The following is a 51087-nucleotide window of genomic DNA, read 5'->3' on the forward strand; positions in this document are numbered from 1 at the left end:
AGCGGGAAATATGGGCAGTCCCATGATAACATAAATATCTGAGGATGCTTGAGAATTTGCCAAATAACATGTAAAAGTCAGAAAAAAAAATGGTAATAGGAATATTAATAAAAATATTATCACAATCTTTAAAGGCATACTGATATTAGAAAGTCCTAGCAAGGTTATAAACTTGTCAGCCCAGCCTGCTCGGTTTATTGGATTCAATTGCTCAATTGTTTTGTTGAAAAAATATAACCTAAATATATTGCAAGACCAGTCCTTTTTTTTTAATGTCCATTACATGCAAGACATTTTATTTAGTTCTCATTATATCCTGTTGTATTCTGACAACAAAAAAAATAGGAAGAAGGAACATAGAATCTAACGGCCGCTAATGACTGCAAGTAAAATTAGTCTTAGGCATCACATTAGATCCTGATGTATTCCTGTTGCGCATCGTTTTAAGTTTCTCAAAAAATTCTAAATGTTTCATGCCTTTAGGTCAACTGGGGTGATCAGATTGGTAATTCATATCGATAGGTTTAACACCATTTCCACATTTGTAGCAATCTGAGACTAATCCGACCTGGATCAGGTTTCTGCAAATGTAGAAGTAGTGTTTAACATTAAACCCTATAACAGGAACCCTTATCAAAAGGTCAAAATTGAGTGAGACACTAAATAGAAACATTTGTAATTTAATGCAACAATGTTGTGATTAATTGTAATTCAATCTCAAGGAAATAAATCACCAAACCGAAGGACAAGGATGTTTAATACAGGTATATATTACAATGTGCCATGTTATAATACAGTCAGGTCTGTCCTAATTCAAATTAAGACATACTTGTTTAATTTAATTGTAAATTGATTTGAACATTTTAATCCACATTTGGTAGCAATTAAAGGGTTTTTAATAATTGAGCTTGTTAGGGTATTATAGGAACCATACTTTCACGGTGTCATGAAAGTTCAATTCAGAAATCGATGAATTAAGCTGCAGTTTAGCTTGGACGGACACACAAACTGGAGATTTTAACGTACGGTCTGGGGTAAACGGTGTGGGGAGAACCAATAAGGGGACCAAGAAGAACATCGAGTGGAAAATGACAGGTGACAAACAGCTCGTATAAAAGACGTCATTCTGATGTCATAAAAGTACAAGCCATTGAAAACAACGGAAGGACTCTTACAGTACAGGATTCTTTTCCTGCATTAGCCAATAAAGTCCTAATCTAAATGTATACACAGACAGATTCCTCTAATAATTTCATCATTGCAATTGGTATAGTTTTTCTAGGGTCAACGGTGTGGTCTAACTACCATAATCATAAATATTGACACAACATTGTCACAAAATGTATATCAGGTTGTCAGGTTTGCATATGAAGGAAGCTCCACCACCCCTCTTCTAGGAAACACATCCTATTTGGCCAATAATATGATTATTTACTTTATCATCTATGTATTATACAGATTATCTTTTTAACTGTGTCTGTATAAAAGCATTAATAAAAGTAGACATCTTAATAAGTGTAATAATGTTTGACATTTTGTCCGTTAGACCAAACATTTTTCCGCTCCCATTTATCTAATTTGTACAAAGACGATACAATAATCCAGCCATGCAATGCTGGGCTTTTCTGTTTTGTTTGTTTTAAGCGTTCTGCATCTCCTTGCCGATCTTGTAGCTCAGGATCTTGTTCCAGTCGATCTTGGTGCGCGTCACAGGAAGCTGGCGGCGTAAGGCTTTGAAGGTAGTGTCCGACATGGTCTGGTAATTCTCGTTGATGGCGGTCTGACGGGGAAAGAGGAGGGCGGAATTAGGGAGGGCTTTGGGGTGTCACAATAGAGATAGAAATTATTGTACTGAAATGCCTATTAGAATAATAAAAAAAAAATTAAAAAATGATATCCGGATAGAGAATTGCTCTTGACCAACCAAAATGATGCAAATGGACATTAAAATAAACATTCTACCACAGTAACCATGTTATTTTTGATAACCCATTTGATTCTGAGTTCGGACAATTATTTCTAAGATGCATACTTTCAGTTTTTCCAGCACTCACTTCACTCACACATAAGAGGGAGGCTTGCGCTACCGGTGCTAGAACATTTTTATTTATTTTATTTAACCTTTATTTAACCAGGAAGGGCTCATTGAGATTAAAATCCGTTTTTCAAGAGCGCCCTGGCCAAGATAGGCAGCACCAAGTCATTCCAAAAAAATTACAGACAGACATGAAAAACCACAAGTAATCTAGTAAACCATTGAATTCACAAGAGTATAAAACAGCAAATTAAAAACATTGACAGGTCAGGGAATCAGCCTCAATTTTTCATCAGTGATTTAAAAACACCAATCGGGACAAGTTCTTCCAGTTTAAAAGTATTTTGTAAGGTGTTCCAAGACGATGGCGCAGAGTACATAAAAGCCACTTTACCAAATTCAGTTCGGACATTTGGAACAGTTAGCAGGATAAAGTCCAGTGAACGAAGAGAGTACCCACCACATTTCTGAACAATAAAATGCACAAATAAAAAGGTAGTAAAATAAAATAAAAGTATACCAGTGACAGACCCTACGAGTGACTAGAGAAGGACAGCCAACCCTGGTATACAAAGTAAGGGTGTTGCAGTTTAAAATAAATCTCAAAGTGCCATGGTAAAGAGTTTCAATTGATCTCAAACACTGAGCGGAAGCATTGATATATAAAATATCCCCATATTCTAGTAAAGGCATAAATGTAGCTGATACTAGCCTCCTAGTACGGGCCTTATTCTTAAAATAAAATCCCAATTTCAGCTTCAATTTTTTGCAAGTTGTTGAATATGCAATTTAAAAAAGAGTCCGTCATCAATTAAAATTCCAAGATATTTATATGAGGTTACAACCTCAATCTCCTTGCCCTGACAGGTAGTAACAGGTGAAAGGTTCAGAGGTCTATTTCTTACATTAGAAAACACCATTTGTTTAGTCAGTATTGAGGATAAGCTTCAATTGACACAAGGTATGTTGAACAGTATAAAAAGCAGTTTGCATGTTCTGGGAAGCTTTTGTAAGAGGCGAGGCACAACAGTAAATAACAGTATCATCAGCATAAAAATGAAGTTGTGCATTTTGGACATTTTTGTCTAAATAATTTATATAAATAGTGAATAAGAGAGGACCAAGTACAGAGCCTTGGGGCACACCATTCAAGACAGACAATTTAACAGACATAAGCCCATCAAATTGAGTGCACTGAGGTCTATCAGACAGATAGTTAGCAAACCATGCAACTGCATGCTCCGAAAGACCTACACTCGAAAATCTCTGCCTTAGTATAGCATGAACAACTGTATCAAAAGCCTTAGAGATCAATAAAAAGTGAGACACAGTGTTGTTTTTTGTCAATGGCTTCAGTGATATCATTTAAACCCTTCATGGCTGCTGTAATTGTGCTATGCTTCTTCCTGAAGCCCGATTGGTACATTGATAAAATAGAGTTAGTAAATAAAAACTATTTTAGTTGTTCACTTACAAGGGTTTCAAGTATTTTCATCAGGGGTGACAGCTTTGAGATTGGCCTATAATTATTTAAAAGAGTTGGATCTCCCCCTTTTAAAAGTGGTAGGACAAATGCTGATTTCCAGATTTTTGGAATTTCATTACATTCCAGGGTTAGATTGAACAGAGAATTAAGTGGTTCAGCTATGAAATCAGCTACGAGATTTAAAAAGCAGGGATCCAAAAGATCAGGACCTGCAGGCTTTCTCTGATCTAAGGATTTCAGGGCTTTATGTACCACCTGCACTGAGAATGGCAGGGTTGTACAGAGAGAGGACACTGAATCAAACAGCCTACCAGATGATACAAAGTGCTCATCGAAACATTTCAGTTTTGTCATATATAGCAACAGAGTCCTTCAAAACACATGACGTTAATTCATTAACATTACTGTTACCAGACATAGACTTTAATAGCCTTCCAAAACTTTCTAGGGTCATTCAGGTTATCAGTGGTAACAGACATAAAATATTCAGACTTGGCCTTCCTGAGAAGAAAATAACACTTGTTTCTTAACTGCCTAAAAATAAGCCAATCAGCATCAGAACATGATTTCCTTGCTTTAGCCCAGGCTAGATTACGGTCGTGAATAATACAAGACAGCTCAGAAGAAAACCATGGATTACCCCGCCCTTTAACCCTGAACCTGCGGAATGGGGCATGTTTTTTTACTATTTGGGAAAAACCATCATGAAAGAATTTCCAGGCAGTTTCACATGCACAGATAACACACACAGCTGGAACTCCGATTAAACTGTTTACATGTCCTAATTATTTCAAAATATTGCTCCGAAAAGCAGGTGTTTTAAATCGGCCTATGCTTACTATGATAATGACCTTATGCCCGATTAAGATAAGCAGAGTGAGGTGTTTACATGACTAATGCGATACTCTGCCTAATGCCATAATCAGTTTGATATCGAATTATTAGTGTGCACGTAAACTCACACAGTGAAAGAGAAGCCTGATTTTTACCACGATAGAACTGATACAAAAAAAGTTATTGTTGAGTGTTTTGTATTGACATGTCCGGTCTTGTGGAAACATTTAGGTGCGCATTCCTGTAACTGCTATTTGAAGTGGGGACAATAGCACACCAACGTCAGGGCAGACTGGAGGGTTAAACGTGCACCGTTATAAAAACTAGACTCAAAAGTTGGTTGTTTTATTAAATGAAAAATGCCAAAATGTCATTGTATATTATTGTAGTTAACAATGTCATAAGGATCATTTTCCATTGTTAAAATAGGCCTAAAAGAAAATTCTCAAAATTAACACTCACTTAAAGTAATCTATTCTGATATTCAATTAATCCCTTAACCGTGCCATCTCTAATAAGAACCACAATTGACAGGAACAGTGTCATGTGGCAATGGTTTCCAGATAATGTTTTGACGTTACACAAGAATATGAACACCTGACAGACATGTCATGTGACACTAATGGCAAAATATGACGCTTCATTATTGCATGTACTTCAAGTTACAGCAATTTGTATATGTACAGGTAACGGCCAGATGAATGGAAACACGAGTAAATGAGGGATACAAAGTATATTAAAAGCAATTAACATCCCATTATGCTTAGGGTCACATAAAAGTGCTGGGCAAGCCATTATTTTGGCTACCAATGGCTATGTCCCCATAGGATGACAATGCCCTCATCTACAGGGGACGAGTGGTCACTGAATGGTTTGATGAGCATGAAAACAAATGTAAACCATATGCCATGGCCGTCTCAGACACCAGATCTCAACCCGATTGAAAACTTAGGGGAGATTCTGGAGTGGCGCTTGAGACAGCGTTTTCTACCACCATTAACAAAACACCACATTTCTCGAGGAAGAATGATGTTGCATCCCTCCAAGAGTTCCAGGCACCTTGTAGCTTGTGGTGGTCCAACGGCCTATTAAGACACTTTGCCAGCTTTTCCTTTATTTTGGCAGTTGTGCCCATATCAAACAATTCCCATTCCTAATCCCACACACACCTGGTAGTCGTTCTCCGCAGCCTCCATGATCTTGATGAACTCCTTTGCAGTTGCAGCTTCGTTCTGGCGGAGGGGAACAGAGTGGAAATCGGGAGGTGAAACAAGAGATGTCCAAGTAATGAGAAAAAAATGACATACCTGACCCAAATACTTTACAGCAGAGGAGTTCATTTCTGTGAATGTTTTCAATGGGGGTTGTTCCACATGTATTCTATTTAATAAAGCACTCACAGATATGGACATGGATTCCTGGACCTCTTTGTGGCTGACCAGCTGAACGTTGCCGTCTTCATAGTAATGAACCTACAACCAGACAGAGTTAAAAAATAAAATATTTAACCTCTATTTAACTAGGCAAGTCAGTTAAGAACAAATTCTTATTTACAATGACGGCCTACCCCGGCCAAACCCTAACGACGCTGGGCCAATTGTGCGCCGACCTATGGGACTCCCAATCACAGCCAGTAATGACACAGGCTGGAATCAAGGTCTGTAGTGACACCTCTAGCACTGAGATGCAGTGCCTTAGACCACTGAGTCTCTAGCACTGTGTGATGATCCTAAATGTAACCTTGCCCAAATGTATACACACATACCGTGCCTTCAGAAAGTATTCATACCTCTCGACTTATTGCACATTTTGTGGAGTTACAACCAAAAGGGATCAAATAGATTTTTTTCCCCCTCACCCATCCACACACAATTACCCATAATGAAAAAGTGAAAACATGTTTTGATTTTTTTGGGCTAATTTATAGAAAATGAAATACATAAATATTCATACCTCATGTTAGAATCACCCTTGACAGTGATTACAGTCTTTCTGGGTAAGTCTCTAAGAGCTTTGCGCACCTGGACTGTACAATATTTGCACATTCTTAAAAACAAATACTCAAGCTCTGTCAAGTTCGTTGTTGATCATTGCTAGACAGACATTTAAGTCTTGCCATAGGTTTCAGGCCAATTTAAGTCAAAACTGTAACTAGGCCAACCAGGAATATTCAATGTCATCTTGGTAAGCAACTTCAGTGTATATTTGGCCTTGTGTTTTAGGCTATTCACCTGTTGAAAGGTGAATGTGTCTCCCTGTCTCTATTGGAAAGCAGACGGACCTAGGTTTTCCTCTAGGATTTTGCCTGTGCTTAGCTCTATTCCATTTATTTTTATCCTAAAAAAACTCCCTAGTCCTTGTCAATGACAAGCATACCCATAACATGATGCAGCCAATGCCGTGCTGGAAAATATGAAGAGGGGTACACAGTGATGTGTTGTATTTACCCCCGACATATTCAGGACAAAAAGGTGAATTGCTTTGACCCATTTTTTTACAGTATTACTTTAGTGTCATGTTGCAAACAGGATGCATGTTTTGGAATATTTCTTATTCTGTTCAGCAGGGATCATCAACTAGATTTAGCCGTGGGACGATTTCTTCTTATGCGGAACATAATTACAAATCACTTGTAGACTACAAATTGACTGCAAGAAGCCCAAACAGATATAGACTAAAGCAATAATTTCAAATCTTGCTCACATTTGTTTACGATCATGTGTCTCTCTATTATGCGCATGAATACTGATTTCCTGATGTTTTTAATAGTCTTATGTCCAATTAACTGTTTTGTTTTTGTTTGGAAAACTTGGGGAGGACAAATAAAACCCTTTGGCCTGCGGGCAGAGCCGCGAGTTGGGGAAACCTGCTGTACAGGCTTCCTTTTCACTCTGTCAATTAGGTTAGTATTGTGCAGCAACTACAAAGTTGTTGATCCATCCTCAGTTCTCTCATATCACAGTCATTAAATCTATTTTTATGTCACCATTGGCCTCATGGTGAAATCCCTGAGTGGTTTCCTTCCTTTAAAGGCAACTGAGTTAGGAACGATGACTATCTTTGTAGTGACTAGGTGTATTGATACACCCTCCAAAGTGTAATCAAAGGGATAATCAACATCTGCTTTTCATATTTTTACCAATAGGTGCCCTTCTTTGTGAGGCATTGGAAAACCTCCCTGGTCTTTGAGGTTCAATCTGTGGTTGAAATTCACTGCTCGACAAGAGATAATTGTATGTGTAGGGTACAGAGATGAAGTAGCCATTTAAAAAAAAAATCATGTTAAACACTATACTGCAATATTGTGACTTGTTATGCAAAGCTTTACCCCTGAACTTATTTAAGCTTGCCATAACAAAGGGGTTGAATATTTGTTTGATTCAAGACATTTCAGCTTGACATTTTTTATTAATTTATCAAAACATAATTCCACCTTCCAGTTCTGGTGGCATGCAGAAAACGGGTGGCTTTCCCATGGCTTTTCTTTAGCAAAATAACAGACTTCTGCTCACTTCTAAAGTGGATACATACTCAACTAAAACTGGAAAGTTTGGAGACAGCGACAAATGTGACAGAGGGGCGACTCCATGACCTGGAAACAGAGCACACTAAGCTAGAAACATTGCACACCATAAGGGTCCTCTCCAGAACGTATTTTGGTGTATGATTGTACGTCTCCACAGTTCTGAAGTCAAACTGCAAATTGTTCGCCTTGCAGCGGAATCGGGGGCTCTGATCTATGCAGAGAAGAGGATCAATATCTACCCAGATCGGAGTACAGAACTGCTCAAACAGAGGGCGACCTACAACAAAGTGAGATCCCAGCCACGCAAGCTAAACCTGAGGCGCGGCTTCATCCACCCGGCAAAACTCAACTTTACCTTCCAGAAACACAACACACGTTTTCCACTGCCAAGGAGGCTCAAGACTTCTTTGATAAACACGTCAAGTACAACACACAAAAAGGACGAGGTGACAGATCTAGTCTAACCACAATTTTGCTGCCTCAATATTCAGGTATGCTATCCACGCAGCCTAGCATATGGCTGTGACGATGCCCTCAGCATAAGACAATGATGAGGAAACCAAATTGGGTAAAAGGAACAACATTATTATTATTGCTGTACATTGGACTTCAGTTTTATCATATTGCCAATGTTCAAGGACATTTAAACATCGATGACATAGCTATTAAATGGACAATATATTAAAGGTGCCATACAGACTGGGGTTGCATCCTTGTGGGCTAAACTGTTTAGGATCGATGTCCAGTCCCCTATGGGCTTCCACTAGGGCTACCACCAATTAGTCGAATGGTAGATTGTTTGGTAGTTAGGCTGTTGGTCGACTGTGATTGTGTGTGGTACTGCTCGAACAACACACACATACACATACACTACCAGTCAAAAGTTTGGACACACCTACTCATTCAAGGGGATTTTCTTTATTATGAACCAAAATGCGTTTGAGCCAGTCAGTTGTGTTGTGACAAGGTAGGGGTGGTATACAGAAGGCCCTATTTTGTAAAACACCAAGTCCATATTATAGCAAGAACAGCTGAAATAAGCAAAGAAACAACAGCCCATCATTACTTTGAGACATGAAAGTCAGTCAATGCAGAACATTTCAAGAACTTTGGAAGTTTCTTCAAGTGCAGTCGCAAAAACCATCAAGCGCTATGATGAAACTGGCTATAATGAGGACCACCACACGAAAGGAAGACCCAGAGTTTCCCCTGCTGCCGAGGATAAGTTCATTAGAGTTACCAGCCTCAGAAACTGCAGCCCAACTAAATGCTTCAGAGTTCAAGTAACAGACACATCTCAATATCAACTGTTCAGAGGAGACTGTGTGAGTCAGGCCTTTATAGTCAAATTGCTGCAAAGAAACCACTACTAAAGGACACCAATAATAAGAAGAGACTTGCTTGGGCCAAGACACATGAGCAATGGACATTAGACAGGTGGAAATCTGTCCTTTGGTCTGATGAGTCCAAAGTTTTGACTATTCGCTCCAACCGCCATGTCTATGTGAGCCGAAGAGTAGGTGAACGGATGATCTCTGCATGTGTGGTTCCCACCGTAAAGCATGGAGGTGGTGGTGTTATGGTGTTTTGCTGGTGACACGGTTGGTGATTTATTTAGAATTCAAGGCACACTTAACCAGCATGGTTACCACAGAATTCTGCAGTGATATGCCATCCCACCTGGTTTGGGCTTAGTGGGACTATCATTTAACAACAGAACATTGATTCAAAACAAAACCTTGACGCTGTGCAAGGGCTATTTGACCAAGGAGAGTGATGAGTGCTGCATCAGATGACATGGCCTCCACAATCACCCGACCGCAACCCAATTAGGTGGTTTGGGATGAATTGGACTGCAGAGTGAAGGAAAAGCAGCCAACAAGTGCTCATCATATGTGGGAACTCCCTCAAGACTGTTGGAAAAGCATTCCTCAAGAAGCTGGTTGAGAGAATGCCAAGAGTGTGCAAAGGGTGACTACTTTCATGAATAGTGGCAGAGACTCAGAAATTTAGGAACTGGTTCCTCCAGTCTGACACCTGCTGCTGTCACTGGCTCTGGCTCCACACCCACACCAGGCCAAAATACATAACTGCAGACCTGAATGTGCCTCAGGACCAAAACAGCACAGCAGGGAGGTGTTATACTCTGTGCCACAAGAAATCTCCCATCACCTGCACTACTTGTGCTGTTACCCTCTGCTTCACAGCAGAAAGAGACTGCTATGGGACTTGGCATCAGCAGCACAATCTGGTGTAGAGGACTGTGGGTGTACGAAATACTCTAATTGTATTATTATTTATTTTGTGGAGTGTGTGGAGTGTGCACTTATGTCATTAGATCAGTGTTGGCTGCTAACTTGGCCCTTATATTAAATAGTTCACTTCTGTGTCGGGAGGCGTTGGATCAGCTTTCTCGTCGCATCTCGTTAGTACCTTTTATGTAGGGAAGCTAATGAGCCATCATGTATTCCTGGGAGTGTGTAAATTTCAATTTTTTTTTTATTACCATAGCATTTTTGTATGTAGCTCTCTCATTCTTGAAATGTATCAGTCTAAAACTTTGCACACACACTGTTGCCCTCTTGTGGACAACACTTAAATTATCCTCAGCTTCCTCTCTCAATGTATGGCCTTTCTTTTGCATTTCAAAGATAAAACAAAAACAATTTAGAAAACATGTTTTTTTTGTTTGTATTATCTTTTACCATATCTATTGTGTTATATTCTCCTACATTAATTTCACATTTCCACAAACTTCAAAGTGTTTCCTTTCAAATAGTATCAAGAATATGCATATCCTTGCTTCAGGTCCTGAGCTACAGGCAGCTAGATTTGAGTGTCATTTTAGTCAGAAATTGAAATGAAGGGTCCTATCCAGAAAAGGTTGAACGGAAGCAAACGGAATGAAAACGGGGATAAAATGATTAGAATGATAGAACATTTTGGACTAATGATTACACCCTAGATCAGCTAGATGCAGACAATACTGTGCAAAGCAGTATTGAACGTGTTACTGTCTGTCATCTTGATTACTCACATTTTTCTCTCAACCTGTGCACCTGCATTGTAAACTTTCATTCGTAGGCTAGGTTGTAGCAACCCTCATGATGGTTATAGGGAAAATGTGTGTATCATGTACTAGCCTAAACCTATCGATGTTACATTGAGATGGGTGGATCTAAATAAGAATGACAGTCATCTAATAAGCTGTAATAGAAAAAAGGCCATGCTCATAAAAAATGGACTTCCCTCATCTTAAAATGGCACCGACCGCCACCGGTGTAGGCCAGTGACACATTTTAAAATTCAGGCTGTAACACAACAACATGTGGAAAAATTAAAGGGGTGTGAATACTTTGAAGGCTCTGTATAAAATACGCAGACACACACACCTGGATTTTCATTATTCCGGCCACTTGAGTAGTGGAGGATCCGATGGTGAATTTCCACTCTGACCGCCAACGTCCATTCCTTTACAAAGAGAGAGAAAAGACGCAACATTTTTTACATCCACAAGCTCATACAAAGTGCGCCTGAATTTAGTGTCGTCTCCCTCTACCTCCACGACACAGCCAAGTCTTTCCTCAGTGGAAATCAGATCTTTACACTCAAGGAGCCTTAAGCCCAGTAAAAGCCCACCCACAAAGAGGATTGCCACAGCCCGTATCCAATTAAATTAACCGGATCAGCGCTGGCTCAACAAGGTAATGGGGGGCCACTGATCTCTAAACCAAAAGGCAGCGGTTAGCTAAGTACCAAACAGTGTTGAAACAGTGTTTAGAGTGTAAACCAGACAATTGATGGTTCACAGGCTAAACATACTTTGATTCTGCCTGGAGAGATTTAGAAACCATTTACAGTACATTTGGGAAAGAATTCAGAAACCTTAACTTTATCCACATTTTGTTACGTTACAGCCTTACTCTAAAATTGATTAAATTATTCCACTCTCCCTAAATCGCTCTCCCTAAGCGATTACAGCCTTGAGTCTTCTTGGGTATGACGCTACAAGCTTGGCACACCTGTATTTGGTGAGTTTCTCCCATTCTTCTCTGCAGATCCTCTCAAGCTATGTCAGATTGGATGCAGAGCGTCACAGTTATTTTCAGGTCTCTCCAGAGATGTTTGATCAGGTTCAAGTCCAGGCACTGGTTAGGCCACTCAAGAACATTTAGAGACTTGTCACGAAGCCACTCCTGCATCGTCTTGGCTGTGTGCTTAGAGTCATCGTCCTGTTGGAAGGTGAACCTTCGTAGTCGGAGGTCCTGAGCACGCTGCAGCAGGTTTTATTTATGGATCTCTGTTATTGCTCCGTTCATCTTACCCTTGATCCTGACTAGTCTCCCAGTCCCTGCCACTAAAAAACATCCCCACAGCATGATGCTGCCACCGCCATGCCTCACCATAGGGATGGTGCCAGGTTGCCTCCAGATGTGACACTTGGCTTTCTGGCCAAAGAGTTCAATCTTGGTTTCATCAGACCAGAGCATCTTGTTTCTCATGGCCTGAGAGTCATTTTGGCCTGAGAGTCCTTTTGGCTAACTCCAAGCAGGCAATCATGTGCCTTTTACTGAGGAGTGGCTTCCATATACTATAAATGCCTGATTGGTTGGAGTACTGCAGAGATGGTTGTCCTTCTGAAAGGTTCTCCCATCTCCACAGAGGAACTCTGGAGCTCTGTCAGAGTGACCATCAGGTTCCTGGTCAACTCTCTGACCAAGGCCCTTCTACCCTGATTGCACAGTTTGACCAGGCGGCCAGCTCTAGGAAGAGTATTGGTGGTTCCAAACTTCTTCCATTTAAGAATGGAGGTCACTGTGTTCTTGGGGACCTTCAATGCTGCAGACATTTTTTGGTACCCTTCCCCAGATCTGTGCCTCAACACAATCCTGTCTCGGAGCTCTACAGACAATTCCTTCAACCTCATGGCTTGGTTTTTGCTCTGACATGCACTGTCAACCGTGGGACCTGATATAGACAGGTGTGTACCTTTCCAAATCATGTCCAATCAATTGAATTTACCACAGTTGGACACCAATCAAGTTATAGAAACATCTCAAGGATGATCAATGGAAACAGGATGCACCTGAGCTCAATTTCGAGTCTGTTTTTATTTGTAATAAATGTGCAACAATTCTAAAACTTGTTTTCACTTTGCCATTATGGGCTATTGTGTTTGGATTGCTGATTATAAAAACTAAAAAAATGCAATCCATTTTAGAATAAGGCTGTAACGTAACAAAATGTGGAGAAAGTCAAAAAGGTCTGAATACTTTCCGAAGGCATTGTAAACGATTAGAAACCTAAACTACAAATGTACTTCATCCCCGCATGTTTGATTCCAAAAATCCATACATACCAAAAGTTTTTTGGTTGAAACTGATGACACTCGATACACACGATGATGGTTTGATGTCCATCAATGGTTTTGCCGTAAATCTAAGGGGAGAAGCGACACATATTTTCAGTGAACTCCGTTATCACATAATATTAGCTACATGATCGAATGACAAATTCAACAGTGCAGGACCAGCCAAGAAAAAGGTGTTATGCAGCCCAAACGTACCGTGCAGACTCCGTTGGGGTAGTGCTCCTTGACGTAGGCCCGGACAGCACCGTCCACAGCACTCCTCCAGCCCTCCATTGCTCCGTCCAAATCGTGTGGCTGTGGGTCGCTGGCCTCCTTCCTCAGATGGTCAAACTTAAAGGAGATCTTGTTTTTAGGGTCCAGGACCCTGCCGTTGCCCAGGTCTCCATGCTCTGTGATTAAGACCTGGAGAGGAGGAGGGAGGGAAGTAGGGGGAGGGGTCAAATGATTAGAGAAAATGGTTGTGTGGTTAAGAATAGGAATTACACTGAACAAAATATAAATCGCAACATGTAAAGTCCCATGTTTCATGAGTTGAAATGAAAGATCCCCGAAATTTTACATGCGCAGAAAATACATTCTCTCATTTTGTGCACAAATTTGTTTACATCCCTATTAGTGAGCATTTCTCCTTTGCCAAGATAATCCATCCACCCGACAGGTGCGGCATATCAAGAAGCTGATTAAAACAGGTGCACCTTTTTAACATTTATTTTACCTTTATTTAACTAGGCAGTTAAGAACAAATCCTTATTTTCAATGACTGCCTTGTTCAGGGGCAGAACGCCAGATTTGTACCTTGTCGGCTCTGGGATTCGATCTTGCGATCGCTCGGTTACTAGTCCAACGCTCTAAGCACTAGGCTACGCTGCCGCCCTTGTGCTGGGGACACTAACAGGCCACTAAAATGTACACAACAGGGATCAACACGGTTAACCGGGATCATTTCACATTTCCCGAAAAAATCAAATGACAAGACCTGGGAAATTACGACACACCTTGACTCGGTACTGGTACCCCCTGTATATCGCCTCGTATTGTTGTGTCATTTTCTTGTCTTGATTTTTTATTTTCAATATTTTCTTAACTCTATTCCTTGAACTGTATGGTTGGTTAAGGGCTTGTAAATAAGCATTTAATGGTAATGTCTACACCTGTTTTATTCAGCGCATGTGACAAATACAATTTGATTTGAAAACACTAGGTTATATAGATTTTAACTCGTTAAGGACAACGCGGTGGAGTAGGTCGGCAGTGGATTGAGGAGACGAGGAAACAGCTATTGGGCCAAGAAAAAGCACAGAAGAAAGGGAAACTCACCTTAGTTATGATCAACTGAATGATGAAAATATTGGAATAAAGTAAGCTAATGCAATTGAAGGCATGTATCAAATTCTTGCTTATACTGATACCCCCAGTCATATGCAACCGTTATACTAATGTGTGTGGTCACCTGGCAGTTTGGGCTGCCTGGCTCATTGCGAACTGTGTGAAGACCATTTCTTCCTAACAAAAGACCAGAATTAATTTGCCAGAATTTTACATAATTATGACATAACATTGAAGGCTGTACAATGTAACCGCAATATTTAGACTTAGGGATGCCACCCGTTCGATAAAATATGTAACGGTTCCATATTTCACTGAAATAATAAATGTTTTGTTTTCAAAATTATACTTTCCGGATTTTACCATATTAATGAACTAAGGCTCATATTTCTGTGTTTTATAATGTTATAATTAAGTCTATGATTTGATATTTGATAGAGCAGTCTGACTGAGCGGTGGTAGGCAGCAGCAGGCTCGTAAGCATTCATTCAAACAGCACTTTCCTGCGTTTGCCAGCAGCTCTTCGCAATGCTTCAAGCACAGTGCTGTTTATGACTTCAAGCCTATCAACTCCAGAGATTAGCCTGGCAATTCTATAGTGCCTCTAAGAACATCCAATAGTCAAAGGTATATGAAATACAAATGGTATAGAGCGAAATAGTCCTATAATAACTACAACCTAAAACTTCTTAACTGGGAATATTGAAGACTCATGTTAAAAGGAACCACCATGCTGCTTCGAGTGTGGCTGTTGTCGATGTGTTCCTGGTTCGAGCCCAAGTAGGAGCGAGGTGTGCCTATAAGTGCCTCTAAGAACATCCAATAGTCAAAGGTATATGGAATACATATGGTAGAGAGAGAAATAGTCCTATAAAAACTATATTAACTACAACCTAAAACCTCTTACCTTGGAATATTTAAGTCTCATGTTAAAAGGAACCACCAGCTCTCATATGTTCTCATGTTCTGAGCAAGGAACTTAAATGTTAGCATTTTTACATGGCACATATTGCACTTTTACTTTCTATTGCAACACAGTTTTTGCATTTATGTAAACCAAATTGAACAGGTTTCATTTATTTGAGACCAAATTGATTTGATTTACATATTGTATTAAGTGAAAATAAAAGTGTTCATTCAGTATTGTTGTAATTGTCATATATATATATATATATATATATATATATATATATATATATATATATATATATATATATATATATATATATATATATATATATATATATATATATATATATATATATATATAAATATAAATAAATAAATAAATAAATAAAGGCCAATTAATCGGTATCGGCTTTTTTTGGTCCTCCAATAATCTGTATCGGTGCGAAAAATCATAAAATCGTTCAACCTCTAGTTAAGATACCTTGATATTTAAACAATTTCCTCTTATCTAACCGTTGTTCTTCAGCTGGATGCGCTGTCATCTTTATCTCAATTTTGCCAAATAGAATATATTCAGTCATTCATTGGAGGTTACTTTGGTCATTTGACTTTTATTGACTGCCGTTACAAGGTTTGTATGATTCGATAAAGCTAATGGCCTACTAGGGATGCGCACTGTGCTTCCTGAGGGCGCTCTGTGTAGAGATAGCCTAGGCTTACTGGTGAAATGCGCCATATTAATTGGAGGAACATGATAAAGCTCTGAATTTTGAACGGCCTGTTTTGCAATTCACAACAATATAATTGGTGCTAAACGTCACTCTTATTACTAAATATCAGTTTCACTAACTGTGAAATCTTTACATAGTGGCACAGCCAAGATGGCAATATGGCTCACCGACAATCTTATTTTGGGAGAACCCGAGTGACCATATCTTGGTTTTAAAATGGTCACTTGCAATTTTTGCAGTATTTCCCAGGACTCCCGTGATAAATAATAATTATTCCCAGTATTGAAACTTGGTAGATTTTCTGGAAAATATTCATCCCTACCACAGACGTCTCAACTTGAGGGAGCGGGCAATTGGCATGCTGACGTGTAACCACGCCAGCACAGAATCTCCACATCCGGCTTCTTCCCGGCTGCGGGATCATCTGAGACCAGCTACCCATAATTTCTGCACAAACGGTCAGAAACAGTCTGTATGCTCGTCGTCCGAACCAGGGGTCTTGACCTGAATGCAGTTCGGCATCATAACCGACTTCAGTGGGCAAATGCTCACCTTCGATGGCCACTGGCATGTTGGAAAGTGTACTCTTCACGTATGAATCTCGGTTTCAACTGTACCGGTGTCGTGTGGCGAGCGGTTTGCTGATGTCAACATTGTGAGCAGAGTGCCCCATGGTGGCGGTGGGGTTATGGTATGGGCAAGCATAAGCTAAGGACAATGAACACAATTGCATTTCATTGACGGCAATTTGAATTCACAGAGACACTGTGACGAGATCCTGAGGCCCATTGTAGTGCCATTCATCCACCGCCATCCACCTCATGTTTCAGCATGATAATGCACGACAGCCCCATTTTGCAAGGATCTGTAAACAATTTCTGGAAGCTGAAAATGTCCCAGTTTTTCCATGGTCTGCATACTCACCAGACATATCACCCATTGAGCCTGTTTTGGGATGCTCTGGATCGACGTGTACAATGGCGTGTTCCAGTTCCTGACAATATCAGCAACTTTGCACAGCCTTTGAGCAGGACTGGGACAACATTCCACAGGCCACAATCAACAGCCTGAACAACTCTGAAGGAGAAGTGTTACGCATGAGGTAAAATGGTGGTCACACCAGATACTGACTGGTTTTCTGATCCACGAACCTAGCTTTTAAAAAATAAATTAGTTATATCTGTGACCAACAGACGCAGCAGTATTCCCAGTCATGTGAAATCCATAGATTAGGGCCTAATGAATTGATTTCAAATCGACTGATTTCCTTATATGAACTGTACCTCAGTAAAATCTTTCAAATGGTTGCGTTTATATTTTTGTTCAGTGTATATGAGTTGTGTCACCCATTCCTTATATTCATGACATTCAGTCTAGTGTGCCAACTAGAACATTTATCAGTGAATCACAGCGTTACCTAGGCAACAGCACAATCATGCTGAACTGGAATAGTACCAAAAGAGGAATTCATTGTTTGTATAGCAAACACAGAAACAACACAATTAATTTCAATGCGACAAGGCTAATATTCTTCAGTTCATCCACTTAGACATCCGTAAGGCTGGTCTCATTCATTCATCTAGTCCAAATGACCAGAGCTGTTTATCCCTATAGCGATTTCTGTTTCCAATGACACCAGGTCAATAGTCACTAGCATCATAGGGTATTGGTTCTAGAGGGGCTGACTACAGTGTCTTGTTTCTCTGCATTTCCAGAGGACATGGTGAAGACCATTGTATTCTGACAGATGGCTTGACTCCGACGGGACGCTCGTCTCTCAACTGACAGGCGAAAAATTGCAATCTGACTAAAGACAATGGGTGTAGCCTACCTGGTCTTCATATTGCTCTACTTTCACCGGAGTAAACTGGTCCACGTTGTACTGTGCAAAAGCACTACAGAATCAAAACAGAAACAAGCTTAAATCAGTGCCAGCAGTCAAATATTTCCTGGAGAAACAAATGACTATTTCACAGTTGTCAATAGTACATTCACTCCATGTAGTAGATTGTTTATGACGTCAACTGACCACAAGTCTATGAGTCACTTTGACAGTAAAGAGTGTCGACTTACTGCGCTGCGCCTTCCCTGAGAAGATTGTCATTGTTGAGCAGCAATCGTACATCTGTGGGGAAGAACAGAACCACATGTCAGAGCTCAGAAACCTACAGCAAACACACAGAAGGATTGACACAAAAACAAGTGCACACACCTAGCATGGGGCTAAAAATGACGAATCAGAACGCGAGAGAGACAGACAGCGCAAGAGAGAGAGAGAGAGACAGCGCAAGAGAGACGGCGCAAGAGAGACAGCGCAAGAGAGAGAGAGAGAGACAGCGCAAGAGAGAGAGAGACAGCGCAAGAGAGAGAGAGAGAGACAGCGCAAGAGAGAGAGAGAGACAGCGCAAGAGAGAGAGAGAGAGAGACAGCGCAAGAGAGAGAGAGAGAGAGACAGCGCAAGAGAGAGAGAGAGAGAGAGAGACAGCGCAAGAGAGAGAGACAGCGCAAGAGAGAGAGAGAGAGAGACAGCGCAAGAGAGAGAGAGAAAGACAGCGCAAGAGAGAGAGAGAGAGACAGCGCAAGAGAGAGAGAGAGAGCGCAAGAGAGAGAGAGAGACAGCGCAAGAGAGAGAGAGAGAGACAGCGCAAGAGAGAGAGAGACAGCGCGAGAGAGAGAGAGAGAGAGACAGCGCAAGAGAGAGAGAGAGAGAGAGACAGCGCAAGAGAGAGAGAGAGAGAGACAGTGCAAGAGAGAGAGAGAGAGACAGCGCAAGAGAGAGAGACAGCGCAAGAGAGAGAGAGACAGCGCAAGAGAGAGAGAGACAGCGCAAGAGAGAGAGAGACAGCGCAAGAGAGAGAGAGACAGCGCAAGAGAGAGAGAGAGACAGCGCAAGAGAGAGAGAGACAGCGCAAGAGAGAGAGACAGCGCAAGAGAGAGAGAGACAGCGCAAGAGAGAGAGAGACAGCGCAAGAGAGAGAGAGACAGCGCAAGAGAGAGAGAGAGACAGCGCAAGAGAGAGAGAGAGACAGCGCAAGAGAGAGAGAGAGACAGCGCAAGAGAGAGAGAGACAGCGCAAGAGAGAGAGAGAGACAGCGCAAGAGAGAGAGACAGCGCAAGACCATTAGAAACAGAGAGAGAAAGATAGACTTAGAATGATGTTAAAGAAGACATGACAAGCTGACACAAAGAAAAGGGCTGTGAAATCAAAAGAGATGAAAGGAAAAGCGATGGCACATTGGTAGCGGGGAGTGTGTGTGTTTGGCTGCGATAAGGAGGCGCAGACAGCCCCCCAGCGCTCCTCAGTGACAAAGCTAATCATGATGGGGGCAGGATTATACGCACGCACAGCCCTCAGAATCCATCCAATAAATAGATTATCTTTAAACCCTCTCCCCAACACACACTTATCCTCTCAATTCCTCCCCTCTTTTCACAACCTCATCTCACTGTCAGCTGCTTAAAGGAGGCTCCCCTGTCCTGTGACAGTGTGTCACATTTGTAACTGAGAGGCAGTGTGTTAAAGTTCAGACACACCGGTAGGGATTGTCTAACGTTTGCCGCACACAGTACTTAGCACCTCTGAACACTGTGGGCAGTCGGTCTCGTTTGTGTTCACACAGCAAAGACCTTGAAGTCCTAACGTTTGTGTTGCTTATGGTCTAGATTCCAATGTTAGCTAGGTAGTGTTGGTGCAGGTTCCTTGTTCCTTGTCAATCATTTGCTTATTGGTGAAATCAGCAATCAGACAATATCTTTAAGTAAATCAATCAAAAACTTTTATTAATGCAATTGCAGACAGAAGTTGACAATGAGAACATAGCATGCATGGTTTAAGTATGCTCTCTCTAATTCTCTCAGAGGACCTGAGCCCTAGGACCATGCCTCAGGACTACCTGGCATGATGACTCCTTGCTGTCCCCAGTCCACCCGGCCGCGCTGCTGCTCCAGTTTCAACTCTTCTGCCTGCAGCTATGGAACTGTTCACCAGACATGCTACCCGTCCCAGACCTGCTGTTTTCAACTCCCTAGAGACAGCAGGAGCGGTAGAGACACTCAATGATCGGCTATGAAAAGCCAACTGACATTTATTCCTGAGGTGTTGACTTGCTGCACCCTCGACAACTACTGTGATTATTATTATTTGACCATGCCGGTCATTTATGAACATTTGAACATCTTGGCCATGTTCTGTTATAATCTCCACCCGGCACAGCCAGAAGAGGACTGGCCACTCCTCATAGCCTGGTTCCTCTCTAGGTTTCTTCCTAGGTTTTGGCCTTTCTAGGGAGTTTTTCCTAGCCACCGTGCTTCTACACCTGCATTGCTTGCTGTTTGGGGTTTTAGGCTGGGTTTCTGTACAGCACTTTGAGATATCAGCTGATGTACAAAGGGCTATATAAATACATTTGATTTGATGTTTCCGAGTAAGTTCTGCAAAATAGGAAAGGGTCCAAGTTGATTTAATATGCTTGCAGTGATGTAAATGCCTACGTCAACACCTTCTACTCATGAGACCAAGCCCATGCATATACAGTTATACAAACTTGCAGGAGAGACAATAGTTCCAGTGTTTTCTAAGGGCTCAGCAGTAATTGTGTCTGACTAGTCTCATCTCTTTCACTCCCCTGCAGGGTTCTGTGTCTATGAATCTCTTTTAGTCTTGAGGTGCTTTCTTACAGACACCCTGTTTTGACTGCAATAACTCACATCTCTCAGACCGTTTCAATATAAGAGGCAGAGACGAGAAAAGAACTGTGGAACTATTATATATATATAGCTAATCTAGTCCAGGACCCTATAAATGTAGTGGGTCTTATAGCCCTTCCCCTTCTATTAACAATATAAGCATAATCAATTATTATAATACATCAATCATTTGGTGCAGCCCCTATCATGACCCCCATCATTAGCTAGCTGCGCTAAATGTTGCTATTTTGTAGAAGGCCCTTGTTGATACTAGCCAGATGATCAAAGATAGATAACAAAGAAACAATCAAATGTACTCTCCATAAACCCATAGTGCCAGTGCCAATCCACATCCAAATGTTTAGCTAGCCCAATAACATAGCATATTCGCTAGCTAGCCCAACATAGCTAGTTACAGGCACTAACACAGGCAGCTGTTTCATGGAAACTAGCTAATCCACTAATTATAATGTCAATACTAGCTACAGTGTTTAGCTAGCTTGGACGAAGTATTTAGCGTTGTGTGCATTGCGTCTGTGCACTTAGCTAGCTACCATTGCATATGAAGTGTGACTGGCTAATCTGTGGCTGTACAGAGAAAATGCCCTCTTTCCTTCCTTTCTGTTGTCACTCCTGTTGGTTCCCCCATGTGGGGGTTCGCGCTTTCTGACTGGCTCAAAGTCAAGTTGTTGGCCTCTGACGAGCATTGCCATTCTACAAGTAGAAACGATAGGTTCGTCGCTACCGGGGTCGGCACGTAGCAGGTACCGCTTTTGTTCTAGCAAGAACAGGAACGGCCTCCCAATAGGAGTACCTATCAGCAGTGAGATTCTCTGTGTATTTCATGCTTTAGTGTTACTCTGTGTCAATAACCAGGTTTCATTCCAACCTTTTTATGTGAGTAAAGTACATGTCGGATAAAAAAAAGAAAAAAAGATGTCATGATAGGCCTGATGGAAACAGAACATATTTCAGTCAACTTTCCAAATGTCGACAAAACAAAATCCGCTAGACAAGGTGAGATCTTGTGTCAGTAAAATGAACTATGCGAGAAATGTCAACGGAACTGCTTTTATGCATAAACATTAACATAACCATCATATCGAATTAAACGTTGAGTCACACGATGACATGTAGTGTGGTTCTCCCACTATGACTTGTTGAGAAAGCATGCAGTTTATTCAACTACAGATGAAATAAGTTATGAACGTCACAGGGTGTTAAAAGTACAAGGTGATGAGCTTGATGCTCTTTACAATAAATATCTAGGGTCTTATTCTGGTGACATGATAATCGATGCTTGGCTGCCGTTGGATTTTTTTTTCTCCATAATATTCTCATCATGTAGGAGATCCGCAGATAGTGAGTGCTGTTGGCTAGAGAGCATGTGCCAACACCAGCATGGGTAGACTCACTATATAATGCAAAATAAATTGAGAAAACCCATCACTAGAGCTGAAAATGTGATGCAAACCCATTTCAGTTTTATTTGGTACAGTGGATTTAACCGCAAAACGTATTTTTATGTGCACCGTCATCACTCACAGCCTTTAAATCTGCAGCAATTCAATTTGATGGAACAATCTCTGGTGGGAATATTGTTTTTATGCAGATCTTAGAATATTTGCATAAAATCTGTTGTCAACTGGATGGAAACCAAGCTAGTGTGCTAATTAGTCCCTGGGTCTTTGTCCCTCCACCAGCATGTGTGTTCATATGCACTGGGCTGAGGCCTCAGTGAGGAAGAGCTGCCCTACTGACTGTATGACCCAGTCTGGCTTGGTGATGACTAGGGCTGTGGCGGTCATGAAATTGTGTCAGTCGGTGACTGTCAAGCAAATAACTGCCGGTCTCACGATAGTTGACCATTTAACAAAAAAACAGATTTAGCATCTCCTTGCTTCCACGCAAATACATCTGTGTAATATAGCATACACAATCACAATAAATCCCTTATTTTAAGACAGGTATGAAGAAAATGTAGTCTTTTTTTTTAAACAACAGAAAAGCATACTCCAAGTTGTCCTTATATTAGGCCCTGATTTGGCTATGCCATATGTCTGTGGGCTACATTCATTCAAATTAGCAGAAGAGATTAGCTTAGAAAATATATTTTCTCCCACACTCACCAGTGTGCACACTCACCACCACACTCACTAACTGTGTTGAGCAGTTAAAGAAACAGGTCCTCCAATATGCTTTAATTTTGAGCAATGTAACTTCAGCTGTGATACAAATGGTGGACTATAGGTTTTTAATTTTCATACATTCTAAGGCTGCATGACACGACTAATGATGATTTGAAACAGTCACGAGCTCGGCTTTGTTTTTTTTGCGCAGGCTGTCGACACTTGAGAATCTTGTTTCTCATGGTCTGAGAGTCTAGGTGACTTTTGGCAAATTCCAAGCGGGCTGTCATTTACCTTTTACTGAGGAGTGGCTTCCGTCTGGCCACTACCATAAAAGGCCTGATTGGTGGACTGCTGCAGAGATGGTTGTCCTTCTGGAAGGTTCTCCCATCTCCACAGAGGAACTGTGGAGCTCTGTCAGTGACCATCGGGTTCTTGGTCACCTCCCTGACCAAGGCTCTTCTCCCCAGATTGTGGTGGTGGTGTCCAAACTTCTTCCATTTATGAATGATGGAGGCCACTGTGTTCTTGGACATTTAGAAATGTTTTGGTACCCTTCTCCAGGTCTGTTCCTCTATGAACAAATCCTTCGATCTCATGACTTGGTTTTTGCTCTGACATGCACTTTCAGCTAAGGGACCTTATACAGACAAGTGTGTGCCTTTGCAAATGATGTCCAAGCTATTGAATTTACCAGAGCTGGATTCCAATCAAGTTGTAGAAACATCTCTAGGATGATCAATGGAAATAGGATGCACGGAGTTCAATTTCGAGTCTCAGAGCAAAGGGTGTGAATACTTACAGTGCCTTGCGAAAGTATTCGGCCCCCTTGAACTTTGCGACCTTTTGCCACATTTCAGGCTTCAAACATAAAGATATAAAACTGTATTTTTTTGTGAAGAATCAACAACAAGTGGGACACAATCATGAAGTGGAACGACATTCATTGGATATTTCAAACCTTTTTAACAAATCAAAAACTGAAAAATTGGGCGTGCAAAATTATTCAGCCCCCTTAAGTTAATACTTTGTAGCGCCACCTTTTGCTGCAATTACAGCTGTAAGTCGCTTGGGGTATGTCTCTAAATCCGTAAAAGTACAATATGTGCCAATATGTCCTTGTTCAGAACATATGAAAGTTGGTGGATCCTTTTAACATGAGACTTCAATATTCCAAGGTAAGAGGTTTTAGGTTGTAGTTAATATAGTTTTTATAGGACTATTTCTCTCTATACCATTTGTATTTCATATACCTTTGACTATTGGATGTTCTTATAGGCACTATAGTATTGCCAGTGTAACAGTATAGCTTCCGTCCCTCTTCTTGCCCCTACCTGAGCTCGAACCAGGAACATAATCGACAACAGCCACACTCGAAGCAGCGTTACCCATGCAGAGCAAGGGGAACAACTACTCCAAGGTTTAGGGCAAGTGACGTTTGAAACGCTATTAGCGCACACACAGCTAACTAGCTAGCCATTTCACATCGGTTACACCAGCCATGAGGCTGATAGGTTTGAAGTCAAACAGCGCTGTGCTTGCGAAGAGCTGCTGGCAAAACTCATGAAAGTGCTGTTTGAATGAATGCTTACGAGCCTGCTGCTGCCTACCATCGCTCAGTCAAAACTGCTCTATCAAATCATAGATTTAATTATAACATAATAACACAGAAATACGAGCCTTTGGTCATTAATATGGTCGAATCCGGAAACTATAATTTAGAAAACAAAACGTTTATTATTTCAGTGAAATACAGAACCGTTCGGTATTTTATCTAACGGGTGGCATCCCTAAGTCTAAATATTCTTGTTACATTGCACAACCTTCAAATGTTATGTCATAATTACATAAAATTCTGGCAAATTAGTTCGCAATGAGCCAGGCTGCCCAAACTGTTGCATATACCCTGATTCTGCGTGCAAGAGAAGTGACACAATTTCACCTGGTTAATATTGCCTTGCGAACCTGGGTTTCTTTTAGCTAAATATGCAGGTTTCAAAATATACACTTCTGTGTATTGATTTTAAGAAAGGCATGGGTGTTTATGGTTAGGTAGTCATCCAACGATTGTGCTTTTTTCGCAATTGCGCTTTTGTTAAATCATCCCCCAGCGTTGCATCGATTATATGCAACGCAGGACACGCTAGATAAACTAGTAATGTCATCAACCATGTGTAGTTATGACTAGTGATTATGATTGATTGTTTTTTAAGATAAGTTTAATGCTAGCTAGCAACTTACCTTGGCTTACTGCATTCGCATAACAGGCAGGCTCCTCGTGGAGTGCAACAAGAGGCATGTGGTTATAGCGTTGGATTAGTTAACTGTAAGGTGAAAATCTGTCGCTCAGCCCCTGAACAAGGCAGTTAAACCCATCGTTCCTAGGCCGTCATTGAAAATAAGAACGTGTTCTTAACCTCTCTGCGCACGGAACCCGCTCGCGGGCTGAAATTCCACAACATACGGTGATCGCTACATAAATAGTCATATTAAACACTCATGAAAATACAAGTGTCTCACATGTATCGAAAGCCTCAAATCTTGCTAATCCAACTGCTTTGTCAGATTTAAAAAAGGATTTACTGCGAAAGAATACAATGCGATTATCTGAGCATAGAGCCCCATAAAAAAAACAGCACAGGCGTAACATAATCACAAACTGCATTAAAATAAATCGTTTACCTTTGACGATCTTCGTCTGTTTGCAATTCCAATGCTCATTGTTACACAATGAATTATCTTTTGTTTGATAAAATCCGTTTTTAAAGCCTAACACGAAACATTTTGTGAACCGCTTGTGTCGTGAATTCCGTCTCGTTCCATTTTCGACGACACATTCCAGGTAAATAACCCACACAGAACGTGACTTTTCCAGTCATGTTTGGTTTCACTGCAATCAACTGGTTTGTTTGTAACACAATTAAACCTGATGGGCCATTTCGCGGGACATATTGACTGAAAGAAACCGATTTGAAGACAACAAGTCATGACATCATTGTGCACCAATGATTTGCCCGCTGTTTCGTTGATTGACTCTCTTTTAACCCAATGACCACTGATCGTCTTGAAATCTAGCTGGGTAGATAGCCAATGAGCTGAGGTAAACGGAAAGACGCCATGTTTATGTGTTGCAAGACCAACCCATGTAGTAAGCTTCAGCGTAAAGTGAGTAATTTGCTATTGAAGTTTCATACCGGAAGAAGCAACGCATATTACGCACTGCAGTGTTTGGTGAACGCGCAGATTCAGCTGTTTATATATCAATCATTATGACGACTAAGTCAGGGAAAGCTAAATCTAAGTCTAGATATACAGATGTACACAAAATTTTAGAATACATTGATTGGGAAGGTGAGACAGATTGTTGTAGGACACTTAATTTAGTGAGAGGACATTGTTTTGGACTGGTAAGTTCTTATCATGCTAATGCCCTTGTTTGAAATTAATAATATAAAATATTGTGATTTTTTTTAAAATTTTGAAGCAATATATAAACATGCAATGTCATGAAATGTGAGATGCGTGTGTCTGCCGCCCCATCCCAACCCACATGAAATAGCCTATTTGAGGCTGTTGAGGAGAGGGCAGGACCACATCAATGGCCAAAGTGAAATGGAGACAGTAGATACAGCTGGTCTGTCATAATATAATAGAGACCGTAGATCTAGCTGAAATGTCATAATATAAAAGAGACAGTAGATCTAACAGGTAATTATAATATAATAATATATTAAACCTAATATATTCAACCTTCAACTCTCTCCATATATCTGTTTATTATACCTGTTGATACAGAGCTCATATGTGAAACTATTCTAACTGAACATTTTCTTTCACAGTGACACTGACTGACACTGGGAGTCTTATCCGGTGTCCTGTGTGAATTTAAGTATGCTCTCTCTAATTCTCTCTCTCGGAGGACCTGAGCCCTAGGACCATGCGTCAGGACTACCTGGCATGATGACTCCTTGCTGTCCCCCCAGCCTGGTTCCTCTCTAGGTTTCTTCCTAGGTTTTTGCCTTTCTAGGGAGTTTTTCCTAGCCACCGTGCTTCTACACCTGCCTTGCTTGCCATTTGGGGTTTAAGGCTGGGGCTATATAAATAGATTTGATAGAGGACTGAGGGTCTTCCAAATATTGAAAGTGTGTAAATAGTTACCCATGTTATTTTGTAAATATATATATATATATATATATATATATATTTTTTTTTATCAATAAAAATGTTTTTTTTTAAAAATTCGCTCTCATTTATTTACTGTTGCTCTCGTATATTTTTCACTGAAAGTGTCCCCATCATCCTATCTGAATGTTTGTTTTATCTTGTTCATTTTAAAGATAAAACAATGAGAAAAAAAAAAACATACATTGTTTATTTTTGTATCTAAACCAGATCTACTGTGTGTTATTCTCCTACATTCAATTCACATTTACACAAACTTCAGTGTTTTCTTTCAAATGGTACCAAGAATATGCATATCCTTGTTTCTGTGCCTGAGCTACAGGCTGTTAGATTTGGGTATGTCTTCAGGCGGAAATTTCACAAAGTAGAAGGGGAGCTGTAAGAGGTTAACGGACTTGCCTAGTTAAATAAAAAGGTATAAAATAAATATAAAAAAAAAAAAAAATCGGCACCCCAAAATACCGATTTCCGATTGTTATGAAAACTTGAAATCAGAATTAATTAAATCAGCCATTCCGATTAATCGGTCAATCTCTAATGTATTGTTGTCTCTACCTTCTTGTCCTTTGTAATCTTGACTTTTCCCTAAAATGATTGCACCATGTTTTGTGCTGCTACCATGTTGTGTTGCTACCATGCTTTGTTGTCATGCGTTGCTGCCTTGTTATGTTGTTGTCTTTAGGTCTCTCTTTATGTAGTGTTGTGCCTCTCTTGCCCCCTTCCCCGCAGCAGGCCTTTTGCCTTTTGGTAGGCCGTCATTGTAAATAACAATTTGTTCTCAACTGACTTGCCTAGTTAAATAAAGGTTAAATAACATTTTAAAAAACAAGACTCACCTCTCTTTCAGAGCTGATAGTTAAGAAGCTTACATGTGTGGGTGTTAGCTAGATGCTAAGAGAGAAGGCTCTGTATGCGTGGGTGTTAGCTAGATGCTAAGAGAGAAGGCTCTGTATGAGTGGGTGTTAGCTAGATGCTAAGAGAGAAGGCTCTGTATGTGTGGGTGTTAGCTAGATGCTAAGAGAGAAGGCTCTATGTGTGAGTGCTCTGCTCTGTAGTGTGTGGTTTCAAGGTGCTGAGGAATTATCTGTGTCATAACATCTCTAGTGAGAAATACTCGCTACAGCTTACTACCTAAAGTGCGAGTTGTGATCCCCTGCTCCTGGCTTTGGTCAATACACACGCACCCCCCCCCCCCCCCCAAAAAAAGAGGCTACACACAAAAGCTTACCATTGAAAACTTCATTGAACTCTCCTGGTGGGGCGTGGATGACAAAGTTCGCTGCTATGCGTACCTGCAAAAACAAAGAAACACACGTCAGAAATGCAAGGGTAGGCTTAGTACCAACACAAATCTCTGAGATCAGTGAGTCACACAGGCAACATTTTCCTCCGAAGCTTTGAGATCTCAGGTCTGGAGACTGGTGAGGTCAGCAACACAAACATCAGGACCAGCACAGGGAATATCATAGGGAAAACATTGGGTAGATAGATGTGTTTTCATCCATTTATGGTCAACTTTCCTCTCCCTCTGTCTTTTCTGTTATTGAGGCTAAATCATGATGGACGAATACAGTGAGTTTACTACCACAATTCTCACTTCTCAGCCACTGTACACCCAGAGAGTTGCCCTCTCTTCATAACGTTGTCGCCTCCAGCATCTGTCTGCCCGCCGCTACTCAGTTGCACTACAACACTTCCTGTTTGGAGGCGATATGTGAAACTAACAGCCAGGGGCGGGCAGCCCCTCCCTCGAGTGGCTCGTGAACATATAAGGGCATGAAAATGTGCTGAGAAGCCTAGTAGTGAAGTACACCCCTCCCGCTCTCCCTGCCAGTGTAGGGCTTGGCATGTGGCTTCACTGGTTTGGCTAGTCCATCATCCCCACCCCCCTGGACTGACAAGCTGGGAAAGGGGTGTGTGTGCACGCGCGCGTCTCATCAGTGGTGTGCTGAGCACCAAAGCTTCTCATGCACGAGCTGCAGACCGATTCTCATAATGAGTGATGATACGGTGTGAACCAGAGAGGCACTCAGGGACTCTTATGTGTTGCTCTGGAAAGAGAGTATGTGCATTGCTGAAATCCCTATGGAGGAACCATTTGGATCAGGACTCCCTTATTATGCTTTAGAGAGATGTAAACAAACTTTACTTGAAAAACACTGCAGGGCCACTACAGGGCTATCGGTTATGCTCCATTTACACTCAACTCTGCTCTTATAGCCTAGCATTGTGAGATGCTGTGCGATTCTATTTAATTTGCTCCCTCTTGGGTCGGGTCGCTTTCGTAAAAGAGAATATGTCGTCTTAAAAATAAGCGTTATCCTTAAAACAACCCCATCATATCGTTACCCTACCACCTCACTGGGTTTACTTCTATATCGTGACAACAACACGTCTGTTGGGCGTGAATAAAAAGCATGATGCACTTCATTGCGACTATTGGGGCGATTCTCATGAAACCAATTTGAACCATGTCAGTAGTTAGTTACTAAACCATGGTCCGTGACGCATCCATTTCACCAGCCGACTTCCTAGGGTAAAAAAAAAGGCTCAATATGAATTCAGTGCAATTCACTTGCCCTTTTCCAACCCCATAATAATATCAGTGTTTCCCCTACACTCATCTAAATTCTTGCTGGTGCAAAAAAAAATATGCAATTCAAAAATATATAGTGCATTCGGAAAGTATTCAGACTTCATGACTTCCACATTTGTTACGTTACAGCCTTCTACTAAAATGGATTCAATTCATTGTTTTCCTCAATCTACACACAATGCCCCATAATGACAGTGAAAATAGGTTTAGATTTTTTTGCAAAAGTATATTTAAAAAAAAACCTGAAATACATTTACATAACTATTCAGACCCTTTACTCAGTACTTTGGTGAAGCACCTTTGGCAGCGATTACAGCCTTGAGATAGGAGAACCTTCCAGAAGGACAAGCATCTCTGCAGCAATCCACCAATCAGGCCTTTATGACAGAGTGGCCAGACGGAAGCCACTCCACAGTAAAAGGCACATGACAGCCAGCTTGGAGTTTTCCCAAAAGGCACCTAAAGACTCACAGACCATGAGAAACAAGATTCTCTGGCCTGAATGCCAAGTCTGGAGGAAACCTGACACCATCCCTACAGTGAAGCATGGTAGGGGCAGCATTATGCTGTGGGAATGTTTTTTAGCTGTAGGTACTGGGAGACTAGTCAGGATCAAGGGAAAGATGAATGAAGCAGATACAGATAGATCCTTGATGAAAACCTGCTCCAGAGCAGTGGTGTAAAGTGCTTAAGTAAAAATACTTTCAAGTACTACTTAAGCATATCTGTACTATTCATATTTTTGCCAAACTTTACTTCACTACATTCCTGAAAGAAAATAATGTACTTTTTATTCCATACATTTTCCCCTGACACCCAAAAGTACTCGTTACATTTTGACAGGAAAATGGTCCAATTCACAAATAAGAGAGAACATCCCTGGTCATCCCTACTACCCTAGCTTCTGATCTGGCAGACTGGACTCACTTAACAGAAATGCTTCATTTGTAAATTATGTCCGAGTGTTGGTGTGTCACCTGGCTATCCGCCTGGTTTGCTTAAAATAAGACATTTGAAATGGTTTATACTTTTACTTTTGATACTTTAGTATATTTAAAAAACACATTTTTTGATAGACTTTTACTCAAGTAGTATTTCACTGGGTGACTTCCACTTGAGTAAATGTTCTATGAAAAGGCATCTTTACGTTTACTCAAGTATTACAATAGAGGACTTTTTCCACCACTGCTCCAGAACGCTCAGGACCTCAGACTGGGGTCAAGGTTCATCTTCCAACAGGACAACGACCCTAAGCACACAGCCAAGACAACGCAAGAGTGGCTTCGGGACAAGTCTCTAAATGTCCTTGAATGGCCCAGCCAGTGCCCGGACTTGAACCCGATCGAACATCTCTGGAGAGACCTGAAAAAAGCTGTGCAGCAACACTCCCCATCCAACCTGACAGAGCTTGAGAGGATGTGCAGAGAAGAATGGTAGAAACTCACCAAATACAGGTGTGCTAAGCTTGTAGCGTCATACCCAAGAAGACTCAAGGCTGTAATCGCTGCCAAAGGTGCTTCAACAAAGTACTGAGTAAAGGGTCTGAATACTTAAGTAAATGTGATGTTTACCTGTTTTTGCTTTGTCATTATGAGGTATTTTGTGCAGATTGAGGGGAGAAAAATGCAATACATTTTAGAATAAGGCTGTAGCGTAACAAAATGTGAAAAAATTCAAGGGGTCTGATTACTTTCCGAATGCACTCATATTTCTGACAAGACGCGCTTTTAAATGGGTAGTTGTTGGATCAATGACTGGAAGAATATGGGAACACCTAGTATGTCATTGCATCTCACTTGCCACCACAAAACACATAATCCCTTGGTTATCTTTATTCTTTAAAAACAGTGACACCTCTGTGCAGAGCGTAAATAAAAGACCGAATGGCACTTCATTAACTCTATTGGCCACAGCTGTGAATATTTTATGACACGAGACAATGCAGCGATTCTTCATCACGTGGAGAGCTTTGGTCTGACAGACGACACACACGGACAATTATTGTTCTGCAACTTTATCTGTGCCTCTGACTAACTGGCTGTTTGGCGTGAGAGAGCTTGAGCTGTCGTGTCCGCAGAAGAAACAACTTTTATGGCGCTAGGTCTGAATCACACCCGGGTGGGCGGGCGCAGACACACTTAGGTCATTTCACAGGAACACTGAGAACAGGGATGCTGACAGCGGATCGTGGGACAGACTCAAGAGAAATTGTTTTTGACACTTTCCTCAACTCCCAACAAAGAGCGTAATCTTTTTGTTTACATTTTGGGCACAATTTAGACAGCCACTCTACTCAATATAATCTTATAAAGAGCAATTCTACCATAACAGAGTGTTTTTTACTTAAAAAATGTACGGCAAACAAAAGGAATGATTGCAAAGTTAAACAAAACCATACAACTATGCACAAGGGCAACTTTTACCAATTTCCACAGAATAGATTACAAAAACACATTTACTTAAAAAGCAGTGCAGAAGTTTGGTAACTCTGCAATCCAAAGTTTAACATTTTAAAGTGAAAAATCTCAGCATCACTGTTACCGTGGAATTGACCTAAAACATACTTAGGTCTAGACAATAACACAAAACACATACACTGTACGAACAAAGTCATGCGCACACATACACAACGAACACACAAAGACCCCCTGCGAGAGCCTAGTCTTTGTAAGGTCCTGGGCAGACAGTCACCAGCTGGGCTTTCTGTTCTCTCTTGTGTTCTGTCCTCCAGTGATAATGTGTTGTTTGTTTCCCCACATTCACACTCCCAGTAGCATCTATTATCCCAAGACACACACATCTCCAGTGGAACTAACCCTTATCCCAGAATCACACCTCTTATCAGGACACTCCAGAACCCTAAACCATGAGAGGGAGGAATGGGAGTGGGGGTATAATCTGACCTGCAGGAATCCTATAGAGGTAGAAGACGGCACCAACTCTATTCTCTAGGAGGCTGAATCCGCTTTCCTGGCACCTCTCCATCCATCCCTACATTTGTAATGGGACCAGGCTTTTATGAATAGGCACCTTGAGAACAGAACTGGAATAACTAGAAAAACAGTACACATGTAGAGCCTGCATAGGGTCTTCTGTCCCGTCTCATCCATTGAGGCGATGGGAAGAATAGATTCCCCACCCACTGCCAACCAAGTTTATCTCCACAATGTACCTGCAAGTAACTGGACCAGAACCACTCATATAAATTGGGCAAAAAGGACAACACCAAAATGTCTAGTACCTTTTGAGCTGTTTATCAGCCACTCATCTGTCATTCTTACACCGTATCCAAACCGGCCGCACGCAAGTTGACTTTGTCCCCCCGCACCAAACGCGATCACGACACACAAGTTAAAATATCAAAACAAACTCTGACCTATTATATTAATTTGGGGACAGGTCGAAAAGCATTAAACATTTATGGCAATTTAGCTAGCTAGCTTGCTGTTGCTAGATAATTTGTCCATGGATATAAAACGCAGCTTTGTTATTTTTAGCTGAAATGCACAAGGTCCTCTACTCCGACAATTAATTCACACATAAAACGGTCAACCGAATAGTTTAGTCATCTCTCCTCCTTCCAGGCTTTTTCTTCTTTGGCATCTAACTAAGTTTCATCTAACTTTCATAGTTACCACGACGACCGACCGAACTCAGTTCATCTTTCAATCACCCACGTGGGTATAACCAATGAGGAAAAGGCACGTGGGTATCTGCTTCAATAAACCAATGAGGAGATGGGAGAGGCAGAACTTACACCGTGTTCAGCATCACAAATAGAACTTCTATTTTAGTGCGTGGCAATGCTCGTTGGCGTGCGCGAGCAGGGTGGGTGCAATAATTGAATAACATGTTTGATTTTGCAACGAGAGTGGTCAGCATGTTACCCAATTCCTCAGCTTTTGGCACAATTTGAGACCACTGCTCTTCTAGCCCTGGATTTTGTTTCTTTGACAAATGCAGTTGGTGTTTGACCTAATAATACTACTGCCCATCTAAACAAATTCAAACTTATGCTAGCTTATTCTTGTTTCAACTGAATGTTATTGGTGTTTGCAGCCTTGAATGTTGCTTTGGACCAGGGGGATAAAGCACCTTGCTGCCAAGAAAAGACATGCAGAGGAAACACAGCAAACAGATTATTAAACACTTTTATTCTTCCACCCTACTGTAGTCCTACTGTAGCAGGCCCAGACTATATGAGTCTTCTGTAAAAAAAAAAACTAGGGGTACCAGTGAGGACTTCCTACACTCAGCAGCTTGTTACAGTTAAGTGATTGAAAATAAAATTGGCAAAAATAATGTAATGCCACTACATTAAGAAAACAAGGGGGGGGGGGGGGGGGGGGGTCATCGCTATACTTAAAAGTCATATGTTCATTTAAAACCTGTTTAACCCTTTATCATGGTTGGTGTCTTGATGGATTTATCCAAGATTGTGTGACAAAGAGCATCCTGCACCATCGAGAGCATCCTGACCGGTTGCATCACCATCTGGTATGGCAACTGCTCGGCAGGCGCTACAGAAGGTTGTGCATACGGCCCAGTACATCACTGGGGCCATCTTCCTACCATCCAGGACCTATATACTAAGCGTGTCAGAGGAAGACCCCTAAAAATTGTCAAAGACTCCAGTGACACACTGTGCTCTCCAGTACCGCACAGCAAGCGGTACCGGAGCGCCAAATTGAGGTCCAAAAGGCTCCTTAACAGCTTTCATCCCCAAGCCATAAGACTGCTGAACAATTAATCAAATGGCCACCCGGACTATTTACACTGACCCCCCCCCCCCTCCTCCCTTGTTTTTACACTGCTGCTACACACGGTTTATCATCTATGCATAGTCATCCTACCCACATGTACAAATTACCTCCACTAACCTGTGACCCTGAACATTGACTCAGTACCAGTACCCCCTGTATATAGCTTTGTTATTTTATTGTTACTTTATTCAATTTTTTCCTCAATTTGGGACTTGAAAAGATATTGTAATTATTGTAGCCAATTTATAAGTTCTCCTGCACCCTTATAATTATTTGTGATGACATTTTATATTGGTTATTCTGAGAGATGTGACCATTTTTGTTTGTTTCCCGCTGCTTCTATTGAAGGGTATTGCGCTACTCTGTTGAAAAATCACATGCAGCTATTAAGAGGATAACAAAATCTAATATTGGCTTCCACTTGGCTTTCCATACAAATCCTTCCTTTAAAAACAAATGTGGTTTGTGGTCACTTTCATTATAAAAACAGCAATGGGGACACAGGCTACAGAAGAAATCGGGAGGGTGGGGGGAGGTCCATATTAGGTCCTATATGTACAATCATAAAAAATATATAATTGTTTAACATTGAGGTCCTTAAATTACAATTAAGAGCTTTAAAACATCCCTGAAAGTCTTTGAATGTGACTTGCCAATGTCTGTATGAACCCTGCTTAAAAAGGATGTATAGTCCTACACCTATGGTGTAGTGTAGCTGGAGTTATGGGCCATTCAGCATATATTCATTTTTATTCCTCTAAGTACACTTGTGGAAATGCATGAAAATCTTTTTTATTTTTGTTTCAAACCATTTTGAAATGTTCATCCCAATGTCACACATTGGCCCCGTTATTTATAGAAAGACCCATATGTGGAGCTGTTTGTAGACAGAATAGCACCACCGGGGCCATTTTCTCTACATCCAAATCTATGACCACAGGGCAGACATGCACAGAAAAAGAGAAGCGTTCCTTCTTTGGCCATGCATTCTTCACAAAACCACACAGGAGAAGTAGGTGTCAGAGGTCAGTGTGCTGCTAAACAGTTTAGCTTCCTCCACTGTCCCAGTCCCCCCCCCGCACAGGGCTCGAAAGTGATCCTCTGCTTCGCAGCATACACATGACCACGATGGTTGACAACGTGTAAACCGATTGAGCCATACAAAAAGGCACCGATTGGGTGGCTCCAGCTGCAACATTTCAAGCTAGCTGTGGAGTGAGTTTACAGCATAAATCCGTTACACTAACCCCTCATGAAATCACTACAAAGCAAGCTACCCCGGGGGTTCAGCTAAACCCAACTGCAGATATGGTCCACGGGCACTACTGCAACTAACAGTGGTGTAAAGTACTTAAGTAAAAATAGTACTTTTGCTACACTACATTCCTAAAGAAAATTATGTACAGTCGTGGCCAAAAGTTGAGAATGATAAATAGTAATTTTCAAAGTCTGCTGCCTCAGTTTGTATGATGGCAATTTGCATATACTCCAGAATGATATGAAGAGTGATCAGATGAATTGCAATTAATTGCCAAGTCCCTCTTTGCCATGCAAATTAACTGAATCACAAAAAAACATTTTCACTGCATTTCAGCCCTGCCACAAAAGGACCAGCTGACATGTCAGTGATTCTCTCGTTAACACCAGGTGTGAATGTTGACGAGGACTAGGCTGGTGATCACTCTGTCATGCTGATTGAGTTCGAATAACAGACTGGAAGCTTCAAATGGAGGGTGGTGCTTGGAATCATTGTTCTTCCTCTGTCAATCATGGTTACCTGCAAGGCAACACGTGCCGTCATCATTGCTTTGCACAAAAAAGGGCTTCACAGGCAAGGATATTGCTGCAGTAAGATTGCACCTAAATCAACCATTTATCGGATCATCAAGAACTTCAAGGAGAGCGGTTCCATTGTTGTGGAGAAGGTTTCAGGGTGTCCAAGAAAGTCCAGCAAGCGCCAGGGCCGTCTCCTAAAGTTGATTCAGCTGCGGGATCGGGAAACCAAAAGTACAGAACTTGCTCAGGAATGGCAGCAGACAGGTCGGTGTGAGTGAATCTGCATGCACAGTGAGGCGAAGACTTTTGGAGGATGGCCTGGTGTCAAGAAGGGCAGCAAAGAAGCCACTTCTCTCCAGGAAAATCATCAGGGACAGACTGATATTCTGCAAAAGGTACAGGGATTGGACTGCTGAGGAATGGGGTAAAGTCATTTTCTCTGAGGAATCCCATTTCCGATTGTTTGGGGCATTTTTTAAAATTGTTTTATTTCACCTTTATTTAACCAGGTAGGCTAGTTGAGAACAAGTTCTCATTTACAACTGCGACCTGGCCAAGATAAAGCATAGCAGTGTGAACAGACAACAACACAGAGTTACACATGGAGTAAACAAGTCAATAACACAGTAGAAGAAAAAAAAAGTCTATATACATTGTGTGCTAAAGGCATGAGGAGGTAGATGAATAATTACAATTTAGCAGATTAACACTGCAGTGATAAAGGATCAAATGGTCATGTGCAGGTAGAGATACTGGTGTGCAAAAGAGCAGAAAAGTAAATAAATAAAAACATAAGACAGCCCTATTTGGTAAAATACCAAGTCCATATGATGGCAAAAACATCTCAAATAAGCAAAGAGAAATTGGTGACGACATGGTCAGTCAAAGCAGTTTCTCCAAGTGCAGTCGGAAAAACCACCAAGCCCAATGTTAAAGCTGGCTCTCATGATGACCGCCACAGAAAACAGACAGAGTTACCTCTGCTGCAGAGGATAAGTTCATTTAGAGTTACCAGCCTAAGAAATTGCAGCCCAAATAAATGCTTCAGAGTTCAAGTAACAGACACATCAACATCAACTGTTCAGAGGAGACTGGGTTAAATCAGACCTTCATGGTCAAATTGCTGCAAAGAAACCACCAGTAACAGACACCAATAAGAAGAAGAGACTTGCTTAGGCCAAGGAAAATGAGCAATGGACATTATACCGGTGAAAATCTGTCCTTTTGGTCTGATGAATACAAATGAGATTTTTGGATCCAACTGCCATGTATTTGTGAGCCGCAGAGTAGGTGAACGGATGATCTCGGCATGTGTGGTTCCCACCATGAAGCATGGAGGATGTTGCCTGATGGTGCTTTGCTGGTGACACCAGAATTCAAGGCACACATTACCTGCAAAGCTACCACAGCATTCTGTAGCATTACGCCATCCAATCTGGATTGTGCTTAATGGGACTATCATTTGGTTTTCAACAGCACAATGATCCAACACACCGCTAGGCTGTGTAAGGGCTATTTGACCATGTAGGAGTGTGACGGAGTGCCGCATCAGATGACCTGGCCTCCACAATCACCGACCTCAAACCAACTCGGGATGAGTTGGACCGCAGAGTGAAGGAAAAGCAGCCAACAAGTGCTCATCATATGTGGGAACTTCTTCAAGACTGTTGGAAAAGCATTCCAGGTGACGCTGGTTGAGAGAATGCCAAGAGTGTGCAAAACTGTCAGAGGGTTGCTACTTTGAAGAATCTAAAATACAGTTGAAGTCGGAAGTTTACATACACTTAGCATGGGGACATTAAAACTCGTTTTTCAACCACTCCACACATTTCTCGTTAACAAAATATTAGTTTTTTACAGAGATTAATTCCAGTGGGTCAGAAGTCTACATACACCAAGTCTGTGCCTTTAAACAGCATGGAGGCCTCCCGGGTGGCACAGTTGTTAAGGGCGCTGTACTGCAGCGCCAGCTGTGCCATCAGAGACTCTGGGTTCGCGCCCAGGCTCTGTCGTAACCGGCAGTGCGCACTAACCAAGGTTGCACGGTGTTTCCTCTGACACATTGGTGTGGCTGGCTTCCGGGTTGGATGCGCGCTGTGTTAAGAAGCAGTGTGGCTTGGTTGGGTTGTGTATCGGAGGACGCATGACTTTCAACCTTCGTCTCTACCGAGCCCGTATGGGAGTTGTAGCGATGAGACAAGATAGTAGCTACTAAAAAACAATTGGATACCATGAAATTGGGGAGAAAAAGGGGTAAAATTCAAAAGGAAAAAAAAGTGGGAAAAAAGAAAAAAACAGCATGGAAAACTCCAGAAAATGATGGCTTTAGAAGCTTCTGTTAGGCTAATTGACATAATTTGAGTCAATTGGAGGAGGTGTACCTGTGGATGTATTTCAAGGCCTACCTTCAAACTCAGTGCCTCTGCGTGACATCATGGTAAAAAAAAAGAAAGAAATCAGCCAAGACATCAGAAAAAAATTTGTAGAACTCCACAAATCTGGTTCATCATTGGGAGCAATTTCCAAATGACTTTAGGTACCACGTTCATGTGTACAAACAATAGTACACAAGTATAAACACCATGGGACCACGCAGCCATCATACTGCATTCTGAAGGACACGCGTTCTGTATCCTAGAGATGAATTTACTTGTGTGAAAAGTGCAAATCAATCCCAGAACAATAGCAAAGGACCTTGTGAAGACGCTGGAGGAAACAGGTGCAAAAGTATCTATATCCACAATAAAAGGAGTCCTATATCGACATAACCTGAAAGGTCGCTCAGCAAGGAAGCAGCCACTGCTCCAAAACCGACATTAAAAAAGCCAGACTACGGTTTGCAAATGCACATGGGGACAAAGATCATACTTTTTGGTGAAATTGGTCTGATGAAACAAAAATAGAACTGTTTGGCCATAATGACCAACATTATGTTTGGAGGAAAAATTGGGAGGCTTGCAAGTCGAACACCACCATCCCAACTGTGAAGCACGGGGGTGGAAGTATCATGTTGTGGGGGGTGCTTTGCTGCAGGAGGGACGGGTGCACTTCACAAAATTGATGGCATCATGAGGAGGAAAACTATGTGGATTTATTGTAGCATTGTCTTTAAATTGTCTAACTTGAGTCAGGAAGTTAAAGCTTGGTTGCAAATGGGTCTTCCAAATGGACAATGACCAAAGGACAACAAAGTCAAGGTATTGGAGTGCCATCACAAAGCCCTGACCTCAATCCTATAGAAAATGTGTGGGCAGAACTGAAAAAGTGCATGCGAGCAAGGAGGCCTACAAACCTGACAGTTACACCAGCTCGGTCAGGAGGAAATGGGCCAAAATTCACCCAACTTATTGTGGGAAGCTTGTGGAAGTGTACCCAAAACGTTTGACTCAAGTTAGACAATTTAAAGACAATGCTACCAAATACCAATTGAGTGTATGTAAACTTCTGATACACTGGGAATGTGATGAAAGAAATAAAAGCTGAAATCATTCTACTATTATTCTGACATTTCACATTCTTAAAATAAAGTGGTGATCCTAACTGACCTAAGACAGGGAATTTTTACTAGGATTAAATCTCTGGAATTGTGAAAAACTGAGTTAATGTATTTAGCTAAGGTGTATGTAAACTTCAACTGTATATTTTGATTTGTTTAACACCTTATTGGTTACTACATGATAGAGATCGACCGATTAGGATTTTTCAACGGCGATAACGATTATTGGAGGATCAAAAAAAGCCGATACAGATTAAATAAATAAATATATAAATGACAATTACAACAATACTGAATGAACACTTATTTGAACTTAATATCAATAAAATCAATTTAGTCTCAAATAATGAAACATGTTCAATTTGGTTTAAATAATGCAAAAACAAAAAGTGTTGGAGAAGAAAGTAAAAGTGCAATATGTGCCATGTAAGAAAGCTAACCTTTCAAGTTCCTTGCTCAGAACATGAGAACATATGAAAGCTGGTGGTTCCTTTTAACATGAGTCTTCAATATTCCCAGTTAAGAAGTTTTAGGTTGTAGTTATTATAGGACTATTTCTCTCTATACCATTTGTATTTCATATAGTATTGCCAGCCTAGAGAGTTGATAGGCTTGAAGTCATAAACAGCGCTGTCCTTCAAGCATTGCGAAGAGCTGCAAAGTGCTTTTTGAATGAATGCTGCTGCCCACCACCGCGCAGTCAGACTACTCTATCAAATCAGACTTAATTATAATAAAACATACAGAAATACAAGCCTTAGTTCATTAATATGGTCAAATCCGGAACCTATCATTTCGAAAACAAAACATTTATTCTTTCAGTGAAATACGGAAGGAACCGTTCCGTATTTTATCGAATGGGTGGCATCCATAAGTGTAAATATTGCAGTTACATTGTACAACCTTCAATGTTATGTCATAATCATGTAAAAATTCAGGCAAATTAATTACGGTTTTTGTTAGGAAGAAATGGTCTTCACACAGTTCGCAACGAGCCAGGCGGCCCAAACTGCTGCATACACCCCGACTCTGCTTGCACAGAACGCAAGATAAGTGACACAATTTCCCTAGTTAATATTGCCTGGTAGCATGAATTTCTTTTAACTAAATATGCAAGTTTTAAAAAATATACTTGTGTATTGATTTTAAGCTTGGCATTGATGTTTATGGTTAGGTACATTGGTGCAACGACAGTGCTTTTATCGCAAACGCACTTGTTAAATCATCACCCGTTTGGTGAAGTAGGCTGTGATTTGATGATAAACAGGCACAGCAATGATTATTTGCAACGCAGGACAAGCTAGTTAAATTAGTAATATCGTCGACCATGTGTAGTTAACTAGTGATTATGTTAAGATTCATTGTTTTTTATGAGATAAGTTTAATGCTAGCTAGCAACTTACTTTGGATCCTTGCTGCACTCGCGTAACAGGTGGTCAGCCTGCCACGCAGTCTCCTTTTGGAGTGCAATGTAATCGGCGTCCAAAAATGCCAACTAACAATTTTTATGAAAGCGCCCCTAATTAAATCGGCCATGCCGCTCGACCTCTACTACTTGATTCCATATGTGTTATTTCATAGTTCTGACATCTTCACTATTTTCTACAATGTAGAAAAAAGTTAAAATAAAGAAAAACCTTGAATGAGTAGTTCTCCAAACTTTTGACTGGTACTGTATGTGTTTGCTCGAGTCTCATTTGTGACCAATGTTTTTTTTTTACATTGGGTAAAAATAGAGACTGAGCTAGAAAATGGTACTACAGTTGAGGAACAATGGGAAAGTAATTCTGCTTTGAAAGTTGATAAACTTGTAACCCAACTTTGAGAAAATGGCCCTTGAATATTTTGGTTCACCTACTGGAGAGCTTTTCTTTGTCTATACCCATTCAGCATAGTTCATACCTTCTTAAGCCCCACCCATCTCTTTAAGGATTCACATGTGAGGCCATGTGCTAAACAGAGTGAGTAGTGTACTAAACAACCAAACATTTCAAGACTAAAAGGGTTATACTACGTCTATCGACATGTCTGCAGACAGTTGTCGCAGTGACATCATGAACATTCTATTGTTGTCCGACATTAAACTTCTAGTTATGAAAAAGTATAACACAAAAACGACAGGCTGCATGACATCAACAGCCTGGTGGTCCAAAATAGTATAACTGGTGTATTTTAACACAAATAAACCCATCTGTTTAAAAATGAATTTAGTATATTTAAATTTAGCAAACCAAGCAACGTTTTGGTTAACTTCTAGCTTGTTAGTTCTAACAATAACTATATCATAGCTGACAACATCTTAACTTTAGCTAATTAGTACTCATTATTACAGGAAAATAATTAACAGTGAGCTAATTACAGAAAATAGCTGACAATTGTGAGTGTTACGAAATAAAAGCAGGGCGTTCTACTGGAGAATTTTAGAACTTGGACACGGTCTCATTGGCCTAACATTATATCCTAATTTGACTTTGGTGCAGGTCATGCTGTTCTTCACATTACCTTCTCTGGTAAACATAATATTTTATATAGTGTATCTAAATGCATTTGTCACATGTACAGGAGACAGAAGGTGTAAACGGTACAGCGAAATGGTTACTTGCATAGTGGAGTCTTTTGTTTACAATGAACAATGAACCAAAATCACAACTCATAACGTTACTACAATGCATGAACCTGCAGGTAGCTAAAGCTAACCAACTAGGTTCAATGTTAGCTAGCTAACATTAGGCTATAACTAGCAATGCAAACAGCATTTTTTTTTTGCAGTTTGTGAGATTGTTCAAAAAAAGCTGCATTAGAAAGGATTACCTACACATACTGAGCAGCTCATGTTATAGACAGAAGCATGCTACATGGCAAACCAATCTGAACTCATCTCTTAGCATGTCCAGCCCATCATCTCAGCCAATCATAGCTAGCAGGAAGGTTCCTGACTTTCTCCATTGCTATTTACAGAAGGCATGCAAGTTTGTTGTTAACTTCTTGGTGACAGGGGGCAGTATTTTCACATCCGGATTAAATGCATGCCCAAATTCAACTGCCTGCTACTCATCCCCAGAAGATAAGATATGCATATTATTAGTAGATTTGGATAGAAAACACTCTTACGTTTCTAAAACTGTTTGAATCATGTCTGAGTATAAGATAACTTATTTTGCACGCGAAACCCTGAGGACAAACCATCAGATGTTGTTTTTTGAGGTCATTCTTTTCAATGGGTTTTCATTGGGAATCCAGATTTCTAAGGGACCTTCTTTGCAGTTCTTATCGCTTCCACTGGATGTCAACCGTCTTTAGAAATTGGTTGAGGTTTTTCCTTTGTGTAATGAAGTACGGCCATCTTGAACGAGGGTAACTTGAAGTGTACTGTTAGATAGAGGTGCGTGACCAGAAAGCTAGCTACAGTTTGTTTTCCTCCTGTATTGAACACAGATCATCCCGTCTTCAATTTTATCGATTATTTAGGTTTAAAAAAATACCTAAAGTTGTATTACAAAAGTAGTTTGAAATGTTTTGGCAAAGTTTACACGTAACTTTTGAGATATTTTGTAGTCACGTTGCGCAAGTTTCTGGATCAAACGCGCCAAATAAATGTACATTTTGGACACACACACACACATATTTAGTCAGCCACCAATTGTGCAAGTTCTCCCAATTAAAAAGATGAGGCCTGTAATTTATCATAGGTACACTTCAACTATGACAGACAAAATGAGAAAAAAAAATCCAGAAAATCACATTGTAGGATTTTTAAATGAATTTATTTGCAAATTATGGTGTAAAATAAGTATTTGGTCAATAACAAAAGTTTCTCAATACTTTGTTATATACCCTTTGTTGGCAATGACAGAGGTTTTCTGTAAGTCTTCACAAGGTTCTCACACACTGTTGCTGATATTTTGGCCCATTCCTCCATGCAGAGCTTCTCTAGAGCAGTGATGTTTTGGGGCTGTTGCTGGGCAACACGGATTTTCAACTCCCTCCAAAGATTTTATATGGGATTGAGATCTGGAGACTGGCTAGGCCACTCCAGGACCTTGAAATGCTTCTTATGAAGCCACTCCTTCGTTGCCCGGGCGGTGTGTTTGGGATCATTGTCATGCTGAAAGACCCAGCCACGTTTCATCTTCAATGCCCTTGCTGATGGAAGGAGGTTTTCACTCAAAATCTCATGATACATGGCCCCATTCATTCTTTCCTTTACACGGATCAGTCGTCCTGGTCCCTTTGCAGAAAAACAGCCCCAAAGCATGATGTTTCCACCTCCATGCTTCATAGTAGGTATAGTGTTCTTTGAATGCAACTCAGCATTCTTTGTCCTCCAACATGACGAGTTGAGTTTTTACCAAAAAGTTATATTTTGGTTTCATCTGACATTCTCCCAATCTTCTTCTGGATCATCCAAATGCTCTCTAGCAAACTTCAGACGGGCCTGGACATGTACTGGCTTAAGCAGGGGGACACGTCTGGCACTGCAGGATTTGAGTCCCTGGCGGCGTAGTGTGTTACTGATGGTAGGCTTTGTTACTTTGGTCCCAGCTCTCTGCAGGTCATTCACTAGGTCCCCCCGTGTAGTTCTGCTCACCGTTCTTGTGATCATTTTGACCCCACGGGGTGAGATCTTGCGTTGAGCTCCAGATCGAGGGAGATTATCAGTGGTCTTGTATGTCTTCCATTTCATAATAATTGCTCCCAGTTGATTTCTTCAAACCAAGCTGCTTACCTATTGCAGATTCAGTCTTCCCAGCCTGCTGCAGGTCTACAATTTTGTTTCTGGTGTCCTTTGACAGCTCTTTGGAGTGTCAAGTTTGGAGTTTGGAGTGTGACTGTGAGGTTGTGGACAGGTGTCTTTTATCCTGATAACAAGTTCAAACAGGCGCCATTAATACAGGTAACGAGTGGAGGCTCTTAAAGAAGAAGTTACAGGTCTGTGAGAGCCAGAAATCTTGCTTGTTTGTAGGTGACCAAATACTTATTTTCCACCATAATTTGCAAATAAATTCATTATAAATCCGACAATGTGATTTTCGGGAAGTTTTTTCTCATTTTGTCTGTCATAGTTGAAGTGTACCTATGATGAAAATTACAGGCCTCATCTTTTTAAGGCACATGAAAGTTCACATGTTCCAGAAGGCATTTCTGACAACAAAAAAAAACACATTGAATTTAAAAAATCTAATGTTTATGTTCAAATGCCTCTCCTGTGAAATAGTGACGTGCGACATATGCCTAGTTTCTTGAAACGAGTCACATATTAGTGTGTAGACCAAACAGTTCGGACCCTACAGACGAAAAAAAAACATCACATGGCCTTGCTCCTACCCCTTTTTACAATTTGGTCCTGCCGTACATTCCTACACGTAGGCTACGGTCACAAGATGCAAGCCTCATTGTCCCTAGAATTTCTAAACAAACAGGCGGAGGCAGGGCTTTCTCCTATAGAGCTCAATTTTTATGGAACTGTCTGCCGATCCATGTGAGAGACGCAGACTCGGTCTCAACCTTTAAGTCTTTACTGAAGACTCACCTCTTCAGAAGGTCCTATGATTGAGAGTAGTCTGGCCCAGGGATGTGAAGGTGAACGGAAAGGCACTGAAGTGATGAACCGTCCTTGCTGCCTCTGCCTGGCCGGTTCCCCTCTCTCCACTGGGATTCTCTGCCTCTAACCCTATTACGGGGGCTGAGTCACTGGCTTACTGGTGCTCTTCCATGCCACCCCTACTAAACTGGGTTGAGTCACAGACATAATCTTCCTGTCTGGGTTGGCACGCCCCTCGGGTTCGTGCCGTGTGGGAGATGTCAGTGAGCTATACTCGGCCTCGTCTCAGGGTAATAAGTTGGTGGTTTGAAGATATTCCTCTAGTGGTGTGGGGGCTGTGCTTTGGCAAAGTGGGTGGGGTTATACCCTGCCTGGTTGGCCCTGTCTGGGGGTGTCGCCAGACGGGGCCACAGTGTCTCCCGACCCCTCCTGTCTTAGCCTCCAGTATTTATGCTGTAATAGTTTGTGTCGGGGGGCTAGGGTCAGTCTGTTATATCTGGAGAATTTCTCCTGTCTTATCCGGTGACCTGAGCCCTAGGACCATGCCTGATGACTCCTTGTTGTCCCCAGTCCACCTGGTCGTGCTGCTGCTCCAGTTTCAACTGTTCTGCCTGTGGAACCCTGACCTGTTCACCGAACGTGCTGTTTATGACTCACTCTCTACCGCACCTGCTGTTTCTAACTCTGAATGATCGTCTATGAAAAGCATCGGCTATGAAAAACATTTGAACATCTTGGCCATGTACTGTTATAATCTCCTCCCGGCACAGCCAGAAGAGGACTGGCCACCCCTCATAGCCTGGTTCCTCTAGGTTTCTTCCTAGGTTCCTGCCTTTCTAGGGAGTTTTTCCTAGCCACCGTGCTTCTACATCTGCATTGCTTTCTGTTTGGGGTTTTAGGCTGGGTTTCTGTCTAGCACTTTGTGACATCGGCTGATGTAAAAAGGGCTTAATAGATACACACATTTGATTGATTTGAGATGCGAAAGTGCAACATAAGTGGACTGCAGAGCATGTAAGCGGAGCAAGGAGCTGAGCGTGCCCAATTTGACTGGAACGCGGTGAGAGACTCCCAAAGGCTGGAGCGTCAACCTTCTCGCCCGCTCCAATTTCACTCCAGTAGCGCTCACTTCATGAGCTCAGGGCATGCCCGGCCCAGCATGCACTTGTAGTCTACTTGTGTGCCGCTATCGACACTTGCTTTAGCTATTGTCATGGAGTTTGCTAAATATTTTCATAAAGAAACTGATAAAACACACAGGTGCTAAATCAAGGTGACTTAGTGATGCAGTGATGTCGTGTCCACAACTAAATAATCATTGTGGAATCTGCAAAGACATATCCCGAAAGCATGATGGTGTACACACTACAAGCACATGCGAAAAGGGATGAGGTGGGTAGATAACTAAGTGTGTCATTTTAGCAAAGTATTTGCGAACAAAAAATCTGATCTCTTAAACATCGTTCATTTTGGTTTTCATGATGTATTTTATTTATTTTTTATTTTACCTTTATTTAACTAGGCAAGTCAGTTAAGAACAAATTCTTATTTACAATGACGGCCTAGGAACAGTGGGTTAACTGCCTGTTCAGGGGCAGAACGACAGATTTGTACCTTGTCAGCTCAGGGATTTGAACTTGCAACCTTCCGGTTACTAGTCCAACGCTCTAACCACTAGGCTACCCTGCCGCCCCAATGTATACAAATAGGCCATCATTAATTTGGGCCCAATAGGCCTGGAACATTCCCACATTCAAGGAGTTTTACGTTTTGATTGGGTTATTTTGCCTAAACACACACACACACACACATCATTTTTTTATTATAGAAAAATAAACTCTGCCCAGCCTGGCAAGAATGGCCAAAAGGGTGTTTAGCCTCCCCAGTGGCTCTGCATGTGTGTGGAGCGTATTCTCCGCTGCTGACCTGCTCTCCAGGCACCACTGCATGAACCTGAAGCCACAGAGTGGCTAAAAATTTAAAAAAGAATACAAAAAGGCACTAAGCCATTTTTTGTTGAATTTGTATTTATTTTAAAATAAGTCACAGCCTATATGCGCAAGTTATAGACTATAATGATTTAGTTCAACTAAATGTTTTTTAAATGCTGAGCGCTTTATGTCCCTACCAGCCTATTGTGTCACACACGCAAATGCTTCAATGTATTTCTTTGTAGGCTATAGCCTTGAAGGAATATAGCCTAAATAATTCATGTTTATTCCTTCTTCGGCTCCCTGTCTGGCTCATGACCTATTTCGAGTGTTTATATGCTGTTTAATATGACATGTAGCCTATTTGAAATATGCGCTTCTTACATTCACCTTTTCATGTTAATTCAAATAGTTTTATTCAAAGTCACACGTTTTGATTTCAATACTATAAAACCTAAATGGTCGGTCCAGGTAGTCAAACAAAATAGGTGGGTGTTGGTTAAACTGTGATTTTAATGAATGGGGCGGATTTGGAGCAGCAGTTTTTTTCCTGTGAGCACAGAGCGATTTTTAGCGGAGCAGTAGGAAGCGCCACTCCATGAGCAGGATTTTCCAACTGCTCAACTCCGCTCAAATGCTCTGGTGGACTGCGATGAATCCAATGCAAAAAAACAACAGTTTAAATGTTTATGCAAATTTTTGTATTATGCTAATTTAATTGGTGTGGATATCGACCTTAAGGGGTTTAAGAAGTGAGAAATACATACAGAGAGAAGAGTCACAGCTTTCTGTAACTAGAACAGCAGTTAACTGCATGTTCTTCCACAATTACAATTGAGCAAGGGTCATATGCTTGTGATTCTCAGAATGCATCTCTCCCTCCTTGTGCACAATGGTCACACAGCAGCTGACAGTGAAACAGGAACAGACCGATACTTTCATAGCAGGAAAAAGGGGTTAACAGCTTAGCTTCCTTTGCTGTCCGACTGCCCCATACTGGGCTCAAACCAGTGATTCGCAACACGTGACCACTCTCCTTGACAATGTTCCAATCGGTAGCTTTTTGTATCACTCAATCGATTTGATGGCTCCATGGGCATCATTTCAAGCTAGCTGTGGAGTGAGCTTACAGCAATGTTATCAACTCCGTTACATAGGACTCGACCTAACCTAGAGAGATCATGATGAGACTTCAAAATGGGGAAGGCCAATAAAAAATTAAGTGTTTTCTGTGTGGCTATTTGTCCAGCCAGTAACTATGGTGCGAATTAGAGAACTTGACAACATTCCTCCAGTAAAGTCTCCGATTACACAGACCACACGACTAACACCCAAACACCAGTTGTTCATAGTTTCAACGTAAGCCATGTTAAATGGCTGAGGCTTAAAACGGCCATTAAAAGTCAGGGTGGAGCAGACAGTGATACCGGAGTAGTCAAGTACGTGTGGGAGGGCAACACCAGACAGACAGCAGTGGGGCTGGGCTGTGGTATTTCGGAGGTTTGTAAATTGATCGCTATACTGGCTCTGTGAGGCTGCACTTTACTCCCCCTATCAAACCGTCAACAGCCAATCTGCTCTAGCCAATTCAATGAACAAGGCATGCATTGGCCTAGTATATTCAGTAGGCTACACCTGAAAGCCGTCTATGCCATTAGGCTACGCCATATTCTTGCCATCTCTGGGCTATGAAGGAGGAACCAATGCACCACTCTCTTAGGCTTTTCCATGGTACACTTTGGTCAAGTTCAGCCCTCACTTGAGTACATCGGCACAAACTGGCATTTCAAAAGTTGACATGTACGCAACTATGTATCTGGCTGTGTTAAGCTACTGACCTATTTGACCTAGATAGTTCGTATGTATTGATATGTAGGCTACATGTGCCTTAAAAAAATTTATGCAGCTCTGTCCTTGAGCTGTTCTTGTCTATTAATGTTCTGTATTATGTCATGTTTTGTGTGGACCCCAGGAAGAGTAGCTGCTGCGTTTGCAACAGCTAATGGGGATCCTAATAAAATACACAAAAAAAGCAGTTAGGGTTCTGTACATTCAGCATCTCTCAAGTGGGGAGTAAACAGCTAGCTAGCAGTATTTCAAGCTTCTCAGTGGAGCAGTGGGGTTAAAGGTAACATTTGGAGTACAGTGGAATACCCCACCCCTGTATTGAGGTATGTTTCCCAACCTATATCTCGTGCCAGCTCCAAGGTGTCTTAATGTAACGCAGGAGATTAACATAGTATGTTGAGGGCGATGAAACAAAGGAAGCCCATTCGTTTTCAATGAAGGGAGCAAAGTGGGCATTGGGCAATGCAGCATGGGTGAGACCAAAGTTGGAATAAACCAAACTTTATTCAAATACTCTGCGACGTCTCGTCGTGATTGACCAATTGAAGCTCACTCTAGTGTAGTTTCCAGCCCCTAGTGGATTGAGTGTTGATACGTAGCACTACCTAGCCTGCTTACACCAACATGGGGGCGAAGCAAGCCTAGCTATCAGAACTTATGCGTTAATGGGATCTCTGCCATTACCATGATTGCGTTCCGACCCCCGTGCAGCTCAGTGTAAACAAGCGTAATGGTAGTGTCGCTATCTTCTGGCGATCATCATGCTAGACAGTTGGACCTATATTTAAATCAGAGATTCAACACTAATCATATCGGTCACACACAAACGGCAGTAAATAGCACATTATCAGCAATGATTGTGCAAAGAGCGTTGACAGGAGGTGTAGGTTGCTAGCTTAGCTAACGTTAGCTGCTCATTCGTGAGAAGTTCAAGACATGATCACAAAACGATAGAGACAAATGAAAGCACAACGTTTGTTACAATGTTTTCGATTAGGAGGGTGCGAGGTTAACTTTGATTAATGTGTTATATGCTGCACGGTTCCTATTTTAGAGCTAGGACCGTACAAGGAGTCTGCATTTGAGATTCGCAAAGGAGCGGAAGTTGGGCAAAGCGGCTGCCGAGCTAAAAATAACAGCTAGACTAACGTTAGCCGAGCAATAATCGCGGTTTGTTTATCCAGCTCTTATACACAGTAGCTTAAATCAAAGCATGCACATACAAACCCTAAAGATATCATATATCCTCCAATGTGGATAAAAACGACATCTTACCTTAGCCTCATCAGATAACTGCTCCTCATGATCCGCCATCTTTTCTTCCGGCACCAGCAGCTTGTCGGCAGCATCATACAGTTGATTTTGATTTGTGTGCACGTACATATGAAATATACCATCACTTCACCAATCAGGGACTAATTATTATCCATAAGCACGTCAGTCCTACTTCATGTGTTGAACATACAGTCCATGGTTTTGCAAGCATATGTTTGGTCATACGAAATAACATTGAAATAATATAGTTGTAAATTGTGTTTAATGTTATAAGTATAGCGTGCGTGTTAAAAGTACCCAGTTAGAATTAATTGCCAGTTGTATCTTGTTTCTGATTTTTGGGGGGTGAAATGTATTTACGCCATTTGACCACATTTGCAGTAATGTATCAATGCAACAGGGATATGCATGTGGTATACAGTATGTCATTCAGTACCGTGGATGCGCTATTTATTTCCACTAGATGGTACTGTAATCCTGCATGGTGAACTACTGTGATTCATTACTGTGGTAAAATGTATAAACCCTGAATCGCCATCAGACATGCTTGATTACCAGTGAAGGTGAATACGACGAGTGCACACATTGGAAAGAAGTAAAATCCCAGATAGATAAACTATTACCCTACTCTGTGACAATACACGC

The 51087-nt window shown here is 41.3% G+C and overlaps 1 protein-coding gene across 1 annotated transcript; it reads right to left on the reverse strand.

The window, feature by feature from the left end:
• Positions 1–740: 740 nt before the first annotated feature.
• LOC110524359 (F-actin-capping protein subunit alpha-2) lies at positions 741–50854 on the reverse strand. The gene is made up of 10 exons (XM_036979340.2): positions 50443–50854; positions 28444–28507; positions 18292–18343; positions 18050–18113; positions 13448–13654; positions 13241–13320; positions 11274–11352; positions 5756–5827; positions 5525–5587; positions 741–1780 (listed from the first exon to the last, which is right to left on the reverse strand). Exons 1-10 carry the CDS (start codon positions 50548–50550, stop codon positions 1640–1642), a joined length of 930 nt encoding a protein of 309 aa, XP_036835235.2. The 5' UTR covers positions 50551–50854; the 3' UTR covers positions 741–1639.
• Between the last annotated feature and the right edge of the window lie 233 nt (positions 50855–51087).

Source organism: Oncorhynchus mykiss, chromosome 1 (assembly GCF_057628025.1).
Source record: "Oncorhynchus mykiss isolate SJ-2025 chromosome 1, ASM5762802v1, whole genome shotgun sequence".
NCBI classification, from domain to species: Eukaryota; Metazoa; Chordata; class Actinopteri; order Salmoniformes; family Salmonidae; genus Oncorhynchus; species Oncorhynchus mykiss.

Coding starts and splice junctions, on each gene's coding strand:
- LOC110524359 (XM_036979340.2), bottom strand. CDS start 50,550: ATGTACGTGCACACAAATCAAAATCAACTGTATGATGCTGCCGACAAG. Junction 18,114..18,291: donor CTCAGGGAAGGCGCAGCGCA/GTAAGTCGACAC, acceptor TTGATTCTGTAG/TGCTTTTGCACAGTACAACG. Junction 5,828..11,273: donor CCGGAATAATGAAAATCCAG/GTGTGTGTGTCT, acceptor GTCTGGTTGTAG/GTTCATTACTATGAAGACGG.